Source organism: Gossypium hirsutum, chromosome A03 (genome assembly GCF_007990345.1).
Source record: "Gossypium hirsutum isolate 1008001.06 chromosome A03, Gossypium_hirsutum_v2.1, whole genome shotgun sequence".
NCBI lineage: Eukaryota > Viridiplantae > Streptophyta > Magnoliopsida > Malvales > Malvaceae > Gossypium > Gossypium hirsutum.
The window spans coordinates 104,627,824-104,699,912 of NC_053426.1; the positions used below are offsets into that span (position 1 = coordinate 104,627,824).

At 33.9% G+C, this 72,089-nt stretch overlaps 1 non-coding gene and 1 pseudogene across 1 annotated transcript; one reads left to right on the forward strand and one right to left on the reverse strand.

Moving 5' to 3' along the window:
* Positions 1–1,526: 1,526 nt before the first annotated feature.
* Positions 1,527–1,633, reverse strand: LOC121225283 (small nucleolar RNA R71). The gene has a single exon (XR_005923162.1). It is a non-coding gene; the product is annotated as a small nucleolar RNA R71 (small nucleolar RNA).
* Positions 1,634–19,405: 17,772 nt separating this feature from the next.
* LOC107886725 (uncharacterized) lies at positions 19,406–34,628 on the forward strand (annotated as a pseudogene).
* The last annotated feature ends 37,461 nt before the right edge of the window (positions 34,629–72,089 follow it).

The following is a 72,089-nucleotide window of genomic DNA, read 5'->3' on the forward strand; positions in this document are numbered from 1 at the left end:
CCAACGGATTTAGCTCGAAAGCAAATATCCTTTAAGACTGAAGATCTCCTTCCAATTTCTCTCGAAGTTTTTTGGTTTCTTTATGTTTTGTTGTTTTCCTATTTTTGAAATGTTTTCCTATTACATTATGAACTAAACTTCCTAAATACCTAGGGAGGATGAAACCTACAATGAATCTTATTATTTAATCATCTAAATTACACGATAAATACTTGTTCTTGTTCTTAATTATGTGTTTTTAATTCTTGCCTTAATATTTTCAAGATATTAATCCAAGTTTGATGTGCTCATTCAGTGGAGCAAAATGTCCCTATTTAAGAGTAGATCTAGCATAATTAAGCAGAGTTGCATGCAATCCTAGAGATAGGACGATATAAATCTACCGGATTAGAGTCAAATCTAATAGAGGAATCCATAGATCGAGTTAATGTGACAATATGGGTTTTAATTAGAAAGAGATTTCAATTAATCAACCTAGAGTCAGTTGTTCTTAGTCTCGAAAAAGATATTAACATAATTTAGGGATTTCTATGGATCAAGACAAGTGAATAAATCGTTTGATTCAGAGTTAGAATAATAAGTGAAGTCTAGGTGGATTCTTTCCTGGGTATTGTCCTCCTTATAAATTTTCTTCAAGTATTTTTCCCAATTCGCTCTCTGTCTCGTTCATAATTAATTAGTTTAATTTTAGATTAAAACAAATCTTTTTTTATTTTAGGCTAAATAATAGAAATATAGTTAATACTAGTATTTTTAGTCCTTGTTGATACTATATTCTGGACTCACCATTGCTATACTACCATTCGATAGGTGCGTTTGCCTTTGTCGTGATCGTAGTCTAGTTTAGTGAACCATAAAATGATCATCAAGTTTTTGGCGTCGTTGCCAGGGACTAAGATATTAGGAACGCTTGATTTTTGTTAATTTTGTCATTTTTATTTTATTGCATTTTATTTTTATTTTATTTGCTTTTGGTAGGTTTCTTTAGTTTATGACTAGAAAAAATCTGTCGGGACCATTGCTTTTTGACAGTAAAATTGAAAGTACAACTCACAGAAACCATAGAGAGGTGAGACAAAGCTGACAAAGTATAGAGGAAGATCAAGAGGACGCTACTGAGGAGATGGCTAACAATCAGAATAATCAACTACTTCATGTGGTTCCTCCCAATCCTGCTCCTCGTACTATGTATGATTATGCTAAGCCCACTCTCATTGGGGCTGAATCGAGTATTGTTAGACTTTTGAACTGAAACCTAACACTATACAGATGATTCAATATTTTATTCAGTTTTATGGTTTGCAGGATGAAGACACAAATACTCATTTGACCAATTCTTAGAGTTCTGTGATACTTTCAAGATAAATGGCATTTCTGACGACGCCATTCGCCTACGACTATTCCCCTTCTCATTGAGAAATAAGGCTAAGCAGTGGTTGAACTCCTTACCACAAGGGTCCATCACTACTTGGGATCAAATGACCTTGAAGTTTTTATTGAAATATTTCTCATCAGCTAAGACAGCTAGGTTGAAGAACGATATCTCGTCTTTCGTGAAAATAGATTTAGAGACTTTATATGATGCATGAGAGAGGTATAAGGACTTATTGAGAAGGTGCCCTTACCATGGGTTACCTCTATGGTTATAGGTTCAGACTTTTCGTAATGGTTTGAACCCTTCAACTAGGTAGATGATCAATGTAACCACCGGTGGTACCATAAATAATAAAACACATGAAGAGGCTTATGAGTTCATAGAGGAGATGTCACTGAATAATTATTAGTGACAAGTCATGAGGACAAAGTCGACAAAAGCAGTTGGTGTTTTTAACATTGATGCAGTTGCCATGTTGTCAAATCAAGTAGAACACTTAAATAGAAAGATTGATGGTTTATGTGGTTCTACGCAAGTACATCCGGTAATGCAGTGTGACACGAGTGGAGGTGGAATTAGCAATTCAAAAAATCTATCCTACGATCCTATCATAGAAAATAAGCAAATGAATTACATGGGTAATAATCCTAGACCTCAAAATAATCCTTACAGTAATACTTACAATGCAGGTTGGAGGAACAACCCAAATTTCTCATGGGGAGGTCAAGGAAATCAAAGACCACCACAACCCCCTCTGGGTTTTCAGCAGCCACCTTATCGGCAAGAAAAGAAATCGAACTTTGAAGAGAAGTTTGAAAATTTTATTTCGATGTCAGAGACTCATTTCCAAAATACCAAGACAGCTTTGAAAAATAAACAAGCATCGATTCAAGGGCTCAAAAATCAAATTGGGCAGCTTGCTAAATTAGTTTCGGAAAGGCAACAAGGTAGTTTGCCTAGTAACACTGAAAACAACCCAAGAGAGCATGTAAAAGCAGTTACATTGAGAAGTGAAAAAGTGTTAACTAAACCTGAAAAGAAGTTACCGCAAGAATCTGATAAGAAAAAGGACGAGGAGGTAACACCCGAAGTGAGCGTAACACCGGTACTCAAGGAATATAAACCGCCCATCCCATATCTGGCAAAGTTTAAGAAATACCACATGGATGCACAGTTCAATAAATTTCTTGAACTTTTTAAATAGTTACATATTAACTTACCTTTTGTTAAAGTTATTTCACAGATGCCTACGTATACAAAATTTGTGAAGGAGCTTTTAACAAATAAAAGGAAGTTTGAAGAGCTGTCTACAGTGGAACTTAACGAGGAATGTTCAGCTATCCTTCAAAATAAATTGCGGACTAAACTAAAAGATCCAGGAAGTTTTACTATTCTTTGTTTAATTGGTAGTTGAAATATTGAAAAGACATTAGCTGATTTAGGTGCTAGCATTAATTTGATGCCTTATAAAATGTTCAAGCAGCTTGGTCTCAGGGAACCAAAACCCAGTAAGATGAGTATTCAATTAGCCGATAGATTAGTTAAATATCCTAGGGGTATTATTGAAGATGTGCTAGTTAAAGTAGATAAGTTCATATTCCCTATTGATTTTGTGGTACTTGACATGGATGAGGATGTTGAAGTACCTTTAATTTTATGTCGCCCGTTTTTAGCCACTGTTAGAGCTGTTATTGATGTAGGTGATGGTAAACTTGTGCTTAGGGTAGGTGATGAAGAAATTATTTTTAAAACTATGTGACATGAGCCTCTCTAGAGAACAAGATGATTCCTGTTATTGTATTGATTCGATTGACCATGTTATTCAAGATTCTTTACAAGAAATTATTCATAAGGACACGTTAGAATTGTGTCTTATTCAAGGAGAGGAGGTAGATGATGATAATGCTGCGATAGGTAAGACAAAAGTAAAGTTAAATTCTAATTAGTCTTCACTGAGACAGAAGAAGTATGAGGGCATTGAGGTAAATGATGAATTAAAATTAAAACCCTCTATCGAAGAACCTCCTAAATTAGAACTGAAGCAATTACCTAATCACTTAGAGTATGTGTTTCTTGGAAATAATTCTACATTGCCAGTGATTATTGCATTAGATTTATAGCCAAACGAGAAAAATGAGTTACTTCAAGTATCGAATGAACCTAAAAGAGCCATAGCCTGGAAGATTTTTGACATTAAAGGGATTAGTCCTTCTTTTTGCACCCATAAAATTTTAATGGATGATGAATACAAACCATGTGTGCAAGCCCAAAGATGATTGAATCCTAACATGAAAGAAGTCATTAAGGCTGAGGTAATTAAAATACTAGATGCTGGAGTCATTTATCCTATTTCTGACATCTCTTGGGTGAGTCCTATGCAGGTTGTTCCTAAGAAGGGAAACATGACCGTTGTAGTAAATGAGAAGAATAAGTTGATCCCAACAAGAACAGTCACGGGATAGAGAGTCTGCATTGACTATAGGAAGTTGAACGATGCCACGAGAAAATATCACTTTCCTTTACCATTCATAAATCAAATGTTGGAAAGATTATCTAGCATATGTATTATTGCTTCCTAGATGGACTCTCTGGCTACTTTCAAATCCCAATAACCCCCGAGGATCAAGAAAAAACGACATTTACATGTCCATACGGTACATTTGCTTATTGAAGAATGCCTTTTGGATTATGTAATGCTCTTGCTACTTTTCAGCGATGCATGTTGGCGATTTTTGATGAACTCATAGAAGACATTATGAAGGTATTTATGGACTACTTATCAGTATTTGGTAATTCTTTCCATCTTTGTCTTAAAAATTTAATACGAGTTCTAATGAGATGTGAGGAAACGAACCTTATACTTAATTGGGAAAAATGTCACTTCATAGTTCGAGAAAGGTTTTTTAAGGCCAAGCTTTTCACCTTGAGGTGCCCCCATATTGTTTGTAAAGAAGAAAGATGGATTGATGAGGTTATGTATCGATTATTGGCAACTGAACAATGTAACGCCCCCATGCCCGAGACCGTCGCCGGAGTCGAGTATGAGGTGTTACTAAGCTTAATTTAACATATTTAGAACTTCGGATTATTTATTTCTACATTCACAGCTTTTAAGCTACTTGCATCTCAGTCACAAGAAAAATCTTATCTCGAGTTACGAAACTCAAAATCAAGATCCGTAAATTTTCCCTAAATCTAGACTTATATACCTATCTACTAATTTTTTTCTAGAATTTTTGATTGGGCCAATTAGTACAGTTTATTAGTTAAAGTTACCCCTGTTTTAGGACTTGACTGGTCTGACCTCTGTTTACTACGAACCACATTTCTCTCTGTAAAAAATCCATATGACTATGAGGTTTATTTCTCTTGAAACTAGACTCAATAAGGATTCTGAGAATATAAAATAAACTACCTAATTATATCTTTACAATTTATGGTGAATTTATAAAGTTGGAACAGGGGATTCAGAAACTGCTATGACCCTGTTTCACTAAAATTCAAATATCTTGTAACATATAATTCCTTTACCTATTTCATTTGTTTCATGTGAAACTAGACATAATAAGCTTCAATTTGATATGTAGTCCATCACCAAGTTCAATTTCTATGATTTTTAGTAAATTTTTAAAATCGCGTCAGTGTTGCTGCAGTATTCTGTTTATGGCAAATTTCATCCCTTTTATGAGTTTTTATGCACTAAGTATCTTAATAATTTTCCTTAACATCAAATATAATCTAAACTAACTATTTTCATAATTTATCATTATCAAGCATTTCCTCAACCATTCCATCACCATACCATAAGATCATTTACAAAAAAAGTTTTATTGCTATACATGCCATACTTAAATTTACAAGCCATTACCAAAAGTCTTCTGGATAGTGTGACTGAGCCTTCGACCTATCCCGACTCCTGAGCTGGCTTGTCCAAAACTACAATGAGTAAGAAGGAGGGAGTAAGCATAAATGCTTAGTAAGTTCATATGCAAATAATAAGTAACATAACAAACAGTCATACCAATCAACATTAGCATGTATCACTAAAACACATATCACATTTTTAATCATTTTTCATCATCTTATTACCTTATCGTAGTTGTATCAATACTCAACCCGAGGGTTAAATACATACCTGTCCAAAATATCCATTTCACATCACTTACCAATACGTCTCTTTACATCTCGAATATTCCTCCATTTGAGTAGAACTTTACCCGTTGAACACATAGGAATATAATTCGGATACATGGATAACTTGCACATAAGTGCCATATATGCAATCAAGCAATCATGTAACCCGCCCATAAGCGAACTCGGACTCAACTCAACGAGCTCGGGCGTTCACATCCATAAGTGAACTCGGACTCAACTCAACGAGTTCGGATGCCTAGTTACATCTCACGAACTCGGACTCAACTCAACGAGTTCGGACATTCGCATCCATAAGTGAACTCGGACTCAACTCAACGAGTTCGGATGCTCAACCATCCTAGTGACATGTTACTTGTATCCTAATTTATTCCTAAGGTTCAAACGGGCTTTTTCCTCGAACACTTATCCTTGCCGTCTTCCGTAGAATGCTGAAATCAATACTCGGTAACAATTATATTTAACAAGTAGTTCACATAATTTACATATTATTTGAAATTAACCATAAAGCATACATTTCATAATAAAATTCAGCATAACATATAATTAACATCAATAACTTAAAAATAACCATTATGATACATTATTTACACATGAACTTACCATGGTACCAAAATACAAAGATTTTGCAATTTAGTCCACAATCTTTTCTTTTCCTCGATTGAGGTCGATTCCACGTCTTTCTTGATCTAAAATAACACATTTAGCTTATTTAATACTCACATTATCAAATTAATCCTTAACTCAAATTTTGGCAAATTTACAATTTTACCCCTAAACTTTTGCATATTTACATTTTTGCCCCTAGGCTCGGGATTAAACTTTATTCCTTATTCTTATGTTTTACAACATGCTGATCACTTTTCTCTTCTATGGCAACATCAAATTCTCACTCTAACATGTACTTGTGACTATTAGGTATTTTTACCGATTAAGCCCTTTTACTCGTTTTTGCTTAAAATCGAGTAGTACAAGTTGTCTAACATAATTTAAAACTTCATATTCTATCATAAAACATCAAAATACACAAATTTCACCTATGTGTATTTTTCCAAATATAAACCCTAGGTTAAATTATTGCTAACATAAGCTTTATCGAGTTACCGGGATCTCAAAAACGTAAAAATCATTAAAAACGGGGCTTGGAATCACTTACTATGGAGCTTGGAAGCTTGAAACAAACCCTAGCTATGGAGAACCCTTGAAATTTCGGCCTAATGAAGAAGATGGACAAAAATTGGCTTTTAATTTGTTTTTAATTCATTTTAATAACTAAATGACCAAAATACCCTTACTACTAAACTTTCCAAAAATTCCTTCCATGTCCTAATTTTGTCCATGAACTTAAAATTCAAATTGCTATTTAAGACCTCCTCATTAATATTCCAAAACAATTTCATACTAAAAACTTCTAGAATGCAAGTTTTGCAACTTATTCGATTTAGTCCCTACTTTCAATTTAAGCACTTTAGGCATAGAATTTCATCACGAAATTTTCACACAATCATGCAATCATATCATAAACCTCAAAATAATTGTAAAATAATTATTTCTATCTCGGATTTATGGCCACGAAACCACTATTCCGACTAGGCCCTAATTCGGGATATTACAAACAAGGTAACTATCAAGAATAAGTATCATTTACCAAGGATAGATGACTTGTTTGACCAGTTGAGAAGAGCCACTATGTTCTCTAAGATATACTTGAGGTCTGGCTAATATCAGCTGCGAGTTAAAGAATCGGATGTACCTAAGATAGCATTCAGAACTAGGTACGGTTATTATGAATTTCTTGTCATGCCGTTTGGGTTAACGAATGCACCGGCTGTATTCATGGATCTAATGAATAGGATCTTCTGGCCATATTTGGATAAGTTTGTCATTGTGTTCATTAATGACATCTTGATTTATTCCAAAGATGAGTCAGAACATGCAAAGCACTTGAGAATTGTGTTGCAGACTTTGCAGGAAAAGCAACTGTATGCTAAGTTTAGCAAGAGTGAGTTTTGGCTTCAGAAAGTTAGATTTTTAGGTCATATTGTTTCGAATGAAGGCATTTGAGTCGATCAAAGTAAGATTTCTACTATCGTCGAATGGAAACCACCTAAGAATGTAACCGAGGTTAGAAGCTTTTTAGCCTTAGCCGGTTACTATCAAAGATTTGTGAAAGGTTCTCCATGATAGCAACTCCAATGACGAGATTGTTATAGAAAAATGTTAAGTTTGAATGGACAGAAAAGTGTCAACAAAGTTTTGAGAAGTTAAAGACACTATTAACCGAAGCTCTTGTTTTAGTGCTACCTGAACCGGGAAAAGAGTTTGTGGTCTACAGTGATGCATCCTTAAATGGATTGGATTGTGTGCTTATGCAGGATGGCCAGGTGATATCCTATCCTTCACGGCAATTAAAGCCTCACGAGAAAAATTATCTGAACCACGACCTAGAACTTGCCGCCATCATTTTTGCTTTGCAAATTTGGAGGCATTATTTATATGGTGAGACTTGACGCATATTCACTGACCACAAGAGTTTGAAGTATTTGATGAATCAAAAAGAATTAAATTTGAGGCAGTGGAGGTGGCTAGAGTTAATCAAGGATTACGAACTGATCATTGACTATCACCCGGAAAAGGTGAATGTGGTCGCTGACGCGTTGAGCAGAAAATGGTTGTTTGCATTAAGGGCCATGGATGCCCGTTTGGCATTGCTTGATGATGGTTCAGTCTTAGCTGAGCTAGAAGCTAGGCCGATATTCCTTCAGGAAATCTATGATGCTCAAACTAATGATGATAACTTGCAAGCTAAAAGAACTTAATGTGAGTCAGGTATTGAATCAGATTTTCGGATTGGTTTTGATGGATGTTTAATGTTCAGAGATAGGGTTTGTGTACCCAAAAACAATGAACTTATTCAGAAAATTTTGCAAGAAGCACATAATAACCATCTTTCAATTCATCCGGGATGTACCAAGATGTACAACGATTTGAAGAAAATGTACTGGTGGAACAGCATGAAAAGAGATATTTCTGAATTTGTGTCGAAATGCCTAGTATGTCAGCAAGTTAAAGCTGAACATCAAGTACCTTCAGGTTTGCTATAGACTGTGATGGTCCCCGAATGGAAGTGGGACATGTTACTATGAATTTCGTGACAGGATTGCCATTGGCTCCGAAGAAGAAAGATGTTGTATGGGTCGTGGTAGATAAGTTGACGAAGTCGGCTCATTTTATTCCGATGAGGATAGATTACTCCCTTAATAGATTGGCTGACTTATACATTTCTGAGATTGTAAGATTGCATGGGGTACCACTGTCGATTATTTTTGACAAAGACCCGAGGTTTACTTCGAGATTCTGGAAGAAATTACAAGAAGCCTTGGTACGAAGTTAAGCTTTAGTACAACTTTTCACCCTTAGAAAAATGGTCAGTTTGAGTGGATGATTCAGATTCTTGAGGATATGTTGCGATGTTGCATCCTTGAATTTCAGGGTAGCTGGGAAAAATATTTGCCGCTAGTGGAATTCGCCTACGACAATATTTTTCAAACGAGTTTGAAGATGGCACCTTATGAGGCCTTGTATGGCAGGAAGTGCCGAACTCCATTGTATTGGACAGAACTTAAGGAAAATCAGATTCACAGAGTTGATTTGATTAAAGAAACTGAAGAGAAAGTTAAAGTGATACGAGATTGTTTAAAAGTGGCATCGGATATGCAAAAGTGATATGCTGATCTGAAAAGAAAGGAAATTGAGTTTCAAGTTGGAGATAAAGTATTCTTAAAAGTGTCTCCATGGAAAAAGGTGTTGAGATTTAGCCAGAAAGGCAAACTGAGTCGGTGATTTATCGGACCGTACGAGATCATTGAAAAAGTTAGACAGTTAGCCTATCGCTTGGCATTGCCACCTGAACTGGAAAGGATTCATGATGTGTTTCATGTATCTATGTTAAGACGATACTAATCAGATCCTTCTCGTGTGATTTCACCGACTGATATTGAAATTCGACCGGACATGACCTATGGAGAGGAACCAGTTAAGATATTGGCTCGAGAGATTAAACACCTGAGGAATAAAAATGTGGCCTTAGTAAAAGTTTTATGGCATCGGCATGGTGTAGAAGAGGCTACATGAGAACCAAAAGAAACAATGAGAAGCCAATATTGGAATCTGTTCACTGGTAAGACTTTCAAGGACGAAAGTCCCTAAGAGGGGGAGAAATGCAACATCCCAAAATAGGGCCTAGTCAGAATAGTGGTTTCGAGACCACAAATTTGACATCAAAATAGTTATTTTATGATTATTACGAGGCTTAGAATATGAAAATATGCATGTGTTAAAGTTTCATGAAGGAATTCTTTAAGTAAGCGTCCAATTGGAAAATTTAGGACTAAATTGAATAAATTGCAAAACTTGGATTCTAGAAGAATTTGTATGAAATTGTTTTGTGTTATGAATTAGAAGGTTTTAGAGAGTAATTTTCCCAATTTTTAAATTTTTAGACAAAAATAGGCTTGCATGGATGAAATTTCAAAGAAAGGGCCTAAGGGCATTTTCGTCATTTAGCATTTAAGTGAAATAAAATGGGAAAAATGAACCAAAAATCAGTCATTCTTCTTCTCCATACTGCCGAAATTTCTAGGGTTTCCATAGCTAGGGTTTTCAAGCTTTCCAAGCTCATTAGTAAGTGCTCCTAAGCCCTGTTTTTAATGTTCTTCGTAATTTTGAAGTCTCAGTAGCTTAGTCTCTCCATTTCTACCCATATTTCATGCTAGGGTTCATGTTTAAAAATTTACCCATGCATGAATTACTTGTATTTTGATGTTTTTTGGAGGAATATGAAAGTTTGAAGAGTGTTAAACAACTTTTCCTAGGTGATTTTCATGAAAAACCCCTAAAGGGACCTTTTTGAAAAAGTTGTAAAATGTATGGTAGAAATGTGAAAATAATGGAAAATGTGGGCTACCATAAGAGGGAAAAGTGTTCGGCTAGGCTTGAGTAAGGTAGAAATTGCATGTGTTTCATTATACGAGCCTAGGGACTAAATCGTAAAAATATCAAAGGTTAGGGGCAAAACGGTCATTTGGACCGGGGGTGAGAATTAGACTTGTGATGTATAATGTGGGGTATTAATGATATAATTTTGTTGTTATAGAACTCGAGGAACAAATTTCGGAGGTCGATCAAGGTAAACGCAAGGTTTCGGAATAACTGAAACACAACTCCGAAACAATTACCAGGTAAGTTCGGATAACTTAAAGTAAACCCCTAATAAGCATAATTTTATGATTTATGAATGCATAATGATTGCATTTATTATTGGCATGAAATATCATAGAAATGCATATTTGATGGTAACATGTGAAAAATGTCTCGGTTGAGGTTGACAAAGGAAATTCGATGGTAACCTGTAATTACATGTGATTTGAGATCCTGCATGTGTTGCAGTAAGGATTTAGCCCAGATGGGTAATTTGTGATCTCAAGTATGAAAAGGACCTAGCCTGGACGGGTGTTCCTTGAATGATCGAGCCTCCCGGAGAATATGTGTGCATTACGGATTTAGCTCGGACGAGTAATCCGATATGGGGTCTAAATTTAGCCTGGACCGGTAATTTAGATCCGAGCTCATTAAGGGTGTTTTTCGTTATAAGGGATTTATCCTGGACTAGTAATCCCGACATCACCTTATGAGTTCATGATATGGAGGATTTAGCCTGGACTGGTAATTCCGTCATAGAATGTGAGGTTCACGGGAGTGCATATATGTGAAATGATCATTCGTAAGAATGGACGGATAATGGGTATTCCATCGAGATTTCCTAGAAACTCAACGGGATTATTATGATCTATGTCAATAAGATGATGAGTAATGAGCTCACCTACATAAATTACATGATGCTTTGTTATGTGACTAACTCATTGATTGAGTGCTTGTGATAGGGAATCATTTCATGATTGATGATTTCATGATTTAAATATGGATGTATGATAATTACTAAGTAAGTTTACTTTATGGTTATTCGAGCTTACTAAGCATGTAAATGCTTGCCCCTCTCTTTTTCCCTATTTCATAGAGCTCGAGGACTCATAAGGACTGGAAGATGGTTGGAGAGTCGACACACTATCAACTAGTCAAGCTTTGGTATAAAGACATTTTTATTTTGTTCAATGGCATGTATAGGATTTTTGAGTATTTTGTTATATGTGTCATTTGATTTGCCAAATGAAGGCATGTAAAAATATGTTTATCTTTTTGTATATGGCCATGAAAATTTGGCTTAATTGAAGTAGGCTATGACCTACGAATTTTTGTGTGGTTTTATTTACAAGTGATGGGTTGTTACCAAGTGGCAATGAGTTACATGAACGAGCCAATTTCGGACGAATTAAAGTGACATGGAAACCCATAAACACTAAATGGGAAATAACATTTTATGTATGAAACCAATGATATGAGGTTTCCATACGATTAGTTTTATCAAGATTATTTACAAGTGTATAATCATGTTTTCCTTCGAACTTGGTAACTACTAGGTATAAGAAGTAGAAAAGGGTGACTTAAGGCTTGGAAAATAGTCTATTAGGGTCCACATGGTCAGACACAAGGGCGTGTATCTAGGCCGTGTATGACACACGGTTCCATCCTATAGGTGTAGGCTATGGCCATGTGTCCCCTGCACTTAAAATTTTAAATAAAAAACGCAAATGAGTAGTCTACACGGGCGTGTGTCCTTGCCGTGTCTAAAAGATAGTGTTGCCCACGGGCAGGCAGTACGGGCGTGTGCCACGGCCGTGTTGATAAGTTAGTGTTGCACACGGTCGAAGGGCATGAGCATGTCCTAAGTCACACGGGTGTGTGAGTCCACACGGTCCATCTACACGGGTGTGTAACACTTTAAGATAAGGAAAATTTTCCAAGATGCCTAAAGTTTATCAAACATTCTCGATTTTTCCCCCCGCCGCCTCTAGACATGTTTTATGTATCAAAAGCCTGTTTAAGAGAAAGGATATACATGTTTGAAAAGTTCTAAATTAGAGCGCAACTTAGTGACTTGATTTAATATGTTTATGAACGTGAAATCTCGGTAATGCCTCGAGCCCTATCCCGGCGTCGGATATGGGTGAGGGGTGTTACATGGAAAACTGAGAGCTCAAACGTATCCTAGAGAAAACAGTAGAATCAAATAGGAAAGATTGGGCGGTAAAAGTAGACGACGCTTTATGGGCCTATAGAACCGCTTTTAAAACCCCCATAGGAACATCTCCTTACAGACTTGTCTACAGGAAAAGTTTTCATTTACCATTTGAATTAGAGCACAAAGCATTTTGGGCTATAAAATTCCTAAATTATGATTTCAAACTTGCAGGTGAGAAGAGATTGATGCAGTTGAACAAGTTAGATGAATGGCGAATGAATGCTTATGAAAACTCACAACTATATAAAGAAGCAACAAAGCGATGCCATGATGTTCGTTTGAAGCACCCCAAACAATTTGCAGACGGAGATCTTGTTTTGCTATATAAGTCAAAGCTCAAATTGTTCGCTGGGAAGCTGAAGTCAAGATGGTCAGGTCCATTTGTAGTCCAAACCGTCTTTCCCTACAGCACAATAGAGGTAACTCACCCAATATACAGCACATTCAAGGTAAACGGTCGTTGACTTAAACTTTATAATAGTGAGAATTAGGGGTGAGCATTCGATCGAATCGAATCGAATCGAATTGAAAATTTTCAAGTTAATCGAGTTTTCGAATCTTATTTCATCATCCTAACTTTATTTGAAATTTTCTCGAATCGAGTCGAGTGAGATGGAATTCGAATCGAATCGAATCGAATCGAATATATTTGTTCGAGTTAAGTTTTAAAAAAAATGACTAGCGTTATTTATTTTTATGTAATTTTTCAAAAAAATAATTTTCTTTAAAGTTTTTAAACATGATCATACAACAAAAAATTAAAGTAAATAAGTGAATAAATACAAGCAACACAACATCAACCCAAATAAACAACAAAAAACAACAAAAAAAAACAAGATTATAATAAAAAAACATAAGTAAAAGTCCAAGTAAACAACACGAGTGGAAGTAAACAACGACATTATAATAAAAAAAACATAAGAAAAAGTCCAAAATACAAAAGAAACTTACACCACTCCAAACAAAAAAAAAACACAACAAAAGTTCAATTAACCAACGACAGTAACAAACCAAACCAAACTAATAACAATAACACATAAGCTCAAAAACCATTATAGAATAGTTTAAGTTTCTTCATGAGTCCAAATAAACAACAAAAACAATACAACAACATTGTAATTAAAAAAACATAAGCAAAAATTCAAAATACAATAGAAACCTACACCAGTCCAAAAAAAAAAGAACACAACAAAAGCTCAATTATCCAACAACAATAACAAACCAAACCAAACCAAACTAATAACAATAACACATCAGTTCAAAAACCATTATAGAATAGTTTAACTTTCTTCTTGTGCTTCAATCACAGTTGATAATCTTGAAACATCTAGTAAAAGTATTGATTGAGTTAGTTAAATGATAAAAAAATGTTTGCAAAAATAAATTAAATAAGCATTTAACTTTATAAATTAATGCTAAGTATGTTACTTTCTTGATCTTCGGGTATTTTGAATAAATCTAGCAAATTTAAAAACAAAAATGTTAGTTAAATTATGGGAATGCTTACTAACATAAATAATACAAAAGCTTATTTTATAAATAAAAATTTATATATTACCATCTTCCATGGTTTGAAGTTCATCAACATAATCTTTAAGATTGATGGCATCATTAGATTTCCGAAGCCAATCTTGTGTGCAAACCAAAGCCTCGACCATAAGAGGAGTTAGAGAACTTCTAAAACTATCGAGAACACGTCCACCCGTGCTAAATGCACTTTCTGAGTCAACTGTTGAGATAGGAATAGCAAGAATATCTCGAGCCATTTGTGCAAGAATAGGGAATCTAGGACTGTTCATTTTCCACCACAATAGTAAATCAAATGAACTTGAATTGTTTACTTCTTCATCCTCACCCAAATATCTATCCAACTCAGATTTGCTTTCTAATCCAACTTGTTTCTTCTTCTTAAGGTATTTTTGTTTGGCCAAGCCCGTTTTCATTTCTGACTGATCTATTTCCATTGAACTGCAAAGATTTGTTGAAGAACTAGATCTACCTTCAAACAATTCAATTCTCCCTGCGTTAGAAGAATACTCATTGAACAAGCAATGCAATTCTTTATCAATCATTTTCATAATTTCATTAGCAACATTAGGAAAAAGCAAGTGACCCCAAAGTCCAAAAAACTCATTTTACATCGCGAATCAAAGATGACCGCCAAGTAAACTAGCATGTTGATCTTGTTTCCTTCACCCCAATACTTTACTTGGGGAAGAATTTTGTGAACTTTGAGTTGAACTATCTCGCTTTGGATCACTCATCTACAAGTAAACATTTGTTGCAATCACTAACCATGACCAATAATTGATTTAAAATCAAACTTAATAAATCAGTTAAATTAAAAATTAATTAATATAATAGTATAATAGCATAAATTAATTAATATAATAGTACAATAGCATAAATTAAAAATAGATAGCACTTAATAACACATTATAAAGATACTAATTCATATTTGTTAAGGGTTATTGTACATCAAGTGGAATAGTGGATAAAGCTAAAATTCCCTGAACCCCCATCATCGCCCACTGCTGTAGGTTTTTTCTTCTTCAATCATTGTAAATAAATTACATAATATTATTAGAAAATAGATCTCACTTGAAGGGAAATTGAAGCGATACATTTTTTTTAGTTTAAATTTATATTTTTAGTATAAATTTTTATTCAAAGTTGCTCAAATTTGAAGTAATTATTAGACAATTTTATATAACATTATTATGACTACAGTTTGCCAATGAAAGATTGCTTTGAAATTTAGTGTTATCATATAGCTTTGGACTTGAAAAGAAAAATAAATGAATTAAGATTAGAATTTAAAACATACGATACGATTATATCACTTAAAATTTAAATAAATATAAATTACTGTGGTTATAAGAAATTATATATAAATGAAAAGAAATATAAAAATTTATAGACGCACAATAACCGAATCCATGAGACCAATAAGGTTGGAAGAATCGGTTATAAAATTATCTCGCACTTTGACTCGAGGGGCTAATATTTTTAATTCTAATTGATTTCTTCCAAAATGTTCTTCATACAAAATGAATTAAGATTTCCTCACTTTTCAACCAAAACAAAATTATATTGAAGAAATAAGAAAACAACTTCTACAAGGCCTCAATAGATCAAAACTTTTGTCAATATTCCAACTCACCACGTTTGATTAGTTCTTCCTTTAGTGGTTCAGGTATTTGTCGAATAAAACTGGCATTTGCATTTGCAATCAACTTCTTCCTGCACAAAAGTAGTTGAAGGTAAGAATCAAGGTTTGACATTTATGAAGTTGATACAAATTGTGGGGATATTATTGCAATAAAAAGAAAAGGAATTAAAAGAAAAAAAGAGTGTGTAATGCATCTAGCAAAGGAAATAGAAAGGCTATTTGTTATGTTTTACTCCTGGAAAATTCAAAAACTTGCTGCAAAGAAAAGGGGCATACAAATTGAAATCTATGGTGAAAGGGAACCAGGCATCACACAGCATCCCTCATAAAACAAACATTACATCTCAAAATGACCATTTATCCTAAAACGATACATTATGAGCAAAACCTGCAGCATTTTTGCAGGCAAGAAAGCAAACTAAATTCTTGCAAACTAAACATAAGCTCAAATCAGTTCAATCACAGCAACACTTCTATCTCATTATCCAGGTCCATGTATGCGCATGTTTATATCAAGATTGAGTAATAAATAAGCCTTATGTTTGAAAAACAATGCTTGAAAGCATTTTATTGACTCAAAAGCTCTAGGGAACCAAATCAGCCTTGGCTTGGAAAAAGAAAAAAAAAATTGTCTTTCTTTGCAAGTATATGCTTCTACAGAAGTTTATCATACATGCCAACAATTTACACCATTTTGATGAAAATTTACAGCAAGAAGAATGCATCAAAATTCCTAAAGAAATCATGCATGCAAAGAAAACATAAAAATTAAATTACCCATACATGGGCGTATTACATAACTGTTCAACAAAGACAAAGACTTACTCAATTTGGAGTAAAGATTTTAATTTGAAGGTTGTAATGAATTAAAAGAAGAAGAAGGATTTTAATTTTAGGGTTTTTTTTAGAAAAATAAAGTTTAAGGTTTCATGGAAATGGGGTTTGAATAAAGAGTTTAATTTTAGGGTTTCATTTCATACAAAACAGAGTTGGGGGTGGGGAGAATTAGAGAATAAGAAAAATAATTGGAAATTGGAATTGGCTATAGCTGGGGTATGGGGGGTTTGAATTGATTTGGATTTGGGGGAGGAATGGGTTTTGGGAAAATAATATTTTGGGGAAAACGGGCTTGGGTTGGGGTGGGGAAAAAATGGGATAAAATAAATTAATAAAATATTTGGGCTTGGGTTTATAATTACTAAAAGCTTAAAATCTAAAAAAATTTAAAAATATAGTTTATATTCGGTTTATTCGAATTATTCGAGTTATTCGAATTCGAGAATTCAACTTGACTCGAACTCGAAATTCGAAAAAAAAAATCGAGTTGATTCGATTAATTCGATTAACTCGATTAACTCGATTCGAATAATTTGAAATTCGAATTTTTTTTCGATTTTTTCGAATCGAATCGAATTTTGCTCACCCCTAGTGAGAATTTTAGAGATGATAGAGAGAAGCTTCAGCTCTGTGAACCTTTGTAATGAGAGCACAAGGTAAGCCTAGCTTAAGACTTTAAATAAGTGCTTTTGGAGAGGTAACCCGAGTACTAACATTCTTTAAAATTAATGAAACATTAAAATGTAGGTTTTTGACCCACACGTCTCGATACACCGGCGTGTCCTAGGCCGTGTGACTTAACATGGGCGTAATAACAAGTTACATAGCCGTGCAATATGGCTGTGTACCCCACATGGCCTGGACACATGGGCGTGTCATCGGTCGTGTGGCTCTTGAGACTTAGTTTTATTTTTATAGGAAATCGACAGAGAGTTGTACGGCCAAGCGACATAGGCCTGTCCTAGGTCGTGTGATCCCTGAAGCTTAAATCATCAAAAATTGAAAGAGACCCGGGTCAAAATAGGCGCACGCCTGTGTGGACCACATGGCCTGGACAGAAAGGGGTGTCTTAGGCTGTGTGAAAATTGGAGTTTAATGTTTTGAATTTAAAACAAGTCAGAGAGCTACACGGGCGAGGTAAACGGCTGTGTGTTCGGACACACAGGCGTGTGAGATGCCACATGGGCGTGGGAGAAGCAAACAACATTGCACATGGTTGTGCGATACTGCTGTGTGAACCATACGGCCTGGATACATGGGCATGTCCAATGCCGTGTAAAGACTGGGCTTAGAAATTTAATCACACACGAGTTATACAGAGGCCACACGGGCGTGTCACATATCTGTGTATCCTAACATGGGTCTCACACGACCGTGTCCCCATTTAAACCCTAAATTCCCTTTTCATTCTTTTTCACTTTTGTCTTTTTCCCCTCATCTTCTTCAACCCCTAGCCGTCAACTGCCCTAATTCCACTGCAAATTTCGGCCACCAACCCCTCCTACCTCTCCTTTCCGTCCTAAAGCTGCACCTACCCCCTCCCTTTACCTTCCTATTCTTCCCCTTTCTTCTTATTCCAAACCAATCGACCTCGACTCCTCTCAAACCCAACCACCCTCCGTTCGGCCATCAACCCCCATCATCCGACCCACTCTTCCCTTCTCCTCTAACTCATTTGGCCCCAAACCCCATCCGACTGAAATTTTCCCCTCCTTCTCATTACCCATTCGGTCTACCTCCTGCAGCACCGCCGTTCATAACTCCGACCACCTCCCCATAATAGTTGATTTTCCATTTTCTTTATAATTATTTTATATTTTATTTATCTATTTATTTTATTTTATTATTATTTTAGTCTATTTTTAATTCTTTTGATTCTTGTTATTCTTTTGTTAGCTTTTTTATTACCACTATTCATTTGTATTAGTAGAAAACAGTTGCTATTTGGAATCTTGCTATATTGGTTCTTGGTTTTCATTCATTCCCCTCACTAATCTAATTATAGATTTCTTTGATACTTTTGTGAATTTGATTAATCATTAATATTGTCAGGATCTTCTTTTGTATTTACTTATTTTCATTATTTAAGTACATTAGGTTTTCCCTATTAATTTAGTATGCTTTAGTTTAGAATCGTATGTTATTCTTCTCATGTTTAGGTATTAATGAATATAGAAATAGGCTTTACATTTTTTCCACTTTATCACATTAGAGTACTTCAAGTCATTTTTTTGTCTTATTCACATATTTCCTCCTAAGCTTTTTGATATGTGATTGGTGATATTTTTGTTCCTGTTTTATTGATATTGGAATGTTTCTTTTTCAGGTACACCATGACGAACACTTGTGGCAAGTCTAAGGTAGCTGTTCCCACATCGAAAAAGCGAAAAGGTCCAAGTGGGACCTTCTTCTCGAGCGCATCCGCCGAGGTCCGCCACCCTTACCTATGTTTCCCGGCGGGCCCTTAGGAGGATCTATTTCAGTTACTACGAGCATGACCACTCTGCTTAGGATGCTACATTGAGTAAGCGCACTTGATCAGGTCCGCCTAGCTAACAAGGTTCGCGCCTTGATCACTACAGCTCCATGGGGTAGATTCTTTGCTATCATCGAGCCCACCTACGTGGAGCTGACATTAGAATTCTATTCAACGTTTATGGTTTAGCAAGTTATGACGGTTCATGACAAGCCTGGTACCATTAGTTTTCGACTTGGTGGGTTGATACGTCACATGAGCATTTTAGAGTTCGGCGCGGCTATAGGGCTTTACCCTGAAGAATTTATGAGTGCCGAGAACTTTCTTAGACTCCATTGGCACATCCACTATTCACCATCACAATGTTGGACCGAGCTTACAGGGAGTCAGATACTTTATGATACGAGTTGCTCGAAGGTGACGTCTCTCCCACCAACCCTATGGTACCATCACGCCCTCCTAGCTCATACTTTGATAGGACAGAGAAAGAGCATAGGAGTTGTTAGTACCTATGATGCCTACTTTCTATGGAGCATGGATACTGGGCATGTTTTTGATCTGGCGTACTTTATTGCTCTCGCCTTTCTCTATCAGACCGAACGCCACAAGAAGAGGCCCATCTATCTTGGCCCTTACGTGACTCGCCTCGCTCGACACTTCAATTTACTCGACACACCAGAGCAGTCCTCGACACTAACTCTCATTGGCCAAATGTCCCCTTATGGCATCTCGAGTATGATCCACATGAGGATGATAGAGCGGCGATGTGGAGTAGACCCTTCTCAGTACAGTCTATTTCAGTCTGATGTTCAGCATGACCCAAAGGACTTCACTAATGATGTTCCTCCCTACCAATAGGATCCACCTCCACCACCACCTTCGAGTCACCACACTACTCATTCTGCTGTTACCCTTGTGGATCTCTCAGAGCGGTTTACTCGATTTGAGCAGCAATGCTTTCAGAGGTTTGACAACATCGATGCCACTCTGAACAGATATGTCAGCACCTCCATATTTCATCTTCAGCACTGACGGCTCACAATGCTGACTTCTCTGATGATAAGGACCATTGAGTCTATTTATCTTTATGTTTATGTTTATTTTTATTTTTATTTTCATTTTTATCTTTATCTTTATTTTTATTTTTATGTTTATTTTGTCTTTATATTTTGAACTCTATTTTAATTATTATGGTTGTTTCTAATCGAGTAACCCTTTTTAATCTTCTTTAGTATTGTGTTTATCTTTTTATCAGTTGCTCAGAATTTTGCACTACCTCTACATTTATTACAATGCCGATTTTCACTATTTTGGGAATTTCATCCAATAGTCAGGGCAGTTTCAATTCTCTCCCTCTCTTATGATATTCTATTTATATTATGATTATATTTGTTTGTACATTGAGGACAATGTACATCTTAAGTGTGGGGAGGTTATTAATATGATTATTTGAAAATTTCTGAATTATGCCTTGTGTTTTTAAGTAATTTTCTCATATCATTATTAGAGTGAACTTTTCCTCAATTTATGATTCTTATTGATATGTTTTAGATTAAATTCATAGGTATTTGTGCATTGATGGTTTAAACTTAAAGACAATAGAGAATCAAGCATGATAAGTCTATTTTCAGAATTAAAATTTTTTAGGTTTTTTCCCTAAATTGAGGTATTACCTTGAAGTTTGAAATTTGCAAGATTGACATCAAAAGTCATAATTTTTGTGAGATTTTAAGCCTTTAGAGCATACATATCTTCTTGCTTACTTTATTATTGGTTATGAGTGTGTCAATATTGATTGGTTATTCTAGAACATTCTTCAATTATACATGTCGAGACCACACCTTTGATTTGATATACTGAGATGATAAAGACACCCAGGTTCTAAGCCACTTATTCCATAAAAAGCCTACCTTCATAATTAACTCTTAGTGAACCCTTTGATGCTTAACAAATCGTTTCTTAATTTACCCGTTGATATTAACCTATAACTCATTTTTGATTCATTGAGAATTTTCCCTATTTTATTGACTCCCTTTTTGTCGAGATTGATTTGTTTAGTTACCTAACTATGCTATTCAGTTGTTTAATTTTATTTTATTATTAAAAAAAGAAAAGAAAAGAAAAGAAAAGAAAGAAAGATATATACATATATGTTGATTATTATTACTCCTTTGTTTTGAGCTTAAGTAGTTAATTTCATATTCTGAGAAAAGCTCATGTTATTCTTTAATAATTTCGATTGATGTAATTATTTTGTTTTAGTTTATTTTTCTAGTTAGGTAATTTATCAATTCGATCTCGATTCTAACTTTCTTTTTCAGTCTTTATCCACACCTTTAAGCCAAGCCCCGTTACAACCCTTTAAAGACCTTTTGATTTGTGTATTGTCTTATTTACAGTGGTGGAGATTTGATTTTCATGCAAGCTTATGGTAATAAATTTTCATGTTTGACCTTTGAGTGCTTAATTTTTTAACCTTCAACACTTTGAGTGATTTCAGTTAATTGTTAGGGAGGATGTCAAATCTTGTCGGTTCTAAATTAAAGGTAACTATTTAGATAAAGGGAAATACCTATGTTTTCATGCTTTAAAAATGTGAGACTTGGATTGTTTGAATCTTTAGTACTCTTTTAGTTGAATTACCAATGTGTGATTATTTATGAATTATGATAAAATATTATTGATGAGAATTATGAATTGAGGAAGTTTAATTTTAATTGTGAGTTGAGGATTTTGCTTAAGGACAAACAAACGCTTAAGTGTGGAGATATTTGATAAACTATAAATATAACATGTTTTAATCCCATGCTTGGCATTTTTTTGGATGATTTATTATCTAATTTAGTGAATTTGATGCTCTTAATCCTTGAATTTCATGTTTTATACTTTAGAGAGCATAGGGGAACAAAAGGAGCAGAAAACGGGCCAAAAATAGACAAAATGGGATGATTTAAGGATCCACACGGCCAAGACCATTTCCACACGGGCTAGCCACACGCCCATGTGGCAGCCCGTGTCGATATCGCTCCCTGTTTCCCAAACACGCAGAAAAAGCCAATTTTTAGGGTTTCTGAGCAGTCTAAAGTCTATATAAACACACTAGAAAAAGACCTAAGGGCACACGCAGACTCGAAGAACGCCAACGGATTCAGCTCAGAAACAGATCTCCTTCAAGACTGAAGATCTCCCTCCAATTTCTCTCGAAGTTTTTGGGTTTATTTATGTTTTGTTGTTTTCCTATTTTTGAGATGTTTTCTAATTACATTATAAACTGAACTCCCTAAATACCTAAGGAGGATGAAACCTACAATGAATCTTATTATTTAATTATCTGAATTACACGATAAATACTTGTTCTTATTCTTAATTATGTGTTCTTAATTATTGCCTTAATATTTTCAAGATATTAATCCAAGTTTGATTTGCTTATTCAGTGGAGCAAAAGTCCCTGTTTAAGAGTAGATCTAGCATAATTAAGCGGAGTTGCATGTAATCCTAGAAATAGTATGACATAAATCTGCCGAATTAGAGCCAAATCTAATAGGGGAATCCATAGATCGAGTTAATGCGATGATAGGGGTTTTAATTAGAAAGAGATTTCAATCAATCAACCTAGAGTCAGTTGTTCTTAGTCTCGAAAGAGATATTAACATAATTTAGGGATTTTTATGGATCAAGACAAGTGAATAAATCATTTGATTCAGAGTCAGAATAATAAGTGAAGTCTAGGTGGATTTTTTCCTAAGTATTGTCCTCCTTATAAGTTTTCTTCAAGTATTTTTCCCAATTCGCTCTCTGTCGCGCTCATAATTAATTAGTTTAATTTTAGATTAAAAAAATCTTTTTATTTTAGGCTAAATAATAGAGAGATAGTTAATACTAGTACTTTTAGTTCTTGTGGATACGATATTCTGGATTCACCATAGCTATACTACCATTCGATAGGTACGTTTGCCTTTTTCGTGATCGTAGTCTAGTTTAGTGTATTATAAAACGATCATCACAGCCTTATTTCTAAGAATAAAAAATTTGGCAAAATTTCTTTATCATATATAGAATAAATTAAAATATATTCATTTACATGCATAACCCGAAACATGCAGATAATTACAAGAATACCACATCTTATCAAAATTAGCCAAACATAAAGAAAAGAGAAATTTTGGTATCGGTTTATACTATAAACATAGTACAATTTGACTCTGATACCAATTATTGAAAAATTTTGATTATGAAAACGATTTACTATTATATCGGAAGTTTAAAAAATTTTCAAAATCAATTTGGTTTGTGATATTTATAGCAATAAGCATTCTACTGAAAAGTACTTGTGTTTTGTGTGAGACAGATTTGAAATGTTCTCGACTTTCAACCAAACAACCTTCTCTGCTATCATCGTAACTCAAATTGTGTCGAGCGTGGGCTTGAACAACAAAACCAAACACAACCAAAAACGATTTATTACTTTTAGTAAGAAAGCAGTTCTATCAATAAGAATTAGTAGAAATTATTATTCTCAGAAAATAGAATTTATTCTAAGAAAATAAATTTCTTCTACTTTTTGGCAGAATAAAAATATATGAAACTTATATTTTTAATGGCTTTACTAGTTCAATCTATTTATAGGGAGAAATAGGGGAATCCTGGTTGAATAAGTATAACGTAAATAATCTTCTAATCTAATTAGAAGAACAAGCCTGACCCTGGGGGAGGTTTGGGTGTAGGGCCGCCCAGGGTTGGAAGGGGCCGAAAAATAAAATATTCAGCTTTTAACGTGGAAAAAAATCTTCAGTTTTTAAAGTTTTTTTTATCGACGCTTCATTGTAGGCAAGAAAAAAAAAGGAAAGGGACCCAATTTTTTTTAATTTTATTACTAGTATATGTTTTTATTGTATTGTATTACATTTTCTAATTTTTTTAAAAGGGGTTCCAATTTATTGTTTCTCTTAGGGCCCCAAGAATGTTAAGAACATGCCTATAGGGGAGTGGGGTGACACACCCTAGATAAAAACATTAGGGTCACCAACGTTCACATGTAAAATGAGGGCAAGTGGGCCTCTCACGTATTGGGTCTAATTACATATGCTTCCTAGAATTTTAACCCAAAACTTTATAATTTAATCCAACTCGATATTTATTTTATATTTCCAAAATAAATATTATTTATTTAATTAATTCAGTTAATTAAATTAATTAAACTAATTTCCTAATTAAATAATTTTCTTAACTCAATTCTAATTTTGTTAAAGTCATAACGATTTTACGTAAAAGAATATATGACGAAATATATTTGATTTCCATATTCAATGGATTCATAATAACTAATTTATTTTATTTTATTTTTGAACTTCAGTTAATTAAATAATAATTCGAAACCTTAAATTAATTCTCAAGTCATTTTTATGTTTAGTGTGAAAACACATTCTTTTGTGAATGAGACTCATTTCTCCAACATCATCAGTTCCATTCATTTGGTTTTACATGCAATTCGTTTCTAGGTTTAATAAGCTAGCGAAGGGACTGATTAGATATATATAATTAGGACTCAAATAATTTATAATTTAAGTCCAACTTTTGGCTTATTAATTATAAACTTATTTAGTCACGAAGCCATTCAACTATAGTATCATGACTGAGCTCTCCCTAATTACATACAATTACAAAAGCTACTCAATAAGTGCTAGTCCAATGACCTTGTCATAAGTGTATTACCCTCATAAGATATCTTTAATCTCTTTGGAATAAATTTGGTCTCCTAATATGCTTTTATTTTATTTCATGGTAACCATTACATCTTCCTTCATGAACAGTCAATTACTATCAATTAGTAGTTAAGTCATTTATCACAAAGGCAAACGATCTGTGGCCACATTTTCTTTTCATTTATCATTTAATGCCGATGAAAAGATATCATTTACCCATTAGTTGGGTTATGAATTCCAATAGTGACTGATGCTACATATTGCAGAAGTCGTATATTTAACGCACCAACTTTCAGTTCCTTATTTATTTGAACTCAGGCTTTTGCTTATATCAAAGTATACGAGTCATGCTTACATAGTCCATCATCCACTCAAGATTAAGGTATGCCACACAATGAACGTCACAAGTGAATAAATCCATAAATGGATTTAGGGTCTATTCTACTTGGGTCATATCTGATGTACTTCCAGTTCAGTCAATCACATATATGTCTCTATCTTCTAGGAGTCATCCACTCTAATGCTTAAGACAAACCATCTCCCCAATTGGACTTGATAGTCGACATATTAGTCTTTCAATCGATTTTTTCATTTCTAATTAGACTAAGAAAATGTTTAGGTTCATTTACTAATACAAGTTGTCTTTTTGTATTACGATCCGACCACGTAATATTTCTTGGTATTAGTTAAACATTAGATAACTAGTGAACCAATATTTACTTCCATTTTTGCCTTGCGTGCAAAAACATTAAGGACAATATATGAAGGCTATTAATTTAATTAATGGATGTTATCATTAAACCAATTTGTTCGAAAAATACAAGTATACAAAACAAATATACTACACTTAGGGCGTCATATCCAACACACTATAGCCAATACACTCGCCAATAGAGTGCACCTCACTTGGCCATAGGCAACCAAGCTTCAAGCTTCCACCTTGGAACCTACTTATGTTGATTTATTTGGGATTGCTACTAGAAATTGGATTCTTAATAGTTGAAGGAATGCAATTACCAAAAAGATGGTCACATTGCTAAGGAAAATTTGTTATTTGATTGAGTTTGATATAGAGGACTTATATTTTAAAAAATCATCAAACATGCCAGTTGTGTTTACCCCAGACTATGTTTTCCTTTCTTTTCTTTTCTTTTTTAGATTTTTAATAAGCAAAATCCTAAAATTGTTCTGGCCACTAAAAAATATTGAAGGAAGCTTGTGGGATTAAAATTTTCATATAAGTAACTCAAAAGGAAATACTTGATTGCAATTCCTAAAGTCGTTCTTGATGCTACAACTTACATTGTTGAAGTTGTGCTTGTTGGAGTTGGAATTAAGTAAGGCTTCTCAAACCAATTCTCAGTGCGTATCGATGAATTATTGATAATGAATAATTCCCTATTAATAGTGTTAGATAGAATTATGAGTATAGTTGGCATGCCATGGGGTTTGTTATTATAAGTGGGAGATCTAGCGCTGAGCGCATCTTTTATTGTCATAGTTCTCTAATACCCTGGGGGTTGAGAACGTATCACTAGCTTAAATGCCCTGGGGGTACGAGCATATTCTAGTGTTAGAGGGATTGGTGCATTTATGCAGATCGATTAGCACTTCAGTGTGTATACTGGAGTGTGGTAGATTGGTCTATGTACCTGTCCTCAAATTTGAGTCAATCAATAACTATCATAATAATAATAAAATGAATGTGAATTATAATTTTTAATTGATTATGTTAAAAAATATTGATATAAAGATCGATTTATGTTATATGAAATGAGACGCTAATACCCTAAGGGTGCATTGACATTTTTAATAACTAATTGTGTAAAAACAAATACCCTGAGAGTGATCTAATAAATGAATAATATGGAACCTTACGTGACTTGTGATGCTAATATGAAATTATTTAACATGTGATGTAATGATTTCCAATTATGCTACTTAATTTGATTTCAAATTATGTTAGCACCAATGAGTATTCAAACTCAACGAATAGTTATGTTTGTTTCTACACGTAGGTCTTGGACAAATTCCTAGTTGATTGAAGTCATAAAGCATCCAAGACTTAGTAGCTCAACTCGGATCAAGCTTGTGTCTTAATGTTTATATGTATATATATATTTTGTTTTCATGACATGTACCTAGGTTGGGTTTTGTGATCTAATGCTTATTTGGATTCTTTTGGTATGTTTTGGTAGTATGGACCTATAATGTCTTAATTGATAAATTTCAATGCTTGATTAATAGATTAATATGCATGTTTATAAGTGTTAGTTCATCTAATTAACTTTGTTAGGTTATGATACACCGAATGTCATGTTTGGGAAGTGTGTGATCATCTTTAAGTATGTTAAATTGATGTATATGTATTTGGTAATAAGTTGACATAAGTAAGGCATGAAATTGGATGCAAATTGCATGCATTAAAATCCTTGTTTTGGACTTTTCTATGTTAGTGTCTCGAGACATCAAGAACATGTCTCGAGACTTTATAACTAAAATTGATTGCTTGGTGTTGGATAAAACTCTGGTTCAAAAATAATTTTCTTGCACAACAGAAAACTAAAATTTTGAAAACCGAGCCGATTTATGATATTTATAGCAATAAGTCCTAAACTAAATTCATAGATTTGTTTTCGGATAAACGAATCCATGTCGTTTCCAACTTTCAACCAAATGATCTCCTCCTCCATTCTTGTAGCACGAACTGCTTCGAGTGTGAGCTCGAATGATTCAAATGAAAAATATCTTCTCAAATAGAAATTGGCAGAATTGTTAATATAAAAAATAGATTTAATAGTTGAGAATAAATTCTGTTTATTTTTAGGCAGAGTAATAGTAGATTTTGTAGATTTAATAGCTCTATTGATGCTATCTATTTATAGAGAGAGGAGGTAAAATAAATTGTAGAAGTTTATTTCAACTAGAAAAATAAACTCCTAGTCTATCTAGGAGTATAGGGGGTGACAACCCTAGTTAATAATACTAGGGTTTGTCGTCCCACTCTTTATTATGAGGGGCTTTTGAGCCTTTTTCATATCGAGTCCAGTTACAAGTACTTCTTGGGCTTTTAACCCAATACTTTATAATTCGATCCAACTCGATATTTGTTTTTCTATTTCCTAAAATAAATTTCTCAATAAATTTCCTATTAAATAATGTTCTCAACCCAATTCTAATTTCGTTAAAATCATGACAACTTTGCCATAAAAAAGGTCTATGAAAAAATATATTTAATATTTCGACATTTAACAGTTCACTATGACCAAATGATTTATTTCTATTTTCAAACTTTATTCAATTCAAAAAACATAAATTCATTTCCAAGTCATTTTCATTTTTCTTTTTCTTTTTGGTGCAAACCACATTCATTTCCAAATTATTCCATTTCTTCATTTTCATTTTCATTTTGGAGAAAACCATAATCATTTCCAAATGTTTGTCATTTCTCCATTTTCACTATTTCTATTCATTTGATTAAACATGCCATTCATTTCTAGCTTCAACAAGCTAGCTGAGGGACCGATTGGATATATGTGATTGAGGCTTAAATAATTTATAGTTAAGTTCCAACTTTTCGCCTATTAGTTATAAACTTATTTAGTCATGAAGTCATTCCATTATCATTTCGTGACTGAGCTCTCCCCAACGACATATCATTACGAAAGCAACTTGATTAGTGCTCGAACAATAACATCATCATAAATGTGTTATCCTCATAGGATATCCTTAATCTCTTTGGATAATATCCATTATCTCAATATGATCTTACATCTTATCTCATGGTAACCATTACATCTTCCTTCATTAAAAGTCAATTACTATCAAATAGTAATCAAGTCATTCATGATAAAGACAAACGACCTATGACCACGTTTACTTTTCATCAACAATATGATGCCAATGAGAGGATATCATTTACCCATGTCTCAATATATGAATTCTAATGTTGTGAATGACACTACATACTGTAGAAGTCACATACCCAATACACCAACTTTTGGTTTCTTATGTATTTGAACTCAGGCTTTTATTTATATAAAAGTATACGAGTCACGCATACATAGTCTTTCATCCACTTAGGATTTAAGTATGCCACACTATGAACATCAAAAGTTAATAAATCCATAAAAGAATTCAGGATTTATTCTTCTTGGGTCATGTTCGGTGTACTACCATTTCATTCAATTATATCTATGTATCTATCTTTTAAGAGTCATCTGCTTCGATGCCCAAGAGAAAAAATTTCCCCAATTGGACTTGATAGACGACATATTAGTCTTTCAAACGATTTGCTCATTTTCAATTAGACTAATGACATGTTTGAACTTGTTTACTAATATAAGCTGTCTTTCCGTATTATGATCCAACGACGTAATACCGCTTAGTATTAGTTTAAACATTAGACAACTAGTGAGCAACATTTGCTTCTATTTTACTTTGCATGCAAAAACCATATGGGAAAAATAATACACAGTATATTAATGTAGTTCATGAGTTTGTTTTATCAACCAATATATTCAAAAAAATTACAAGTGTACATAGACGGAAATACTACACTTAGGGCACCAAATCCAACATTTGGTGCACCTCATTGCTTATATCCTCGAAATTGAACAAGCAAGTCTCAAGACAACAAAGCTTAAGTCATAACACAGTGAGTTGTGTCTCGAGATAAAGGCATATCGAAGATAAAATAGATTTTCGTTATTCTAGGTCTCGAGACAAAAACCCCTTATCTCGAGACATCCAAACATCAAAGCTAAATAAAGAAAATAGGGGAAAAACATTTCGAGGCCTGTTTCGAGACATGAATGGTCTAATCTTGAGACATATTTACATTGAAGTAAAAATACCAAAACAAGGGAGGCCTGTCTTGAGACTCATTGTTGGATTTTTGTACTTAGAGTTTGGATTGGAATCCCAACTCTGTTTTGACCTCGTACAGCCCTTAAATATTTTAAATGACACTAAGATATTCATTGAACCTATTTATGTGATTAATTGAAATTATATACGATTATTTGATTGAATGCCATGTTATTTAGTGAAATGATTTTGAACAACTCTAAGTTACTCTGGCAACATAATGTGTCGCCACACATTCAGATCCGACAAATGGGTCAGGTGTGGGGTGTCACACTTAGCCCTTGAACAGAAGATCCTTCAACACCTTGATGTTGATATTGCCTCTTAGGAAAAGGTTATTCAACAACTTCAGGCCAATGTTTGTCAAGTCAAAGCATAAAGAAATGGTCTCCAAGCCAAACTACTCAAGTAGGACCTTGGCAAAATTCTTGAACAAAAATGGGGAGAAGTGCTACTTGGAGTTGGAATTGATGCACTAATGTTGTTGTTTTTAAATCATTTTTTAATTACTTTTCAGTTTATGTCTTTACAAATTTTGGGGTTTGTAATTATTTAGACATCAAAATAGTTATATTTTGGTTATAATGTTATGAACCTTTTTTTTCTATTTGCCTACTATAATATAGTTTCCAGTAGTTTGATTATTAATGTGATCCTTATTTATTTTACATTAATGATTGATTTTCTTGGTTATGTTATTAGTTGAGCATGATGGATTAAGGAGGAGTTACTTAGGGGAACATTTGTATCTGGCATGCAAATTGTTCTCTTATTATGATTTTGTTAAAAAAAATTTCAAATGAGGAAATTGTTGAGATAGTTTTTTAGTAGTGTCTAGAATAATGCCAACTGGTTGTGGCATTACTCTCACTCAAAAAGCTTATCATGTTTACTTTGGATGATTGTCAATCCATCTTTAATATCTAAACTACACATAGCAACAAATCTTGGAGATAGGTTTGGATTTGGATCAAAGCTATTAACTTCCTAAGTTTGTGGATCAGATCGAATTGGGTGAAACTTGGAAGTCTATCATAGAGATTTAAGACTTATCCTTAGTTGATCGAAGATAGTCTTTATACTTATTATCTTGTTGGTTTCAAGAGAAGATCGATTGCAATTGATATAGAATGTTAGTAAGTCTTTATTCCTTTTAAATCGAGGAGACTTGTACATCTGATGTACTAAACTGAGAACACTTATTCTTCATTAAGGAATGTTTCTTTTAAACCCGTTAAGTGTAAAATTAAGTGTGTTACTTGGTTAATACCCTAGGTTTTTAGAGGGGAACTTAAAGGAAAGTTGTTTAGATAATAGGTACAAAATGAGGAGTATAATTTTGGCAAGGCTACCTAGACGTAAAGAAACTGAATTGCATAAACACATTGAGTGTTCATTATTTTCCTGCTTTATTCTTCCCCAGTGCTTGAAGTAGTTGGTATTGCTCGTAGTACTATTTCTAGCACTGCTTAGTTTCTACTTGCAAATATTGCTTTTGGAACTAAAAAAAATAGTAAAAATAATTTAAAAGTTCTATAGATATTTGTTTCAAAAATATTATATAAGAGTCATTAATCATATATTTATTTGTTTAAAAAATCATTCTTTTAGAAATATTTATAAGAAAGGCTTTAAAACTTTACCAAATAACATGTAAAAACCATAAAACAGAGTTCATTTTGTCAAAATAAGTCAGAAAATCTAAAACTTAAAAAGAACATGAAAAACTAAAAACCAAATTGAATTAGGGATGACAATGGAGCAGGGGTAGGGGCAATATTGCTAAGTCTACTACCGCTCCACAATTGGCGCGCTCTACTCCACTACCCACCCTGCTCTACTATAAATATATAATCTTAAAAACCACCACCACCTCCACGGATGTTGGATGTATTCATCCCCGCCCCGCCCTGCCCTGCCCTGCCCTGCCCCACCCTACCCCACCTAGCTCCACTTCAATTTAATTTTAGCTTCTTATCTTTAATTTTTTCAATCTAACATAATTCTTCAAAAAATAGATATTTAAATATAAGACATGATTTTTTTTCTATGTTATTACATTTTACTCTTTCTAATAGTTTATGTATACGAGGATAAAATAATAATTTATATAGTGGAGTGACTCAAGACGGGGCATGCAATTATCATAATCGATTTATACTCACTATTCAAGATAAAAAAAAATCCACCATGTCTTGCACATCTACTTTTCAAACAAAAAAAATTGATCTATTCGAAGTGAATCGATTAGAATCCATACCCATTAGACAATTCAAATTTTACCATCTTTAAATTAAATCAAATCAAATCAAATCAAATTATATAATAAATCTAACCAAACCGAACCAAATCCAATTCTCCAAAACTTTGACATGATTGAGAGGAAAGAAATCATTAGAAGAAATGGTTGGGCCGGACTCAGTTTGAAGCCCAACACGAACAAGTTTATAATCTTTGGATTAGGAAGGAATTTCCCAATTAGCAGCAGCAACTCGGATTGGGTTCCATTCCATACGAAAGGTTCAATCTCATCCTTAAATTATTCAAATTAAATTTACCAAAAAAAAAAAGAAACTCTCAGCAAAGGCGGTGTTCCTTCGAAACATTAAAATCCGGAAGGCCCTCAACGAAAAGTCCCCAAAGCCGACTTCAACCATTCCATGGACGATAGCTTTAAACTTCGAGTAGAAAAAATCTTCGGATCTCTCCAATCATCGCAGTCTTCATCCCAGCAGCAGCGGCCGCCTCTCTAGTCCCTCTCTGACGACGAGGTCGAGAGGAGAGAATGGAGGAGAGAATCCGCAGCCGATCGAGAGGATACGTTGTGTTCCTCGTCGTTTGACGAGTTTTTGAAGGAGGGAAGGAAGTATAGGAGTGGGAGGCGGAAAGAAACGGAGGATGATCTTGATAACGATGATGATGATGACGACGACGACAACGACGGAGGTTCGAGTCAGTTACATAGTAGAAAAATCGACGAGTATGGAGACGAGTGGGAAATCAGATCTTGTCTTGGAATGGATTCCACTCTCGACAATGAGGTATATTACAACCTCTTTCGTTTTCTAGACTCTGTGTTTGTATACATATGTTATTTTTTAAATAAAATTCTTTGTTAATTAATTTTGTTTGTAATCGTTTACATCCGTTTGCTTATTGATTCTTTCTCGTACGAAAATTATCTGGGTATTTAGGTTAAGGAATTTTGATCTTCAGTGGCTGCTAAGTGAACTTTTAAACCGATACTTAGAAGCGTTTGTTACTCTTTTGAACGATTGTTACTCTTTTGACATTAGGATGACATTATATGTGAATCAATAATTGAGAAAAGAACCCTTTATTTTGAGCTGATTAGAAACCCGTAGGCCTTTTCCATTTTATATGGATGGAATGAAAGCATCAGGTACATCTGGAATAGTTTTCGAACATGGTTCAAACTTCTTAGTATCATGCATTTACTGTGTTGAATTACCTATAATACAGTGTGATTGAGGCTGACTTCAATGATTCTTGCATGATTTTTTTTTTTGGTCTCTAGCTTAAAATACCAATAAAAAGCTTTTTTTTTACATATTGAGTATGGGAGAGAAATTGTTTCTTAGTTGTTTAATATAGTTGTCAAACAATTTGATGAATATTTTGTGTACAGAGTACCTGTGTTTTTGTTTCTTTTGTCTTCAGATCACTCCCCACCTCTTCCTTTTCTCCTTCAATCTATTTGCAGTTGAGTTGAAGTTTGTTTACTAAATGTCACAGGAAGAGGAAGATGGATATGACAAAGTGGCTTCTGGCAGAGAAAATGCTGGTGAACGCCTTTACATGAGTGATATTGCTGATCATGGGTCCTTTTTGAATTCTCATAATATCCTTCAAAGAGCATTGAACCATACCACTAGTAACTAGGACCACAGTGCAAATCATATGGCAGCGAGAATCAGGCTGAAAGAAGATGATGAAGAAGCTCAGAAGCTCAATTATTGTGATGGGTCAATTTCAGAAATTAGGGAATTATCAGATATGAAGGCATCTGATAATGGTTGTCATTTGAGGTCTATATTAAAAAGGAAAGACAGTGGTACAGGTTTCAAGCCACGAAAGTGTGTGCGGTTTGACTCTGCTTGCAAAGATGGTTGGGAAGAGCAATTTGAAAAATCTGAGGATCATCCAACAGGCATTTTGCTAATGAATTCTGAAGAACCTGCTGAAAATGATAGAGCCGTTCCAGATTATTTACAGAATCCTTCTAGGTATACACGCTACTGTTTTGATTCATCAAGCAAAATTGGTGAAGAATCTAATGCTCAAGCTTGGAAGGACGTCCTTAAGCTTGTTCCAAATACTAAATGTACAGAATCATTGTCAGAGCAGGAGGATGCACCTTGTGATCTTCCAAAGCTGGTGACTTTCATCCCAAAGAGAAAACCAGGCATCCTTCAACTAGTATGCGATGTAAGTGAGGTTCAGGAGAAGGAAAATGAATGTAAGAAGTCATTGAACCCAACAAGACTCCCTGTGGGCATTGCTGCTGGCGCAGCCAAATCCGATGAAGATGATGCAACAGAAGATGATATACCAGAAGTAAGCGCCGCGAATGGTACTCCGGTTATACCAAAAGGTGGTCGCAGCTATAGAGTAAAATCACAGCCAGAGGGCTTGGACCAAGAGGGCTGAAGAGAACGTCTTTTGACTGTGCTACTAGAGTATCTTTCAGTAGTTTTTAAGTTTATACAGTTCCCCGAGTTCATTTTTTTTAATCAACATAACGCTTATGTTATAGAGCTTTTTAGAATGGAGAGTTAATGTATAAGCACGCCAGCCGAATGTTAAATGAATATCTTCATTCTTAATATTGTGTTATTTCGCGTATTCTTATGGCTTTAGGCTTTCCTTGCATGATCTTTGTAGGTCAGTGGCTTATATGACAGGCTCAAGTTTGGTGCAGATCTCATATATAGTCGGTAATTGAAGATTAGTTTGGAAGAATCGAGTTAATCATATACAAATCTGCAACCATGTGGTTAAATAATTACGCTACTCCATTAATGGATTAGCGAAAATCTTCCATTAATTTCATCTATCCAACCTGTAAAGTGGTTCTTGCTTATGTACATATGATGTATCATGGCAGCTGTAATCATGTGGTTAAATAACAATGCTTTATTAAATATGGACCCAAAAGCCAGGGTAAATTACATTAAAGTTCACTAATTTATTAGTAAGTTTATGTTTTGGTCATTTTTAATTTCAAAAAGTTATAAAATGGTCATTGAATCGTACGAGGTTTTCATTAAGTTATTGAATTATTTGAAAGTTTTCATTTAATTTAAGTTACTGGGTAGTTAAGGTTTTTTTTATTATTTTTTTTAAGTTTAGTTAGCGAGTTTCAAGCAACAAATTGATGATCAGTATGGTGGATTAGTACCTATCGGTGAGTAGAATAACATATATTAGATCCAAGTCGACTTGATAGTTAGTGTCAGAGATTGGAGAAGAAAGCTCTTTGGATTTTGGTTCGCAGATTCATGATGTTCAAAGTTGTTTTATGAATTTAACAGCCTAGTGACTTAAATAAAAATTTTCGAATAATTTAATGACCATTTTGTAACTTTTTGAAGTTAAGTGACCATTTTGTAATCTTACTAATAATGACCTTGGATGTAGTTTATTCTAATTTAATTTAAATTTTTTCCCCTTTTGGCCCCATGGTTTATTAAACCTCATTTGTTTAAGGTTGAGAAAATAGAAAATAGAGTATGGTATTAGACGCTTTTTGTTTAATCATTATCACAATTTTTTATGAAGTAAAAAAAATATTTATATTTAAAATTATAAAAATAATTTAAAAAATTCTAAAAAAATAGTATTTTTAATAATACTATATAATAGTTAATGATATTTTTATTTACTTGAAAAGATAATCTGTTCTAAAAATATTTATGAGTTTTTTTTTAACCTAAAGTCATTTGATCAAAGTGAAATCTCAAAATCCAAAATTATTATAGAAAAATAAAAAATTAAAATGAATCAAATTATTACAAATAGTTCGGAAAATCCAAAAAACCTAACTGAATCAAACTCAACCCTATACACCATTACTGTCTACTATAATAATTTGATTTATATTCCATCCGGCAATGTGAAATTATTTGATTCAAACGCCCCAACAACTTCTTTTGGATAAAACTAATGTTACATTTATATACACATATACACGCTCTATATTTAGCATTTGACTGAGTTAATGTCACGAATCAATCACACCAACTCAATTGTGTGATGTTGAAAATACCCCTATTTTACAAAGTAAATAACAATTTTTTTTAGAACTTTTAAATTTTTATATCTTTTTAAATGAACAATAGAAAAAAAAATGTAAACATAATTAATTTTTAACCCACGCCACTATAAATTTTAACATTTATATTTTATTACTCTACCAAATCCTTATTTATTATTGTTATACATAAATATTTTGATCAAAATGTAGATCCCACTAAATAGCTTTAAATATATAAACCAAAGCTTAGTCGGAGGTTGTCATCTTCTTCCCTTAAGCCACCGAAACCATTAGAAAGAAAAGAGAAAGCTTGGCTTTTGTATTTCACATTCGGCTCTTCAATTGCAACTAAGTTCATAACCAATTTTCTTTAATTTTTATAAAATTTTTATTGTGGGAGCTTGATTTAGTTAGCCCATGTATCAATTTGTAAAAATGTTAAATTTTTAAAAGCTATCATTGTTGAGAAATGGATAAATTTTTGTCAATGTGATAGAAATTAAGCTTAGTTTATGAAAATGACTAAATTGTAAAGCTTAATTATTAGTTTTTTACATTAGGGATCAAATTGAATAAAATATAAAACTATTAAATGTTAGTAGGGATAGAAAATAGAAGTTCCCTAATCAGTTATGGTGAAATCAAATTTTAATTTGAAGCCCTAAATTGAAAGTTGTGTTCGTCTCGGTTCTAGGGACTAAATTGAATAAATTGTAAAATCTATGTAATTTGGTATTTGATTATGAATTGGCTGGAAATTGATTTTATAATATGTTTTGTGATTATTCATAGCTAACGACGTTACCAAACCGTCGAAAGGAAAAGGAAAAGAAAAACTCGTTGACGAGTGATACGTGAAAACCTCAGTTTGTACTTTTATGGTTCAGGATAGATTTAATTTCTTGTATATATATGATAATTGATTGATTGATCATTGAGGTAAGTATATTGTAACACGCATACCCAAACTGTTCTCCGATTTTGGGTTCCGGATGATAAAAATCTTGAATAATTGGCTAACACCTTTGAATTTTGTACTCGACTGATAATGCTCTAGAATAACGTATTTTTATGTATTAATCATGTGTTTATTCTGAGCTTGATCCTACTAATTTGAGCTATTTATGTCTTTTTATCTTTTAGGGACTAATTTGGAGGCAAAAGCAAAATTAAGGGACAAAAGTGCGAATTTGGAGACAGAATGGGCTGATATGCGACACAGGAAAAAGATTGTGCCAAAAGTGCGAGCATGGAAGACACAAGGACTAAAAACACAAAAAGAAGAGATTTTATTTTATAAGACTCCATTTTATTTATATTAGGATAATTAATATTAGGATAATTATTAGGATTATTTAAATTTTAGGATTTTATTTTAATTATCTTTATTTATCTTTAATTAATTGTATTTATCTTTTTAGAATTTAAGTTCAATTAAACTATCTCCCTAGCACTATAAATAGGGGGTGAAGTGACTCTATTTGGAGTTCAACTTTTTCTGTAAACACTCTCCCCCTGAAAGTCTAGGCTTTTGTTTCTTCATATTTTCTTTCAATAAAATTCCCTTTTCTATCTTTATATTTATTTTCTTTTCCACCATTATCATGAGCCACTAAAACCTATCTAGCCGAAGGTTGTCAATATTCCCCAAAAAGGGTTCTTGAGGCCTAGAATCCGTACTTAGCCTTCTCTCCAAGCATTCATCATTTCTCCGCACTATAGGCTGACGCTTCCGTCTATGGGCCTTAAGAAGTAAGCTTTTCAGCATATGCAAAGGCGGCCACTTTGTATGTTTTGGAAGGATTGCATAGCCGGTTCGTTAACTTACTGCGTCAGAGGTTGGCGAGCCAAAGAGACGAAATGGCGTGGGATTCGCATTGAGAAGCGTTGATCTAGCATAGATTATTGGCTAGAGTCAGGTTCCCCAAGAATCGTAAGTCTAATCTTTGGAGCTGGTGGTCGTAGGCGTCCTCTTCCACTATAACTGGCTTACTTGAGTTGAGAAGGGTCATTTAAAAGCCGAGGATTGAACCCAAGGCAGAATGAGACAACTGGAGGCTAGAATCTACCAATAAGAATTTCTTTTCCTTTAACTCTATTTATTATTTTTATTATTTTCGTAATCACAATTTCAGTCAACTTTAGATTCTGTTTTTTATTTTTTCCAAATCAAATCTTTAATTCTGTTATTTTTTATTTTTTTTCTATCACGCAGGTTTTCTTGGGCACGATTCTGCCTAGGATTTCGAGAAACAAGCATTTGTATAATCCGATCCCTGAGGATTCGACCCTACTTCCCCTTTACTATTCTTTTTCATTCTTTTATAGGGAATAGGATATTTTTGGTGCTCTCAACGACCACATCATCGACTAATTAACGATACACAATAGTCTATACTAGCATATACATCTCTTTTATTTTTTAAATCGTTGCTTTACATCTTCATTTAATACTTTGACTTTAAAACTCGAAAATTTTATGACTTGACTAAAGCTCTGAGGCATAACCTTTAGGAGCGCCCCTTTATATGCATGTTATGACTATCACTCCCTTTTCCTTCAAGTTGACAAAGCCTGGCTTAGTCCTCCGCGCAATTTCCAAGTGAAAGCTTATTTATGCAATAAAGTAGACTGTTGGTAAGTTTGATAGAACTTAGTGAGTTTTTGTATGATAGCTATATAAAAAAATTTAAACTTAAAGAATAAAACACTAAAAAAATATTTTTCCACTCTCTGGTCACCCTTGGCCATTAATAGATTGTATTAAAGAGCCTTTGTCTTCCCCTTTTTCTTGAAGCCCATCGCTAACTGACTCTTTAATTTGTAGCATACACAAATTTTCATTGAGGTAGAGGTTCACAAGGAATATAGACCTGAATACACCTTATCCAAGTTTTTTTTCCCCCCATCACCAACTTGGATGGGGGATCCCATGTCGTTCATTGGCTAACTGACATTGGCTTCTTAGGTTTCAAATCCTAATCCTCTCTTTTTCCTAGCAGATTGCTTCTAACACCTGAATTTCCAATAACTTGAAAATTTTAAATAATTGGAGGACTAAATTGAAAGAAACCACAAGTTGACAATCTATATTAGAAGAAATGAGAAACCTGGAAACAAAATTGGACATGGTTAAGATCTAATTCTGGTTCGATTAGGATGGAATCTGTCTGTTCCTTAGTGGAAGACATAATAATTAGCAATAGATGAATCTTCTAAGGTTGGAAGAAGCGCGATAAGGGTTATATATAGTTGGGAGATTGCTCCTAGTGATGATTTTCTTTCCGACTTTGCTTCGTTTTCTCTTGTTCATCATTTTGTTTGATAACTTGAAGAAGAAGTAGCCATAAAAGGTTCTGTATGGAGCAGATTTCAGAAGGAATGAGCTGGAAAAGTATGGAAACTAGCAAGCAAGTAAGGTTTTTTGTAACACACCTTAACCCCAACCTGTCGCCTGAACAGGGTTACGAGGTATTACCAAAATTACACACTAATAAACGAACAAAACCGAGTCATAAATCTATATTTCAATTTAAAATGTCTCAAATATCATCTTTAAGTCCCTAATATGGACCTACGAGGCCCAAAATATGCTTAGGAAATGATTTGGGACTAAACCGGGAACTTTGGAAACTCTTCCTTGAAAATAGGGGCACACGCCCGTGTGGCTCCCATGGCCGTGGGGCTAGGCCGTGGGCAGATCTGACTTGTACGCACGAATGTGGGAACAACCCGTGTGACATAAACAGAAAGCCACACGGCCTGAGCACACACCCATGTGACTTGGCCGTGTGAAAACATTATTTTTGACCATTTTAAAGCTATTTTCACATGCTAAACACATCTAATTCATACCCAAACACTTACTAATAGTTCTTAAATCAAATATCATTTGTTATGTCATTCAAACTTAGCAAATATTCATTCATTCACTTCATCACCTCTTAAGGATTATACACCACAATTCATCAAAATTATACTACATTATCATCCTAATCAAACTCATGTAAGTTTAACTTCCAAAATATGCATATTTCACACTAAATGTTTCAACATCTTTCATGCTCATTCTTATCATTTACAAAATAAAATCTTATCAGCCTAGGTACATGCCATTTTACCAAAAGAAAGGTACTTCACCACTTTGAGCTCGGGATTGGCTTGGATGCTGAGTCCTTAGTTCCTTTCGTATCTAGTCCTGCGCATGGAAACAAACCGTACGCTAAGTATGCACTCAGTGGTATTTCTATAAACTAATACTTAAACAATAATAAGCTATGTATATACATTGTAACTTAAACTTTTTACTTTCATAATCTTAATAACTTCATGACTTACCTTTAACTTATAGCTCTTAAATGTAATTAAACAATTCTTTATATACATTTCATATCATTCAATATCTTTCAACAATTGTATAACAGTCACAGTCACATAATCAATAGCAGTCAGTCTTCAGTACTTTCATAAACCCCTATTAACATAACTCGGACCTAAACGGATACACGGATCCAACCCACACACCGAGGATAATATACAGTGTTTCATCGGTCGAAACCGGAATACACCGTAGGGTAACAGTAACAATAATAGTAACAGTCATAGTCAGGTACAAAGTACCTCTTCGGAACGAATCCAGAACAGTCACAGTAGTCGGCACATATAGTGTCTCATCGACGCACAGTCGGAATATCCCTGAACACTTCCAATCCTATGGCATGCCAATTATATCCGACTAGCCCGACACTGTTAATAGGGTATTTGGATCATTTCATTTTGGAACAAAAATGGTAACAATTTCTATCACATCATTTATCATACATACTAACCATATAAAAATAACAATTACAATTATTAAATTATTAAGCATAGTTTATAGAAATACAAACCGAAATTCTCGGGTTTATTCGATATTCTCGTTCACTTTCTCCTTTTCCTTTTTCGATGACGTTTTCGGTGCTACGTTGGCTACATAAAATTTAACATTTAAAATTATCAATAAATATTATTTAATAACACACTCTTTAATTTTCCATATAACTTTTACATAAATTCCAATTTAGTCCTTCCACCATAACTATTCTTTTTCTTCAAATAACCTTATAGTTTTCATTTTATACCTACTTTAAACAAGTTTCAACTCTTAATATTCAATATAAAACATCAATTCTACAATTTAAATAATTTAATCCCTACTATAACAAAACTTATATCTATCTTTACAATTCAATCCTTCTCTCACTTCTAACTTAAATTTTCATCAAATTACACTTAATTCTTCCATTTATTCAACTTAATCAATATCTAAAAATTCAATAACTTTCTAAATTTCAACATAACTCAAATAGTATTTCTTCTTAGCATTTCATAGACACTAAAATTACAAGAAAATGAGTCAAATTGACTTACCAATCAAGCTTGAAACTCTAAAACCCTGATTTTTCCCTTTTTCTTTTCTCCTTTCTCCTTTCTTTTTCTTTCCTATTTCTTTCCACTTTGTCTGTTCTTTCTTTCTTTTTCTATTTTATTTCTTTATTCTTTTATTCTTTTATATTATTATTATATTTTATTAATTATTATTATTATTTACTTATAATATAAGTAAACATATATTTATACTACACATGTATGCATTATACTTTATACACATGTAATTAATTTTTATCACACACTTGTCACCTTATGGTATTATTTCTAATTTAGTCCCTTGACGTTTCTATAATTTCTAATTAAACTTTCACACTTTATTCAATTTAATCCTTACACTAAATTAACGTTAATTAAGCTAAATTTACTTAATTAAAATCTAATTAACCTCTCACTTAACTTCGTAAATATTTCTAATAAATATTTACGAATCTAATTTTTCAAAATCGAAGACCCAAAAATTTACTTTTCCAATGACCCAAAATTTGGGTCATTACATTTTTAACCTTCCTGTGTACGTAGAATAAAGTTATGGATATCAGAACCATTTTAAGAGTTCTGTATGCTTGTGAAAACTTAAGCTTTTAAGGTGTAGCATAAGTTTAACCAGAGGATTTTTAGTTGTAAGCTACTACTTGGAGAATGGAAGCTCTAGTGCTCGAGAGAAGGAATAAGCTAAGGAAAAGATAATGATTTAGGTGAGTTCCTAAAACTCCAAACCTACTATTAGATTTAATGTCATTTAAGCATGACACGGTTGCATAAGAATGAAATATGATGATATGAACATTCATTGCATGTCTATCGGAAACCTCAAGGGGATAGATGAAGTTTAAGAAGGGAAATGGGGAGAGAACCCATTAGTTACTGCATTGAGCGAAGCTCTGAAACTTGCTGTGGGAACACTGCGGTGTTTGAGCATCAATGTTAGGTGGTGTAAATGAGGTAATGGGAGAAGGATTTAGGAAATGAAATTATGGAATGGTATTTACCACAATGGTGGTATCGTCTGGTCCTTCAGGCGACACCATGACAACGGTATATGGTGTAAGACCATAGATGAAAGAGGCTATGCCAGTCTGGTATAAGGTATATGGCATAAGACTATAGATGAAAGAGGCTATACCAGTCTAGTATAAGGTATATGACGTAAGATCATAGATGAAAGAGACTATTATAGTATGGTAAAGGTATATGACATAAGACCATGGATGAAATACGCCATGGCGGTAAATTATAAGGTAATCGGTATAAGACTATAGATGAAAGATGCTATGGAAGCCATATATAATGAGTAAGACCATAGATGAACAACTCTATTGCATCAACTGATAGTACACCAATATGGCAGATAAGTGGAAGACAATCCGCAGAGTAAGTCCACCGGGACAGTAAGCACGGAACAGAGTAGTCCGCTAGGACAGTAAACACAGATCAGACAATCCACTGAGACAGTAAACAAGGGTAAGTTTGTTGGGACAGTAAAAATAAGGTAAGTCCGTGAGGACAAGGGAAATGGGATGAAAAGAACATAAGATCATATCTCGGCTATGATAGCCAACAAAGTCCGTCGGGACATGGATACCGATGGTCCGTAGGGACATTAAGGGTAAGGCATGTTACCAGTACACCAAGTATGAGAATCGATGTGGGTGAAAAAAGAGTTAAAGGAAAGCGCAAGGTAAGTGGAACTTGAGGAATCTGGAAAAAGTGATGAAAGTCAATAAGGCATTGGCAAAGACCCAACGAGAATTAAAGAAAGATAGAACAGGCGAGAGCTGAACTGTTCGTGGAAATGAAGAAAGGAAATATCCAAGGATTGCAAGTGAGGATCCAAAATGAAGAGCCACCAAAGAGAGCTCAATAAAGTTATACCCAGAAACAACTCTCATGGAAGGGATAGGATCACTCCCAAGATAAGGATATTGCCTTGGACAGTATGCCTGTCAAGACTATGCTTTATTGAGGAAAGTCTATTGCAGGTAAACCACAAAAATGATAGCTTCGAAGGGAGGAAATGAGTAGGTGAGATGACCAGATCGCATAGTCATATGGGCGATAACTTGTTGGTCCAATGAGATAGATCGACCTCCACGTACGAGACAGACGGGCTCCCAAGTAAGGGATGAAATGAGAATGTGTTTGCCATAGTAGCGAGGCCTGATAAAGGTCAAAGCAACATGGAAGTGTCAACAAGTCATTCGAGACAAAGGTTTGGATGGAAAGAGTCTGCCAATGATTGGTACGAACAAGTCCACCAAATAAGGTATGTCCTAAGAATCCTCGGGCGAATAACAAAAAAAGATACAAAAAGGGGTTCATAAAGGGAAGTCAATGATTGACCAGGTCAAATAAAGGTCAACAAAAACCCTAAGAAAGAGGAAGTGGAATGAATGTAGGATAAGTTCACTGGTATGGTGAAGTACCGGAGATACGGTCAAGTGGTGAGTCCAACTAAAGGAAGGACTCATAGTGACTTAGTAGCTCGATAGATTGGGTTGAGTTCGCTGCCCTAATAAAGAACACCTGTCTTGTCACATCCCGAATTTGGCGGATCCGAGAATAAGGCGTCTAGATGTGAAGGTTACCTGTTTTGGCGCACTAAAATAGTTAGTTTGCCAATTTTCAAGCTTTTGGTGAACTGAAGATTAGCGTAAAGTATCCGCCGTAGAAGTATATCAGGATTTATTCTCGTAGTATATTTCAATTGAAGAAAGAGTATGAAAAACGAAGATGCCTCAGAGTTTTAGTTGATCATGATGCGCCTACTAAGTATTCGTTACTATTGTAAGAGGCTAAAATGTCTTTAAGGCCACACCATATACGAGTTATCACCATAGGTATAGTATGCCTAGTTTGCTCGAAAGTTGTCCAAGATGGGTTCTATAACGTCATTGGTTGAAAGACAATTGAATGGATTGACTGATCAAATAGCACCAACTTCAGATTTTCTTTTATATTTTCTCTGATTTTTGTAGCACATTTAAGGGACAAATTCTAACAACCTGTTCTTTAATGATATCAGAAACAATAGTTTCAGGGCCACAAATTTGATGAATGAGTTCATAAATAGTACTATTTAATATTTATGAGTCAAATATAGATTATAATAAATTTTGATTTGATAAATTATGTTATTTGAATGAGTAATTAGGTTCAAGTGGTAAATCCTTAAAGTTAAGTGATTTTAGAAAATGAGGTATCGAGGCCTCGTTTCTATAAATCAAGCCCATAAGTATTTTATTAAATATTTAAGAAGTGTTATTAGGGTTATATTAAAATTTGGTTAAGAAATTTTAACGTTTAAATAGTTAATTAATTAAAAAGGATTAAATTTTAAAAGCTGTAAAAGTTTATTTTTATTAGTTAAATGGGTCAAATTGCTATGAAAAGGGGAATTAATGGAGTTAAATGGTAAATATGCCATGCATATTGATAGTGGAAAATTATGGACATGTTTTGTTAATTTTAAATTAAAATCATAAGGGTAAAAAGGTAATTTGATAAATAAAATAAATAAACAAAAGCCATCTTCAATTTTATTTCAAGCCGAAACCAAGCCATGAAAACTCCAATGTTGAGTTTAAAGGCTCGACCGAACTTCAATTTTTGTATGTAAGTCCATTTGAATTTTCTTTCTCATAATATTTAGGTTTTTGAGATCGTTGCAGCTTAATCTAGTTAACCCGTACCTCTGTTTTCAAAACTGTTAAAAATTTATAAAGTTTCTATTGATGAATATTGTAACAGCCCAATTTCAGTGAAATCAAAATAGTGGTTTCGGGACACAAATCTGAGTCAGAAAGAAAAATTATTTTAAGATTATTACATGGTCTGCATCAAATAGGAAAGACGTATGAAAATTTCGATAAGAAAATTTTTCCGATTTCATGTTTAATTATAGAAAGGACCAAATTTCATAAAATACAAAAGTTGAGTTCTAGTAGTTATAAGTATCAAATAGCTATGGAATTCAAAACTTGAGGTCCTTATATGGTAATTAGACCATTAAATAGAGTTAGTAGATATTTATGATTAATCATTCATGGAAAATTAGAAAAAGAAAAGAACTAAATTGGAATATGAAATAAATAAAGATGATAATAACTTAATATCATCTTACTTTATCATCTTCCCCAAATTACTTTTATGGCAACCCTAGCTAAAAGAGAGAACTTCAAGTAAGCATAATTAGATTTGGAAAGACCTAGTACTGAGTTGGATCGAGGAAAACAAAAAGTGTCAGAAAGAAGATTCTTAAAAAGAACAAGTATCGAGGTAAGTTCGTGTAACTAAATTGTGTATATTTATATGCTTGAATTAAATGTTGTGATTGTGAAATGTATGATTGCCATGTATAAACATAAATCACATATCCGATAATGTCTTACAAGTGTTAAGTCCCGTTTGAATAAAAGAAATTCGATGGATACAGGATTTTCCCGTATTGGTTATGGTCCTGCATATGTTACGGACATACCATAGCTCTTACGAGCATCTAGTTATAAGCCATCTTGAGTTTCCCATTATATGGTTCCTGCGAGCATCTTGACCGATAGTGATCCTGCATATGTTGCGGTTTACCAAAGCTCTTTGTCAGTATCTTGTTATGTGATCAGTTGTGATCCTATATATATTGCGGACACAAACGCAGCTCTTTATAAGCGTCCTGATATAGGCTCTTTTTGAGCTTCCTGATATGGCTCGCTTGAACTTCCTGTTATATGGTTATCTAAAGCTCCTTGATAATAACTCTTCGATGTCACCTGTTAAGCAATGAGCTTCTTGTTTTAAACTCTTATAAGTTTCTTGATTTAGCCTGGATAAACTTCTTGTTACATGGATCACATGAGCATCCTGTTATATGGCTCGAGAGAGTACTTCCTGATTATGTGCCCTAATGGGTACCCCTGGATATCAATTGACGGATTTTCAGTTTTGTACACTTTAAGTGTACTACATGAGTGTATCATCGATATTTCAAATAAATTCAATGGGTAAAGTTCTGACATGGCTAAATTGAACTTGAAATGATTTGTCATGAAATTGTACATGTAATATGGAAGTATGATATGGAAAGCATATGTATATGAAAGTTACTATATGATGAGTTCACCTTTGATTCTTGAAATTTATATGGAATAATGACTAACAGGTTTGACGAAGTTGTGTGTTTTAGACTATTAGCCAAATTGCTTGGATGCATTTTTATATACTTACCTTGTAACACCCCTAACCCGTATCCGTCGCCCAAATAGGGTTATGAGGCATTACCGATCAAAGCACAGCATATAAAATACATTTCTCATACATGATTCAATTACACATAAATATTAATATGATATAATCATATTGTCCCTTATAAGGCTCTACGATACCTTAAAACATGCCTAAACGAGGTTCGAGACTAAACCAATAACATTTGTAAACTTTAGGAAACACATAAAATTTTCAATCATCCAAGGGTCACACTCCCGTGTGAACAGGCCGAGTGCCTCACACGGCCACTAGACACACCCGTGTCACAGACCGTGTGAAAATAGGGCATACATACTAACTTGCACCACATGGCTGAGGACACGCTCGTGTGCCATATCCGTAGGAAATCTGGAGGGGTTACTGACTTGGGTCACACGGGCGACCACACGCCCATGTGCTAGCCCATGTCTCACACACAGTAAATAGACATGTCCGTGTATTTAAACCGTGTGAAACCTATAGGGTATACTGACTTCAATTCGAAGGGCTACCCCAGGTGACACACAGCCGTGTAACATAACCGCGTGTCGTACACGGCTGAGACACACCCCCGTGTCTCTGCCTGTGTGGATAAAAATAGGCTATTTGCAAAGCCAATTTGCCACCCTTTTCTCATGCACACCTGGCAACCAAAATGGCACCATTTCAAAACATTTATAGGTAGCCAAAACATACCAATTCATATACAATCTATGCCATTTTTAAACCATCCTCTTAACTACTCAAATTCACAGTCAAACATACCAAATCAATATGCCAAAATCATCAAACTTACATAACTTCTAAATGCATTTCCTCATCATCTTATCATCTATTTCATGCTTCAAAACATACCATTTCATCATCTCAAAATCAAGCCAATTCACAACATTCCATTTTCCAAACAATAGTACACCAATTGACAATTTGCTAATTGAGCAACCATATAACCATCACAACAACCATACCAAATTTTCCAAAACACAAGGCAATATATACATCACATATCACTTACCAAGTTCATACTCTAGCCAACTCAAATCAAAATACACACCAACATTAAAATAAAAAACAAGCCAAATCTTATGCCTATATCATATCTCAAAACATATCATCAACTCACTAGCCTATACATGCCATATACCATATTTACAAAGCATCCAAAAATACCAACAAGTTGATCGATAGTGTGATGACGTTTCCCGATAATCCCCGAGTTTGAGCTAGCTTCGATTATCTATAAAACAAGGAAAGAACACACAAAGTAAGCTTTAAAAGCTTAGTAAGCCATATACTAATAAAGTCATCACATGAATCAATATCATGTCCATCAATAAGCAACCATGATAAACATTTATAAGATCACAAACCTTTCTCATTGTACACATATTCAATATCATAATTAAATTCATCAAATACTTCCCTTTCAGTACTTGTATGAATCTCGTACGTACTTGAGCCATTTAACTCATTCACATATTCTTTCTCGACTTGAATTTTCCTGTTGAACCATTCGGAATCGTTAAGGATACTCAGAAATTACATAAAGCTCGTACAATACCATATCCCAGATATGGTCTTACATGCTATCACATATCGATACCACTGTCCAGGAAGGGTCTTACACGAAATCGAATAACGATGCCAATGTTCCAGACATGGTCTTACACGTAATCACAATACAATGCCAATGTCCTAGACATGGTCTTACATGTAATCACATCTCGGTAACCTAATGTCATGACATTTGTATTCTATACTATTCCTAAGGTTCGTACGGGACTTTCAGATGTCGTAACTCTGTTGATTTTTACTCGTATTTGTTCATTCAACATTCATAGAAATTCAATGACAATTAAACATGTATAATTCAATTTAAAGACATTTATTTTCATATGAACTTACCTCGTAGTCAAAATAAACGAACTGGATCGACTATTTGACAATTTTTTATTTCCCTCGATCTAAATCTAATTTCTTTGTTTCAGGATCTATATGAATTCAAAATTAACTCTTTTATTCATATTCATTCAATTTCATCCAAAACACACAATTTGGGGATTTTTACACATTAACCCTTATAATTTCACATTTTTCCAATTTAGTCCCTATTTCATAAAAATACAAAATTCAAGAAATTTAATTTAACCCATGCTTGATAAAATTTCATAGGGACCTATATCAGCCCAAAAATTTAATTTATTCACACTTGTAACCACTCAATTTGAATATTTCACAATTTAATCTTTTTTTGACATTTTTGTCAAAAATCACTTTATAAAACTTTAAAATCTATCATCAAGCTTTCATAATTCATCATCAAACATTAAAAAACACATGAACTCATCAATCGAAAATTTCAAAAAATTAAGCAGTTTTGCAAATTAGTCCCTCATCTTGTTAGTCTTAGAGCAACGATCACAAAAACGTAGAAATCATCAAAAACCGAGCTCAAAACACTTACAAATTGAAGCTCACAAGTGTCGAACCCTAAGTTAACATGAAACCTTCCTTTTTCTTCTTCAAATTCGGCTAGATGATGATAATAAGAGAAAAATGGCTTTTGTTTTATTTATTTTATGTTTAATTACTAAATTACATATTTAACCTTAAATAAAAACCATTTAAAACATCCATTTAATGCCCTTTTTTGTCAAATTCCACTATCCATGGTCTAATATCAACATAAGGACCTTTCATTTAATGAGCCATGGCAATTAAGCACTTTCAACAAGTAGAATGCAACTTTTGCATTTTATGCGATTAAGTCCTTTTTCTCAAATTAAGCTATTAAACGATAAAATTAGCTCACAAAACTTTCACACATATATAATCACATGCAGTAAATACCAAAAATAATATTAAAATAATTTTACAACCTTGAATTTATGGTTTCGAAACCACTATTCTGGTTTAGCTAAAACTGAGCTGTTAAATACCTTAAATGTAAATGTTTGGTAAGTTAAATTTCCGTTATGTGAACTTACTAAGCATTAAATGCTTACTTTGTTTTATTTTCCTTTGTTTTAAAGTATTCAGAGGCTTGTGAAGGTTGGAACTTGGTCAGAGTCACTTCACACTATCCCTTAGACCTCTCGATATATGAAACAAGCTAACTTTTGATATAATGGCATGTATAGGTTAAATAGATTAAATGATAAAATATTTTGGTTATAACTAGCCATTGGAATGGCTAGTGTTAAGCATGCTTTGATGTAATTATATAAGGCCTTATTATGTTTGATGTGTGTTGAAAATGGTTTTATGGTGAAAGGTATATAAACCATATAATGAATGGATATGATTTAGTATAATTGATAAAATTTTCATATAAACATAAGTGCAAATTTTTAAGTTTAGTCACTTGAACATATGTGATAATATGTTATACATAATACTTGTATTTGGCTTGATTTAAATAACTTGAATTGGTTTGGAAATGTATTAAAATGTTAATGTAGGTACAAGGAAAAATTTGGGTGAGAAATAAGGCTTGGAAATAGCCATATTCTGTCCACACGGGTAGACATACGGGCATGTGTCCCAACTGTGTGTGACACACGGCCATGCGCACGAGCGTGTGGCTTGGCCGTGTGTCCTCTGTATCTTTAAAATTTAGAAACAAAATGCTCAAAATTAGCCACATGAGCGCGTCTCTCAGCCATGTGTGACACACGGTCTAGTACACGGGCGTGCGTCTTAGCCATGTGAATCCTGCACCTAATTTTTTAAAATTTAATTGTCCACACGGTCTAGCACACGGGCTTATGGCTAGCCGTATGACTCAATTCAGAGAGTTACATGGGTATGGGCACAAGCTGGGACATGGCTATGTGTCTCACATTGAATGCCCACATGGCCTAAGACACGGACGTGTGTCCCCTACATATAAGGAAATTTTTAAAATTTCGCAAAAAATTTTCTGAATTCCCGATTTAGTCCTGACTTGTTTCTAATGTATAAATTGGGCCTCGAGGATCCAATTAAGAGACAATATGATTGAATATGATTGGTTTTGAATATGGATAGTAAATAACATAAATTAACTGTATTTGTTCTGTAAACTTCGGTAATGCTTTGTAACCCTGTTCTGGTGACGGATATGGGTTAAAGGTGTTACAAATTTAATATGTTTTTGAAGTTTAATGATAGATTTTTAAGCTTGATTGTTAAATGGACATATTTTGTTAAGTAATTTTGATGATTTAAAGGTTTAGAGACTTATTTATGAAAATAGTAAAATTTAACGAAAATATTGTAAATTTTTTTATAAATATGGGCTGTTATAAGATTGGGTAAAAATCGACTAGCATAATTTATGGTTAACAATGGTGAAATTGCAAGTTTTGGGTTTAGGGACTAAATTGCATAAAAGGTAAAATTTGAGGGTAATTTTGTAAGTTTTCATTATGAAGGGTTATATGTTAAATTAATTATTTTAAATTCTAGAATGAGATAAATTGAATAAAAATGTTTATCTAGATCAAGAAATGGATCAAACGGACACTAATCGTGGGAAAACCAAAATAACGGATTAGTTGTTAGATCATGTTAAGGCATCGTTTTGGTACAGGTAAGTTTGTATAGAGATTAAAGTTTTCATTTGATGTTTTGGATGAGTTACTATGTTTAATTATGTGAATTATAATCTTAATTTGATAATTGATATTATGGATATTGTTGGAAGGTTAGTTAACTTAAAGCTGTAATTTATAAATGTAAAATTCATAATGGTATACAGAAATGTTATAATGTGATTGAAATAAAGGATTTGAGATGTAAAAGTGCAGTTTGAAACTTGTAAAATACTTAGAATACGAATGACATGTCATCAGGGTTATGCAATTTCAGGTGCTGGTCTTGAATGTCCTACCGATGGTTGAGGTCCTACATTTGTTGCGGATACTCCACAGCTCGTGTGAGCATCGTAGAGCTAACATTCTGACCCACAGCTCGTGTGAACAAACCCATTTCACAGCTCATGTGAGCACTAATGGAAAGGAAAGGTTACGATTACATGAAAAGGCATATTACGATTCTTGAGTATCCAATGTTATTCTATACGGTTCAACAGGTAAGTAAAGGTTAATGGAAAGGCATGTATAATACCTCAATGTTACTAATGTTCATGTGATATGGAAAGATGAATATGCATATGCAAAATGAAAATGGATGATAATTTATCGAGTGTTGGATGGAATATGCATGGAATCCATTTCTTAATATATGTTATGTTTTATAGATGTATTTGTAACGCCCTAAATCCCGAAAACCTTGTTATAATTACTTTGTGTGGTTGCAACGTGAAGGTATGTCTGGCTTAGTGATTTAATGCTCTGGGAGTGTCTAAGAAGTTATGGGTTCAAGTCCTGTTATGAGCAAAATTTTGGTTTTATGTGAACAAACCCTTGTCGGTTGCTAGTAGACTTTTAAATTAACATGAGTAGGTTATGACAAAGTGAGCATGCTAGCCTAGTGGTAGGTGGCGTGTGGAGTGTGCAAGGAGTCTGAGGTTCGAATCCCTGCTCGTGCATAAGGGAGATTATTTTTACTGCTTGCTTTGGGGAGGTAGTAATGGTTGACTGAAACAGTAATAAGGGGAGGGGAGTTTGAATCGGTCATGAAGGGTTGGTAGGAGGAAGTTGAGAAGAGATAGGAGGAGAGTTTTTAGGAGCGAATCAAGGGATTTGAAGTTCTGGGAAGTTGACCGAATGGGGGACCCTAGGCACTCTTAAATTCAGCCTAGGGGTCATACACCTTATTTGGTCAGTTTAGCACTCTCGTTTTTCATTTTGCGTTTTGGAGTTTTTCCCTTTTTTCTGAATAGCCGTTTTTTGCTAAGGGTCTTGAGGGTACTTCTTGTGTTGACCATTTAGGCACTTGCCTATTTTCATTTTTTCTCTTCAAACAAATGTTTTTGATCAACCGTTTTCTTTACCTTTCCTTCTCAACTTTCGGGTTTGGTTCATCTTTTCTTGACCGCTTGTTTTCTCCTCTTTCCTTCGACCTTTTTTGCCTTTGTTCTGTGTTAGCCGAATCTAAGGCTCTTTGTTCTTCAAAGCCAAATATCTTCTTTCTGCTCTTGGCTTATGTGTTCTTGGTCGAATATCCCTTTACTATTCAGACGACTTCTAGGCTTGAGGGTCTTGGATAAGTTCTGGTAAGTTTTCTTCTCAGGAAATGATGACTAAGTTTTCTTCTCAGGAAATGATGACTTCTTCCTCTGTGGGCCGAATGTACTCTTCTCATTCATTCTCTTTTTCACCTAAATTGGTCAAAGACATTCTATACGGAGCTATCAAAATCGGAGTAGTCCCTGAACTAATTCAATGCCAAACTCAACCTCTTGAATCAGTGGTAAACCCGGTAAAACTCATTAAGAAACACATCCGGATATTCACACACAATAGACACAAATTCAATCTTCTTTTCAGCCACTTTCGACTCAAGCACATAAACGACTTAAGCTTCACAACCTTTTCTCACATATTTCTGAGCTAATATCAAAGAAATCACTGGCGGCAATTCACTCAAATCATTAGATTCAATCTGAATTATCTCATCATTCTGACATCTCAAATTAATCGTATTTCGTTTGCAGTTTACAATAGCATCATGCAACATTAGCCAACCCATACCCAGAATTATATCAAACTCATCAAAAGGCAATAACATCAGATCAGCCGGAAAGCAGAAATCTTGAATCATCAACGAACGATTCTTGCATACTTTATCAACCAAAACACATCTGCCTAAGGGGTTCGATAATCTAATCACAAATTCAGTAGACTCTACAGGAAAAGTCTTACTGGATACTAAAGTCTCACATACATAAGAATGAGTTAATCCAAGATCAGTCAATGCAATTACAAAAGTATCATAAAGAGTGAAAGTACTAGTAATAACATCTGAAGACGAAGCTTCCTCGCGAGCGTGAATAGCATAAGCTCTGGCAGGTGCTCGAGCCTCAAATCTAACAGTAGTGTCTTTAGTCATTATCTGACTGCCACTCACATTACCCGTGTTTTTGGGTGGTCTACCCCTAGCTGTATTGCCACTCGGCCTCAGATTTTGCATAATATCTTACTCAACAGACTCGGGACAATCACAGATAAAATGATCTAAAGATCGACATTTTTCGGGATGTCATTTACCACAATCTTTGCACTCAGATTGATTAGACCTGATATTACCAACACTAGCTACTGAGGTAGCTTTCGAACTCACAAGGGGGTCTATCTCGATCATGTCTAAAATAACCTGCAGTAGCTTTTCAATGGCTAAAATCATCTCGAAATTTCTTTGATGCTAACTGAAATGACTTGCTCAATGATCTTTTTCGCACCTCTCTAGCTTTTGAGTTAGTTTTTCTTTTCTCTTTCCCGAGTTCTTCAGCTTTACATGATCTTTCAATAAGCACAACAAACTTTTTTATCTCTAGAATTCTGAGTAACAAACGGATGTCTTCATTTAAGCCATCTTCAAGCCTTTTACACATTATTGCTTCAGTTGAGACACATTCTCGTACATACTGGCTCAATCTCACGAATTCTCGCTCCTATTCTGTAACAGACATACGGCCCTGTTTCAACTCAAGAAACTCTTTGTGTTTCTAATCAATGAATCTCTGACTGATGTACTTCTTTCAAAACTTAGTCTGAAAGAACTCCTAAGTAACTTGTTCTTTTGGAACCACTGATATCAATGTTTTCCACCAATAATATGCCATATCTCTCAGAAGCAAAACAAACATTTAAGGCATTCATCGGGACTACATTTAAGGCATTCATCGGGAGTACATGACAAAACACCCGTATTGTATTCTCAAGCCAAAACTCAGCTCTCTCAACATCATCATCAGTAGTAGCTCAAAACTCTTCAGCCCTGTACTTTTTAATTTTATCAACGGGTGGCTTACTCAACTGAATCAGATTTACAACTTGTGGCATGACAGGGACTTGTGAAGGATTAAGTGGGGGTGAAGGTTGTGGCACAGCCGGATTGGTTCTAGTTTACTGAGTGAACCAATCATTCATCATTTGGTAAAAGGCTTGCTTAGCTTCTCCCTCGTGGCTACTAGTAACAGGTCTAGAATCAGATTGCACTGCCCTTTGAGCGGGAGCAGATGCATTACTCTCAACATCGTCAGCTATTGCTCGTTCAGGATCCATTTACTATATAAGAAAAATTTAACTGCCAAGATTCATCACACTATCGCAGTTTATAAATATGGCATATATAGCTAGACTAACAAATGCTAATTTAGTCTTAGAATCGACTAAACTATTGCTCTGGTACCAACCAAATGTAACACCCCTAACCCGTATCCGTCGTCGGATTAGGGTTAAGAGGTATTACTGAACGTATCGGAACATTTTATGATCACTTCACATACATTATCCACACATCATAGCACCATAGTCAAACATCATCATAAAGTCCCTTTCTTAGGTCAACGAGACCTTAAACATGCTTTAGGAGGGGTTGGGACTAAATCAAGCACATACAAAATTTTTCCAAAACTTAACAAATTTTTCAAAGTTATAAAGGTCACATGCCCGTGTGAAAAAACCGTGTGCCTCACACGGTATTAGATACGCTCGTGTGACTAAGCCGTGGCAAAACATGGCATACATACTGACTTATCCACACGGCCACAAGACACGCCCGTGTGCCAGGCCGTGTGAAAATTAGAGAGGCTACTGGCTTGGCCACACGGCCGACCACACACCCATGTACCAGCCCGTGTGCTACTCACACGGCCAGTAGACACGCTCTTGTGTCTAGGCCGTGCTCAAGACTGACTTTTAATTGTAGGACTACCCCAGGGGACACACGGCAGTGTAACATGACCATGTGTCACACACGGCTGAGACACATGCTCGTGTCTCTGCTCGTGTGGACAAAAATAGGCTATTTGCAAAGCCAATTTGCCACCCTTAATGGTCATCCCTAATAGTCAAAAATCAAAGCACAATTGCACCATAATTTCAACCAATTTCAATCACAAAACATACATCCTTCATGTCATATAATCACCAACCAATATCATCCTTATCATCCAAACCAAAACATACCAAAATCACATACCAAACTCATTCTTTCATCCATGTCATTATCCCAATTTTTCACATCCACTTTTCATATCAAAATCATACCATTTCCATAACTAATTCAAATAACTAACTTACCAAATTGACCATTTCCCACTAGGCCAATTATGCACTTCAAAACATACCATTTCATAACACAACTTATATACCAAAAACCAAACCAAATAGCAACTTTAATCTAGCCATATCACATGGTATGATATACACTTCACAAATCATATTCAAAAACTTCTATCCTATACATGCCATACATCAATATACACATTTTAAGAAAGTACCAAAATAAAGTTCGATAGTGTGGTGATGATCCTCGACGATCCCTGAGCTTCCAGTAGCTTCAATAATCTATAAAACAATTGAAAAACATGCAAAGTAAGCTTTTAAAAGCTTAGTAAGCCATATACAAATAAACTTATCACATAACACAATTCTAACCCAATTCATTCATGTAGCTCATGGTAAAATATAATCACATATCCATATGTCTCTATAGTTCATTTGATCATAATTCATTCACATATAACATATGTCCACAAGTGTACATATATTTACCTTTCATTCTCAAACATGATATACATTTCAAACGTACCTGAATTGGATACACATTCACAGAGTCATTTGTTTCTCGGAATGAACATTGAATCGTGCGGAATCAAATAGGATATGCGGATAACTCAGAAAACTCGTACAATGCCAACATCCCAGACGTGGTCTTACATGTAATCAAATATTGATGCCACTGTCCCAGACAGGTTCTTACACGAAATCACATATCGAAATCCTATGTCATGATATATGTATCCTAACTATTCCTATGGTTCGTACGGGTCTTTTCGGACGTTGTCACATTATCAGAAATTTCTCGAATTTCTCATATTCAACTCAAATAGCCATTCATCATTATTCATTAACATATAAGCAATAATAATTCAATTCAAACACATTTATTTGTATATCAACTTACCTCATACGGGAATGAACAGAAACAAACGGCTATTCAACTATTTTCAACTTTCCCCGATCTAATTCCGTTTCCTTTGGTTTTTGATCTATACACATTCAAATTTAACTCATTTATTCACCAAATCATTCAATTCAATCCAAAAACATATAATTAGGGAATTTTACAAATTAACCCTCATATTTTTACATTTTGATATTTTAGTCCCTAATTAACTAAATCACAAAATACACAAAATTTATTTATGCACATACTTGGCCGAATATTCATGTAGTTCATATAAGCCCATATATTTCATTTATTTCACATTTTAGTCCCTCAAAATCTCATTTTCACAATTTAGCCCAAATTACTCAAATTCATCAAAAATTCAAATACAAAATATATTGATCTAACACATATCTTTCATTTTTCATCAATTAACATCAGAAAGATCACAATTTCATCGATATCTCAACTCAAAATCTTCATCAATTTCTTAAATTGAGACATGGGCTTGATAGAATACTTGAAACGATTATAAAAATATAAAAATTATCAAAAACCGAGCAAAAACGGATTTACTAATGAATCATGCAATGGTCGAATGCTTCAAGGTATTTTAATGGCTTCTCCTTCTTCAATTTTTGGTCAAAAAAGATGAACAAATGAATATATTTGTTTTGTTTTAATTTTATTAACTTAAATACCAAATTACCTCTATAAGCTTAATTATACAACATGAAATCCAATTAATTCTTTCCCATAATAGTCCACTCAAGCTAATAATGGTATAATAACAACACAAGGATCTTTACTTTAATATCACATAGCATTTAAACACTTTAAACATGTAGAATACAACTTTTACATTTTCTGTGATTAGGTCCTTTTTCTAAATTAATTACACAAACAATCAAATTTTTATACGAAACTTTCACACATATTAATTCACATATTATAAGCACGGAAAATAATATTAAAATATTTTTTTGACTCAAATTTGTGGTCCTGAAACTACTGTTCCAACTAGGGTCTAAACTGGGCTGTTACAGATGTTGTCCGACAAAAGGTACCGGCAACGGAGTTACCAAATATCTGCCAAGGAACGAGAACCTCCACTTCATTAAGTATATGAGGAATATTCCAATCACGCGGAGCTGAAAGGAAATAAGAATGTATAAATTGCTAGGACAACTATCGTGTTCCTTTTCCATTCATTATAGTTGTTTACGTTCTGTTTGTTTTCAGTGAGCATATTCAATACGGGAGTTGGAGTCATTTTCAAACTTAAAATAAAAATATTCATATATTAATATCTTTGTATGAAGTAAATGTTTGAAAAAGTTTTGTAACATTACGATAAACTATTGATGAAGGTCGTAGGTCCTATTTAGGAACATTCCCCCACTCAATATTTTAAAAAAAATGGAAGGTTTTTATAATTTATGGTTTCAATGATGTATGATCAATATATGCATGACAAGTACATGTGGCATTCTTTCCTAAACTATATGGCATGCTTATCTCATATATGCAAGACATGATATGACAATTTTATAATATTCACATTCAATTATTCACAAGAGTCAATCAAACAATTTAGATTTTTTACAGTCTTTCTTTTAAGGGAAAAACAGAAAAAAATGTGAACTTTGCACCAAGTAGGTTCCCAGGAAAAGGGAGGTGAGTCATATTTGGCCACTTAAAAATCGAGTATTTCCTTGCCAGATCCAATCCTAGACATGTACCTTCTCATTACCACACTTTTCACAGTAATCAAATAACCTAAAGAAGTGGATAGAACAATACAACACATGTATTTTCTCATTAGTACACTTCTTATCTTTAATAGATCAACTGTGGAACATCTCATACATATGTATCACAGTTATATCATAAATAGTTATTCAATAGATATATAAAGATAAGGGTATTAAAATAAAATTGCTAGCCAATGTTTTCATGGTTATGTTTCTAAAAAATAAATGAAAAACCAAAAAAAACACATAGTTTTTCGCCACATGGCATTCCTTGTGTCTTCGACCATCATCGCTCCATCTTCTCCTCGTCATGGATACTTTTTTGAAAAAATTACATGTATGTTTCTAGCTTACAAGAATTCTATAAATAAAAAATAATTCTACATAGAGATGATAGTCCAACGATCTACTTCCTAAGAACCACAACCTTTGCAAAAATAATAATTATATAACAAATATATATAATATTACATTCATTCACATACATTCCCCTAAACATGTAAATAATTACAAGAATACCACATATTTACAAATATTAATCAAACAAGATGAAGAGAGACATTTGGTCTTGATTTACACCATAGTCATAGCATAACTTAGCTCTGATACCAATTGTTAGAAAAAAATTTATTTAAAAACGGTTTTATTACACAGTGAAAAATTAAAATTTTGAAAATCAACTCGATTTGTGATATTTATAACAATAAACATTAACCAAGTTTGTACCTATATTTTCAGCTTAGTGGACGTTCGTTCTTCTTGATTTTCAATCAAACGGCCTTTTCCGCTATTCTTGTACCATGAATTACCCTAAGTGTGGGCTCGAACCAATTGAACTGAAACACAGAACTAGAAAATTTTTCTCACATTTTTGGGGTGAAAACAAAATTCTCTCTTCTTAATAGAAACCAGTAAAATTGTTATTCTGAAAAAAATATATGTAATGGTTGAGAATAAATTCTCTCTATTTTTTAGCAGAATAAAAATCTCTTAAAGTTGTGTTAATAGCTCTACCGGAATCATCTATTTATAGGAAGAGAAGGTAGAACCCTTATTGAGTTGTAGTGGTTTATTTCAAATAGAAAAACATCCTACTTAGAATAGGACTAGAATGGACGGTACACCCTAGTATTCCTGCTAGGGTTGTCTCCCCCTTCATGTCCATGAGGAGTTTTCGGGCCTCTCTCACATCGGGTCTCAGTACGAGTACTTCTTAGGTCTCTTTAACCCAGTACTCTGTAATGTGATCCAACCCGATTCAGTTTTTTTATTTCCCAAAATAAACATTAATATTTATATATAAAACAATTTTCTCATCCCTATTTTACTCCCAATAAAATTTTGACGATTTTTCCCTAGGTAAAATTTCGAAAAAAAATGTTCAATATTTCACAACTCAACATATTCATTATAACAGAATGATTTATTTTCATTTTCGGGCTTCAAAATAGTGAACATGTTGAGTTGCGATTGCAAATGGATCGTTTCCATTTTCATTTTTATTTCTATTTTTAAAAACCTACATTCATTTCTAAATGATTTCATTTCTCCATTTCGAAGAAAATCATAATCATCATGAATGTTTCTCAATTCTCATTTCCCATTCATTCCGTTCATTTCTATTCAAACAAACAATTCATTTCTGATTTCAACAAGCTAGCGGATGGACCGATTGGACATATGTAGTTAATTCTCAAATGATTTATAATTAAGTTCCAGATTTTTGCCTATTAATTATAAACTCATTTAGTCCCGATGTAACAACCCATTTTTAGTGAAATCAAAATAGTGGTTTCGGGTCCACAAATCTGAGTCCATAAGAAAAATTATTTTAATATTATTTCATGATCTGTATTACGATAGGAATATTGTATAGAAATTTCATTAAGAAAATTTCACTGATTACATGTCTAATTTAATAAAGGACTAAATTGCATAAAGTGTAAAAGTTAAGTTCTAGTAGCTATAGGTATCAAATGGCTATGGAATTCAAAATTTGAGGTCCTTATATGAAAAATAGACCATTAAGAGGATTTAGTAGACAAGTTTGATGAATCATCCATGGAAAATTAGAAAAAAAAGGACTAAATTGGAAATTGAAATAATTAAAAATGATAATAAACTAATATCATCTTATTTCATCATCTTCCCCAGATTAAAAATACATGGAAATCCTAGCGAAGAGAAAAAAGTTCAAGAAAACTTTATTGGATTAATTAGGTATGTTTTCTTGTCTAGTTTTTCGTAATTTTTATATTTCTAATATCGTAATAACCTAATCTAGCTATTTGGGGGACTAATTTGCAAAGTTATCAAAGTATTAAAGTTTTTCCATGGATGAATATGCATGAACTATGAAGTTTTATGGTAAAAATAGAAAGGTTTTTTATAGATAAATAACTTTTGTAAATGAAATTTTCATGAAATTGTGAATTAGGGACTAAATTGAAAAGATGTAAAATTCATGAAAATTCTAATTTTTGTGAAATACATGAACTGTTATTTTATATGAAAAATTCGACTAGGCTTGGAATAAAGGTTAATTTGCATGAAATTCATTTTCCAAGCCTAGGGATGAAATTGTCATTAATTAAAAATATATGAGCAAAATGGTAATTTTACCTAGGATGTGAATTTAATTTAATTGATTATGAATTGTATTAAATTGATTTAAATTTACTTGTATATATCCAGATAACTCAAATACGAAGTTAGATCGTGGAAAAGAAAAAGTGTCGGATTAGTAGATTTCAAATACACGAACATTTGTCAAGGTAAGTTCGTGTAACTAAATTGTATATTTATATGTTCGAATTGAATGTTGTGTATGTGAATTGTGTAATTGCCATGTATATGAAATTTGATCACATATCCAACGATGACTGATAAGTATTAAATGTCGTTTGAACAAATGAAATTAGATGGATACAAGGTTCCTAGAGTGGTTGTGGTTCTGCATATGTCGCGAACACACCATAGTTCGCAAGAGCGTCGTGTTATAGCTCACATGAGCATCCCAATATAAGCTCTCTTGAGCTTTCTGACACATGGTTCTTCCAAGCTTCCCGTTTATATGCTCCTATGAGCATTCTGATCGGTAGTGATCCTGCATGTGTTGCAGACACACCGCAGCTCTTATGAGCGTCCTGATATATTGCTATCTAGAGCTTTCCAATTAAAAGATCTTTCATGAGCTTCCTGATAATAGCTCTTCAGAGTTACCTATTAAGCTCACATGAGCTTTCTGATTTAAGCACTTATGAGCTTTCTGTTATTAAGCCCGGATAAGCTTCCCATTACAAGCTCACATAAGCTTTCTGTTATTTGGCTTGGAAGAGCTTCTCGTTTAATGCTCAATGAGCATTCCTAAATATGAATTGGCAAATTTCAAACTCGTACACTTCATGTGTACTACTCTTGTATCCATCTATATTTTAAATGATTTAATGGGTAAAGTTCTAACATGAGATGATATGAATTTGAGATGAATTACTATGAGAAATATTTGAAATACAAATATATGATATGTACATGCTCATGTATACTTCAAGTGATAAATACATGTATGTGGAAATTGAATATTGATGAACTCATTCATGTTTCTTGGTATTTCTATGAATTATATGACTAACATGCTTGATGAGGATATGTGTTTAGGCAATTGGCCAAAATGATTTGAGCATGTTTAGTTAGCTTACCTTAAACGCTTACTTTGTTATACGAACTTACTAAGCATTAAATGCTTACTTTTTTTTATTTCCTATGTTTTATGTAATTCGGAAGCTAAAAGTGGTTAGAAGCCGGTTGGAGTATCATCACACTATCTTTCAGCTCATCTCGGTATATGTAAAGAACTAGATTATGGTGCAATAGCATGTATAGGTCCAAATGGGTCATTGATGACAAATATGTGTTTTGGATATAAATTACCATTGGAATGGCTTGAGTTGGACATACTTTTGTTATCTATATATGTGTGGCTTATTCATGTTTGATGTGTTTGATGTGGTTGAATGATGGATAAGTTATAGGCATATTGATGTATGAGATGAGATAGTATAATTGGTATAAGTAAGCAAATAGATGTTTTGATTAATATGGTAAATTTGAATGTTGAGAAATAAGGTATATGACATGATTATGACATGGCTTTGGTTTAGTTTAAATGTCTTGGATTGGTTATTGAATGTGTTAAAATGTTAATATAGGTGGAAGACCAAATGGGTGAGAAATAAGGCTTGGAAATGGTCTTATTTTTTCCACATGGCAGAGACATGGGTGTTTGTCTCAGCTGTGTGTGACACACAGCCTAGCACATAGGCGTATGGTCTGGCCGTGTGTCCCTTGCATCTTTAAAAACTGCAAAATAGAATGCTCAGTTATTTTCACACGGGCAGAGACACGAGCATATGTCTCAGCCGTGTGTGGCACACGGCCTGGTACACGGGCATGTAACTTGGTCGTGTAGCCCTTGCACCTAATTAATGCAAATTAAAATGTTCACATGGCCTAGCACATGAACGTGTGGCTTTGTAACAACTCATTTTCAATGAAATCGGAACAGTGGTTTCAAGACCATAAATCCAAGCCAAAGAGAAAATTTATTTGAATATTATTGCATGGTCCATATTATGATAAGAATTTTATATGAAAATTCTAATAATAAAATTTTATCGATTATGTGTTTAATTATAGAAATGACCAAATTGCATGGAATACAAAAGTTGAGTTCTAATAGCTATAAGTATCAAATAGCTATGGAATTCCAAAATTGAGGTCCTTACATGGTAATTAAACCATTAAAGAAAAGTTATAAATATTTTTGATGGATCATCCATGAAAAAATTTGAAAAGGACAAGGACTAAATTGGAAACTAAAATAATTAAAAGAGATAATAGAAAAATATCATCATTTTATATCATATTCTTCCCCAATATTTACATGGAAACCCTAGGACAGAGAAAAGTGTTCAAGCAAGCTTTCTTAGCTTAATTGGGTAAGTATTATTGTCCCGTTTTTAGTAATTTTTATATTTTTGAGATCAGGACAGCCTAATCTATCTATTTTGGGGATTAATTTGAAAATTTATCAAAGTATCAAAGTTTTGCAATGGATGTAAATGCTAAAATTTTGAAATTTATGGTAGAAAATGAAAGGTTGTTGATAGATAAACAACTTTTGTAAAGTAAATTTTCATGAAATTGTGATTTAGGGACTAAACTGTAAAGATGTAAAATTCATGGAAAATTTCTAATTTTTATGAAATATATGTGCTGTAAATGTTATATGTAAAAATTGGTTAGGCTTGGAATAAGGATTAAATTGTATGAATTTTATTTTTCGAGCCTAAGGACGAAATCATCATTTATGGAAAGTATAGGGGCAAAATGGTTATTTTGCCTAGGATGTGAACTGTATTAAATTGAGTATGAAATGGATTAAATTGACGTTAAATTCATTTATATAGATCCGGAAAGATCAAATAAAGAGTTAGATCGAGGAACAAGTGTTGAGATAAGTTCATGTAACTTAATTATGTGTATTAATATGTTGAATCGAATGTTGTATTTGTGTGAATTGCATAAATTTTTAATGTATGAAATAATCACATGCTCGATATTTCTAAATAAAGATAAGTTCCGTTTGAATAATGAAATTTGATGGATTCAGTATTTTCCCATACTGATTATAGTCTTGCATATGTTGCGGACATCATAGCTTGGACAAGCATCCTGTTAAAAGTCTTCTCGAGCATCTTATTATATAGTTCCTGCGAGCATCCTTATCGGTAGTGATTCTACTTGTGTTACGTACTACTGCAGCTATTTGTGAGCGTCCTGTTACATGATTCGATCGGTTGTGATCTAGCATATAATGCGGACACAAACGCAGCTCTATGTGAGCGTTCTGATATAGGCTCTTATGAGCTTCTTGACATAGCTCGCTTGAACTCCCTGCTAAATGGCTATTTGGTGCTCCTTGATAATAACTCTTCGGAGTTACCAGTTAAGCTCTATGAGCTCCCTGATTAAAACTCTTATGATTTTCCTATTTAGCCCAGATAAGCATCCTGTTACATGGCTCATCTAATCATCTTGATATATGTGGCTCGAGAATGTGCTCCCTGATTATGTGCCCTATCGAGTAACCCTGAACATGAATTGATGGATCACTGATTTGTATACCTCGTGTATACTATGTCTTGAATGCTTCTGAAATACCTGAAAGTTTGTAGCATGATGAGCTCATCCATATTTATTTGATGTACATGTGAATAATGTGACTAACTTGTTTAATTGAGTGTATGTGATTATGAAAATTACCAAATTGTTGGAAAGTATATTATTGAATGCTTATTTTAATGAATGTTATTGGTAAGTTTAAATCTTGTTATACGAACTTACTAAGCATTAAGTGCTTACTAGGTTTCCTTTTCTTTGTTTTATAGCGCTCAAAAGCTCGCAAAGGTTGGAGATCGATCGAAGTATCATCACACTATCCACCAGTTTGTTTTGGTATAAATAGTAAACTTATTTTAGTATAATGGCATGTATAGGTTAACTTGGCAAATTGTTGGCTAGTAAATGGTTGTTTATAATCTAGCCATTGGAATGGCTAGTGATAGTTTTTTTGGTATATTTATAAAGTTAAATCATGATACATACCTATGTGTTTAGGATGGTTTAATTGAATTATGCTAAACATGTATGTTTATAAAAGGTAAGATAATAGACATGAATGCATGTAATGATATGTCATATTAGATGACAGAGTTGGTTTGGTTATAATGTTTGAATTTGTTGGTATATGATTGCAGGTATTGGTGTAGGTTACTGGCAAATTTGGGTAAGAACTAAAGCTAGGAAATGGCTTTATTTTGTCTCCACATGTAGACACACGAGCTTGTGTCTAGACCATGTGCGACACATGGCCGAGCACATGGGCATATAGTTTGGCCATGTGTCCCCTGCATCTTAAAATTTAGAAACAGTATGCTCAGAATTGGGGACACGGGAAAAGACACGGACATGCGTTTCAGTTGTGTGTAACACATGGCCTAGAACACGGGCGTATATCTTGACCATGTGAAACCTGCACCTAAATTTCAAAAACTAAAATTAACCACACGGCCTAACACACGAGCGTGTGGCTGGCCGTGTGACCTAAGTGAGAGAGTTACACGGGTATGGACATAGGCTAGGACACGACTGTGTGCCTCCCATCGAATGCCCAGACGGCCTGAGACATGGGCATGTCACTCGGTCATGTGAGCTACACGTCCTACTCACACGGGCGTATGACCCTTGTATAAGAGAAAATTTTTGAAATTTTGTAAAAAAAAAATTAAGATCCCGACTTGTTTCTAATGCTTAAATTGAGCTTCGAGGGTCCATTCAAGGGACGATATGATTAGTTTAGATTATGAGCAGTAAATGACATGAATTATCTGTTATTGTTCTGTAAACTTCGGTAATACTCCGTAACCCTGTTCTGGTGACGGATGGGTTAGGGGCATTACATGCTTGGTCGTGTGACCCAAGTCAGTAACCACCCTAATTTGGACACGGGCTGGGACACGGCCATGTGTCCCTCTTTCGAATGTCCACACGGCCTAAGACACGGGTGTGTCCCTCGACCGTGTGAGCCACACGGCCTGACCACACGGGCATGTGTACCCTACATCTAGGAAAAATTTTGAAATTTTTGAAATTTCACGAAAAATTCTTTAAGCACCCTGTTTAGTCTCGACTTGTTTCTAATGTATGTTTTGGGCATCGAGGGCTCATATAAGGGACTTTATGAATAATATCTGACATGAATGTTAAATAATTTGAAATGACCGTATTTGATTTGTTTATTTCGGTAATGCTCTGTAACCCTGTTCTGGCAACGGATATAGGTTAGGGGTGTTACACCCGAAGTCATTTCACTATAGTATCGTGACTGAGCTCTCTTTAATGACATACCATTACGAAAGCAACTACTCAGTGCTCGTTTGATGACCCTCTCATAAGTGTGTTACCCTAATAGGATATCCTTGATCTCTTTGGGATAATATCCGTTATCCCATTATGATCCTATTTTATCTCATGGTAACCATTATATCTTCCTTCATAAAAAGTCAATCACTATCAAATAGTGATTAAGTCATCCATCACAAAAACGGACGACCCATGGCCACGTTTACTTTTCATCAACCATGTAACGCCAATGAGAGGATATCATTTACCTATGTTTTGGGATATGAATTCCACTATTTTGAATGACATTACATACTACAAAAGTCATACACCCAACACACCAACTTTCGATTCTTTATCTATTTGAACTCATGTTTTTACTTACATCAAAGTGTACAAGACATGTAAACATCATCCACCGTCGACTCAAGATTTAGGTATGCCACCCTATAAACGTCACAAGTGAATAAATCCATAAATGGATTATGGATATATTCTGCTTGGGTTCTATCTGATTTATTGTCAGTCCAATCAGTTACATCTAAGTCTCTATCTTCTAGGAGTCATCTGCTCCGATGCCCAAGACAATGCATCACCCTAATTCGACTTGATAGACGACATATTAGTCTTTTAATCAATTTGCTCATTTTCAATTAGACTAAGGACTTGGGAGAATGATCAAGGACTTTGAGGAGGGACTAAGCCAGACATTGTCAAGATCATGGATTCTTAGCAGTTGGAATCATGCTAATAGAAATAGGGCACCATTGGAGGCTTCGCCTCAAGATTAATAACAATGAAGCCAAATAACCTCCTTAGAATCTAGATATTTAAGACAGATAGTCCTTAGCAATATTTTAAGAGTTTTAATATAACCAAACCGTTTGATTTGAGCTAGGATGTGAGAGATCTAGTATTCAATGGCTTAAGGCCTTAATTGTAAGAATTTTTAATTTAAATTTCATTATCAAATTGGTTTATTTTTAGTATTCTTTAAAGTAATTAGGTTAGCAAAATCAAGTATAGGTTCATTTGTGACGCTTCATACCTAGATCTAGGGGACGAGTTGGGTGTGGAGTATTACACTGCCCACCCCAGATAAACCCTAGACGGGTTCCTTCCTTTGTCAGTCCAAGTGATTTAGCCCTTACCTGCAGACCCTGAAGTTTCGCTCCTTCATTTGGTACATCCTCTTGTTCGGTAAGCCTTAGAGTCCATTCCATTTGGCATTCTTTGCCAAACTCCATTACCAAGCTAAAATTTTACACCTTGTGAAATCTCATGTTCACCATACCGGCTTAGTCTTCATGATGCCTCAATTGAGATACTATTCTTCACTCTTTTACGCCAAGATAAATGTCTCGGTTGATGTTCCCATGTCCTCTAACCTGGAAGGTTACACCGTGTTTACTGTCCCGACATACTCTCTATGATACCACAGTTGAGCTATAGACTTACACAATATACCTCATGTTTAATGTCTTAGCGGACTCCATTGGTTGTCATAGTGTAACTATGGTCCTACACCTCGGGATCCCCATATTTACCATCCTGACAGACTATCCTGTATTTAGTATCCCGACGGACTACTAAAGGATGCCATAGCGTCTTTGAGCCATGGTTTTAATGCTATTTAGCCATTCTGACGTGCTTTCACATGATGTCGTAACGTCTTTCAACTATGGTCTTCCTTATTTCTATCATTATGCCATAACATCTTTCAGCTATGGTCTTACTCATTTTTGGAGTATAGCCTCCAATCAGATCCAAGGCCTAGCCATGATCTTTGTTATTCACTTTTCTCATTGCATTGCATCCATTCCTCCATTCTTGTTCCTGACCTTAATTCTCGAACACCGTAGTGTCCTCTCTACAAAGACCAAAGCTTCTACAAAGCCACCTATTTTTTCCATCCTAACTTCACCTAAACCCTTTAATAATCCCTTTTCATGTTTCACCATAAACAAATAGACATTATAAAGTATTCATAACATAATGCTGGCGGATACTCATAATTGACTTAACCTTTAACAGACAACCATTCACATGCAATAAAGGGCATGCCTCATCATGGGACTCATTATGGAATTAACGCACACTCATGCTAAACATGAAGCATTCCAAAAAAGGATTATATAAACTCACCTTAGTTCCTTATCCTTAATAGCTTAGCTTGTCCAAACATTAAAGCGTTCTTCGTCCTAGCAGTTAAGCATAACAACCCTTTATCGATTAACTTGTATATAAACCACTTTAGAATCCAGAATTTATAATTATAAAAAAGCTTAGAAGATTCTTACTCTACTCTTTTTCTTCAATTCATAAGTTCCGAGGGATAAGGAAACTTACCAGTTTCTAATCTTCCTACTTCTAGACTCAAATCAGCACGATGGTTGCAACATGTAGAACTTGTTGGAAAATATGGACATCACATATATAATAAGGGTAATTACATGTTATTATTTACTATCATGATAGGTTAGCCCAAATTAAAAGTCATCTAATTTGGTTAGAATTTTATTGGGATTTAATTGTTAAATAAATTATGGGTTAAATATGTGTAAACTCCGGTAATTGAGTTCTAATCAAATTCTAATTAATGATGGGCTAATTAGAAATTGATTAGATTTAATATGCCAAGGTTATAAATATTAGGGTTATGGTCCCCAAATTATACATAAGATATCTTTTCTAATATCCCATCATCAGGAAAGAGAGAGCAAATATTCTCTAAATTTCTTGTGTGTTAATTTGGAAGATCAAATCCCTAAGATCCGGTAAAATTTCAAAGAATTCATGGATTCAAGTACGCTTCCGCATCTAGTTTTGTTCTTGGTTTATTCTTGATAATTTGACATAATAGATCCTGGTTTATTCAGTTTTATTTTTAGATTTATTTTACAAATCTAACAAGTGGTATCAGAGCCTCGTCATATCGAATCATTGAGAATTGATTAAGGTTCTTCTATTGAATAATTGATTCATGAAATTTTATGGGTTTATATATTGATCTTTGAAGGTGTATATTAAAGTAATTTTTTTAAGACCTTGATTATCTTGAATTCATCTTAAAATTTTAGGGTTTTGTTTTAATTTTTTAATTTTTTAATTTGAGTGATTTTCGAATTGATGAATTCAATTACAAAAGTTTTTGCATTTTAATCTTTTTCTTCCGATTCAATTGTTTCCTTTATTCATGATTTGTGCTACTGTATTAGCAAAATCATGTTTCTATCACTTTGTGCCTTTTTTTTAAAGCATTATATTTTTTTATTTTTTTAATGGTATAAGGAATTTATTTTGATGTTAAAAAAAAGGCTTAACATATACGCATGGTTTAATTCTTTAATATGTATTTTATTATATATAAATATATAATATATGCATGCTTTGATTGGTTTCATGCATGTTAGTTTTGGAAAATTATATAAATATATATATGATTATCTTTTAATTTGATTGAAAGATGAAATTAAGGTAAATATTTTAAAATAAATAAATTCATATTTTGGATTTTAATTAAGGATGTCTAATATTTTAAATAAATTAGTTGAAACAAAATGCTGCCAAAGTGACCTCTTTTGTGTGGATTAGTTTATTTGAAATATTAAGATGATTATATATATTTTTTATTCATGCATTTATTAATTGACCCAAAGGTAAGTTAATATTTGGCAGAATTTCAATGAAATCTGTGGTGATAAATGTGTGACAATTATAAGGTATTTTATGTGAGCAATAAGTTATTCCAAAGATTAATTCATTGTTTGACATAATTTATTGTCAATGTTTGATTGCTACAACAAGAGGACCGCTTATTGTTAATATTACTATCCAAAGACTTGATATTAATGTTGTGTTTGGTATCTTGAGACGGGATTAGCCATTATCTTGAATTTATTGTTTACTTATGAATATTGATTTAAGCTTGTTTTTGTTCTATATTCAGCTAATTCATCTTCTGCTACCACAATATCTGCTAATATAAATTCTATACCCATGCTTAATGAGACTAATTTTAAGGAATGGAAAAGGCACTTACTTATAGTGCTTGGCTGTATGGACATAGACCTTGCACTAAGGGAAGAACAACCTGCACCTCTCACTGCGGAAAGCACCCCTGATGTTAAGAGGGATTTTGAGAGGTGGGATAGTTCAAAACGCATGATTCTAATGATCATGAAACACAGCATTCCAGAAGTCTTTAAGGGCACAGAATCTGAAGAGATTACTCAGGCCAAGGGTTTCCTTTGTAACGCCCCAAAAATCTCTTATATAATTATTTTCGTATGTTTGTCACACAACTGTGTATCTGCTTCGGTGGTTAAGTGTTATGGGTGTGTGTGTGTGAGGTCCCAAGTTCAAGCCTTAGCTTGAGCAAATTTTTGTTTTTAAATGAATAAACCCTTATCTCTAATCAGTAGGCTTATTAGTAAATGTTGGTAAAATATGTCAGAATGGGCATGTTGGTCTAGTGGTTAAGTGGGTGTTAAGGGTGTGGAGGTCTGGAGTTCGAATCTCTGCGCAATTAAGGGGATTTATTTTTATTGCTAGTAACGTGTGAATTTTGTAGTTTGACCAAAATTCTGTAGTGTTTGAGTGGGGTTTGAAATCAATTGTTGAGGAGTTTTTGGTGGACGGTTTGGAAGTGGATTAAGGGATATGGAGAGAAAAATATGGATGGAGGAGTTTGAAAATAACCAAATTTGGTGGGGGCAAGAGGGGCTAATCTCTCTCACTGTAACAGCCCGATTTAGACCCTATTAGGAATGGTGGCTTCCGGACCATGAATTCGAGTCAGAAAAATATTTTAAAATTATTTTCTGCGTTTATTATGTGTGAATTATGTCTATGAAATTTTTGTGATTTAATTTTGTTGTTTGAGTGTCAATTTAATAAAAAGGGCTTAATCGCGTAAAATGAAAATTTGAAGGGTAAATGTGAAAGTGCTTAATTGATGTTGTCTTTGTAATGTGAAGCACTTATAATGCAATTAATCCATTGACAATTTGAGTGGACGGTAATGACCATGAATTATAATGGTTTTATATATTATTATAAAGGTTAATAAAACAAGTAATAATATATGTTATAATAAAACATAAAAATTAAATAAGCATGCAAATTTTCTTTGTTCAAGACCGAAACAATAAAATAAAAGAAAGAAAAAAAGCGTAGGTTATTCGGCCTTTGTCAAGCTTGATTCAAGGTGAGTTCTAGCTCGGTTTTTGATTATTTTTACGTTTTTGAGATCGTTGCTATGTTATCTACAAAGCCCATGCTTGAATTTTTTATTTCGATGAATATTTTGAGTTATGCCATTGATGAATATTTGATTTTTGTGATTTTAGTTGATGAAATATGAAAGATATGTTTTTGATTGATATGTTTTGTATTGGAATTTTTGATGATTTTGAATAAATAGGACTAAATTGAAAAAAATATAAATTGAGGGACTAAAATGTGAAATAATAAAATTTATGGACTTGTATGAACACAAGAAACATTCGGCCTAAGCATGGTATGGGCAAATTTTGCATGTTTTGTGTTTTGTACAATTTGGACTAAATTGTAAAAAGTGTGAAATG